Raw genomic sequence first — 64,482 nt, 5'->3', positions numbered from 1 at the left:
CCCCCCCCTTGATCACCAGATATCGCCTATTCTCCTCTATACTGCTTGCATTAGAGTAGTGTAGCATGTTACTGCTTTCCGTTAATCCTATTCTGATGCATAGCCTGTCATTGTTGCTACAGTCATTGATACCTTACCCGCAATCCTAGATGCTTAGTATAGTATGCTAGTTTATCATTATTGGCCCTACATTCTTGTTAGTCTGCCTTGCTATATTATTGGGCCGTGATCACTCGGGAGGTGATCACGGGTATATACTATACATACATACATACTATACAGATGGTGACTGAAGTCGGGTCAGCTCGATGAGTACCCGCAAGTGATTCTGATGAGGGGGCTGAAAGGACAGGTGGTTCCATCCCGGTAGAGGTGGGCCTGGGTTCCCGACGGCCCCCGACTGTTACTTTGTGGCGGAGCGACAGGGCAGGTTGAGACCACCTAGGAGAGAGGTGGGCCTGGCCCTGCTCGGCGTTTGGGATATTTAACACGCTTAACGAGATCTTGGTATTTGATCTGAGTTGGCTACGAGCCTATACGCACTAACCATCTACGCGGGAGTAGTTATGGGTATCCCGACGTCGTGGTATCAGCCGAAGCACTTCAGACGTCAGCGACGGAGCGGCGCGCGCCGGATTGGAACGTAAGCCTGCTCTTGTATTAAGGGGGCTAGTTCTGCTTCCGGCCGCCCTCGCAACATGCAGGTGTGCTATGGGCGATGGGCCCAGACCCGTGTGCGCTTAGGTTTAGACCGGCGTGCTGGCCTCTCTATTTTGCCTAGGTGGGGCTGCGACGTGTTTATCTTCCGAGGCCGGGCATGACCCAGGAAAGTGTGTCCGGCCAAATGGGATCAAGCGTGTTGGGTAAGTTGGTGCACCCCTGCAGGGAAGTTAATCTATTCGAATAGCCGTGATCTTCGGTAACAGGACGACTTGGAGTTGTACCTTGACCTTATGACAACTAGAACCGGATACTTAATAAAACACACCCTTCCAAGTTCCACAGACAACCCGGTGATCGCTTTTCCACAGGGCGACGAGGAGAGGATCGCCGGGTAGGATTATGCTATGCGATGCTGCTGGAGATACTACTTGGAGATGCTACTTGGAGGACTTCAATCTACTCTCTTCTACATGCTGCAAGACGGAGGCTGCCAGAAGCGTAGTCTTCGACAGGATTAGCTATCCCCCTCTTATTCTGGCATTCTGCAGTTCAGTCCACTGATATGGCCTCCTTACACATATACCCATGCATATGTAGTGTAGTTCCTTGCTTGCGAGTACTTTGGATGAGTACTCACGGTTGCTTTCTCCCCCCCTTTTTTTCCCTTTCCTTTCTTTCTGGTTGTCGCAACCAGATGCTAGAGTCCAGGAGCCAGACGCCACCGTCGACGATGACCCCTACTACACCGGAGGTGCCTACTGCTACGTGCAGCCCGCTGGCGACGACCAGGAGTAGTTAGGAGGATCCCAGCAGGAGGCCTGCGCCTCTTTCAATCTGTATCCCAGTTTGTGCTAGCCTTCTTAAGGCAAACTTGTTTAACTTATGTCTGTACTCAGATATTGTTGCTTCCGCTGACTCGTCTATGATCGAGCACTTGTATTCGAGCCCTCGAGGCCCCTGGCTGATATTATGATGCTTGTATGACTTATTTATGTTTTAGAGTTGTGTTGTGATATCTTCCCGTGAGTCCCTGATCTTGATCGTACACATTTGCGTGCATGATTAGTGTACGATTAAATCGGGGGCGTCACACGTCTACACATGTTCATGCCAAAAGATATAAGATAGTAATGATAGAACCACATACTTGTGGCACTGCAATTTAGTCATAATGGTATAAAACGCATGTAGAAGCTCCATGTTGATGGGTCTTAGGACTCACTTGATTTTGAATCACTTGAGACATGCGAACCATGCCTATTGGTATATATGCATGAAGAAACTCCATACAGATGGATAGTTTGGGCTCACTTGATTTTGAATCACTTGAGACATGCACATCATACCACATTGGCGAGATGACTGAATGGCCTCGTTTTCAGTAAGATGGAACAAGAAAGCAACTTGTTGGAAGTAATACATCTTGATGTGTGCAGTCCAATGAGTGCTGAGGCATGTAGTGGATATCGTTATATTCTTACTTCACAGATGATTTGAGTAGATGCTAAGTATATTTACTTGATGAATCACGAGTCTGAATTATTGAAAGGTTCAAGTAATTTCAGGGTGAAGTTGAAGATCTTCGTGACAAGAGGATAAAATATCTATGATATGATCATAGAGATGAATATCTGAATTACGAGTTTGGCACAGAATTAAGACATTGTGGAAATTGTTTCACAACTAATATAGCCTGGAACACCATAGTGTGATGGTGTGTCCGAACATCATAACTGCACCCTATTGGATATGATGCATACCATGATGTCTCTTATCGAATTACCACGATAGTTTATGGGTTAGGCATTAGAGACAACCACATTCACTTTAAATAGGGCACCACGTAATTCCGATGAGATGACACCGTATGAATTATGGTTTAGAGAAACCTAAGCTGTCATTTCTTAAAAGTTTGGGACTGCAACGCTTATGTGAAAAGTTTCAGGCTGATAAGCTCGAACCCAAAGCGGATAAATGCATCTTCATAGAGTACCCAAAACAGTTGGGTATACCGCCTGTTTCAGATCCGAAAGCAATAGGGATTGTTTCTAGAATCGGGTCCTTTCTCGAGGAAAAGTTTCTCTCGAAAGAATTGAGTGGGAGGATGGTGGAGACTTGATGAGGTTATTGAACGATCACTTCAACCAGTGTATAGCAGGGCACAGGGAGTTGTTCCTGTGGCACCTACACCAATTGAAGTGGAAGCTTATGATAGTGATCATGAAACTTCGGATCAAGTCACTACCAAACCTCGTAGGACGACAAGGATGCGTACTACTTCAGAGTGGTACGTAATACTGTCTTGGAAGTCATGTTGCTAGACAACAATGAACCTACAAGCTATGGAGAAGCGATGGTGGGCCCGGATTCCGAAAATTGGCTCAAGGCCATAAAATCCGAGAGAGGATTCATGTATGAAAACAAAGTGTAGACTTTGGAAGAACTGCTTGATGGTCATAAGGCTGTTGGGTACATATGGATTTTAAAAGAAAGACGGACAATGGTGGTAAGTATCACCATTAAGAAAGCTCGACTTGTCGTTAAGATGTTTTCCGACAAGTTCAAGGAGTTGACTACGATGAGACTTTCTCACTCGTAGCGATCCTAAGAGTCTGTTGAAATTATAGTAGCAGTTACTGCATTGTTTATGAAATCTTGCAGATAGGATGTCAAAAACATTGTTTCCTTTTCTTGAGGAAAGGTTGTATGTGATACAACCAGAAAGTTTTGTCAATCCTAAAAGATGCTAACAAGTATGCAAAGCTCAGCACTGGAGTATGCATCTCGGAGTTGGAATATACGCTTTGATGATGATCAAAGGTTTTAGGTTTATACAAAGTTTATGAGAAACTTGTATTTCCAAAGAAGTGAGTGGGAGCACTATAGAATTTCTGATGAGTATATGTTGTTGACATATTGTTGATCATAAATGATGTAGAATTTCTGGAAAGCATATAGATTTATTTGAAAAGTGTTTTTCAATGGAAAACCTGAATTAGGCTACTTGAGTATTGAGCATTAAGATCTATAAGGATAGATCAAAACGCTTAATAGTACTTTCAAAAGAATACATACCGTGACAAGATTTTGAAGGAGTTCAAAATGGATCAGCAAAGAAGGAGTTCTTGGCTGTGTTATAAGGTGTGAACATTGAGTAAGACTCGAAACTTGACTGCGGCAGAATAGAGAGAAAGGACGAAGGTCTTCCCCTATGCTTAAGACGTAGGCTCTACAGTATGCTATGCTGTGTACCGCACCTGAAGTGTGCCTTGCCACGAGTCAGTCAAGGGGTACAAGAGTGATCCATTCAGGACAGCGGTCAAAGTTATCCTTAGTAACTAGTGGACTAAGGAATTTTCTCGATTATGGAGGTGGTAAAAGAGTTCGTCGTAAAGGGTTACGCCGATGCAAACTTTGACACTAATCCAGATTATTCTGAGTAGTAAACTGGATCCGTATAGTAGAACAGTTATTTGGAATAGCTCCAAATAGAGCGTGGTAGCTGCATCTAGGAGATGACATAGAGATTTGTAAAGCACACACGGATCTGAAAAGGTTCGGACCCGTTGACTATAACATCTCTCACAATCATAACATGATCAAACCCAGAACTCATTGAGTGTTAATCACATGGTAATGTGAACTAGATTATTGACTCTAGTAAACTCTTTGGGTGTTAGTCACATGGGGATGTGACCTTGAGTGTTAATCACATAGCGATGTGAACTGGATTATTGACTCTAGTGCAAGTGGGAGACTGTTGGAAATATGCCCTAGAGGCAATAATAAATTAGTTATTATTATATCTCCTTGTTCATGATAATCGTTTATTATCCATGCTAGAATTGTATTGATAGGAAACTCAGATACATGTGTGGATACATAGACAACACCATGTCCCTAGTAAGCCTCTAGTTGACTAGCTCGTTGATCAATAGATGGTTACGGTTTTCTGACCATGGACATTGGATGTCGTTGATAACGGGATCACATCATTAGGAGAATGATGTGATGGACAAGACCCAATCCTAAGCATAGCACAAGATCGTGTAGTTCGTATGCTAAAGCTTTTCTAATGTCAAGTATCATTTCCTTAGACCATGAGTTGTGCAACTCCCGGATACCGTAGGAATGCTTTGGGTGTGCCAAACGTCACAACATAACTGGGTGGCTATAAAGGTGCACTACGGGTATCTCCAAAAGTGTCTGCTGGGTTGGCACGAATCGAGACTGGGATTTGTCACTCCGTGTGACGGAGAGGTATCTCTAGGCCCACTCGGTAGGACATCATCATAATGTGCACAATGTGATCAAGGAGTTGATCACGGGATGATGTGTTACGGAACGAGTAAAGAGACTTGCCAGTAACGAGATTGAACAAGGTATCGGGATACCGATGATCGAATCTCGGGCAAGTACAATACCGCTGGACAAAGGGAATTGAATACGGGATTGATCGAATCCTCGACATCGTGGTTCATCCGATGAGATCATCGTGGAACATGTGGGAACCAACATGGGTATCCAGATCTCGCTGTTGGTTATTGACCGGAGAACGTCTCGGTCATGTCTGCATGGTTCCCGAACCCGTAGGGTCTACACACTTAAGGTTCGATGACGCTAGGGTTATAAAGAAAGTTTGTATGTGGTTACCGAATGTTGTTCGGAGTCCCGGATGAGATCTCGGACGTCACGAGGAGTTCCGGAATGGTCCGGAGGTAAAGATTTATATATGGGAAGTCCTGTTTTGGTCAACGGAAAAGTTTCGGGTTTTATCGGTAATGTACCGGGACCACCGGGAGGGTCCCGGTGGTCCACCAAGTGGGGCCACCAGCCCCAGAGGGCTGCATGGGCCAAGTGTGGGAGGGGACCAGCCCCAGGTGGGCTGGTGCGCTCCCCGCCAAGGCCCAAGGCGCAAGGGAGAGTGGGAGGGGCAAACCCTAGGTCCAGATGGGCCTTAAGGCACACCCTAGGTGCGCCCCCCCTCTCCCCCCTTGGCCGCCTCCCAGATGGGATCTGGGGGCTGCCGCCGCCCCTAGGGAGGGAACCCTAGGTGGGGGCGCAGCCCTCCCTCTCCCCCTATATATAGTGGAGGCAAAGGGGTAGCCCAACACGCAAAGTTCTTCTCCTGCTGGCGCAGCCCTCCCTCCTCCTACCTTCTCCTCCTCCTCCATGGTGCTTGGCGAAGCCCTGCCGGAGAACCACGAAGCTCCACCACCACCACGTCGTCGTGCTGACGGAGCTCTCCCTCAACTTCTCCTCTCCCCTTGCTGGATCAAGGAGGAGACGTCCCCGGGCTGTACGTGTGTTGAACGCGGAGGTGTCGTCCGTTCAACACTAGGATCATCGATGATTTGGATCACGACGAGTACGACTCCATCAACCCGGTTCACTTGAACGCTTCCGCTTAGCGATCTACAAGGGTATGTAGATGCACTCTCCTTCCCTCGTTGCTAGATTACTCCATAGATTGATCTTGGTGTTGCGTAGAAAATTTTGAATTTCTGCTACGTTCCCCAACAGAACTCATGCTAGTATACAATGCTGATTATTTATGGTGCATGTTTATGACCATATTCGCTCTCTAGTTGGTCGCTTCCCAATCTAAAATTTGCTAGCCTTCACCTGTACTAAGCGGGAATATTGCTTGTACATCCGAAACCCTTAAACCAGTTATTCCAGATGAGTCCACTATATCTACCTATACACGGTATTACCCTTCCGTTCCAAGTAAATTTGCATGTGCCAACTATAAATTCAAGTGAACATCTATTTTGTGTGCCCGTACCGCTCATGGAGCAACAGGGGGTGGTCAATATCTTCCATGATAAGTGTGTTATTCTCACGATGAGTGTTTATTCACTTGTCATTGCACGAGAGAATGGTGGTAATAGGGATGCCCAGTCCCGAACTATTAAAATGCTAAAACATCAAAACTGCAGAAATGCAAGAATAATGAAAAAAGCAAATCTCTCACGGAAGGACAAAATCCTAATGAAGGGGACTACTTCAACGGAAAGAAGCACTATCTTAATGAAGGGGAGTATAATTTATTTTCTGTTTGGGAACCACCTATAATGTGTTTAGTATGAAAGGTATTGAATACTCTTGGTCGTGACATTGACAGGAAAAGCATGCCTCCCAAAATTAAATTTATCTTTGTTTTAAACTATGAGCTCTGGCACCTCTGCAAATCAATGCTCCCCTCTATGAATGGCCTATCTATTTATTTTTATGTTGAGTCATCACCTTCTCATATAAGCACCAGACCTGAGAGTACTGTTGTCATTCCCATGCATTGTAAATAGTTGATGTTGTGTGTTAGCATGACTGGATCTCTTCTACCATGAATTACAATGTTTAGTCGCTCCTTGAACCTTGAAGGTGCTATGCATTTATGTTTTGCGGTCTTAGAAAGGGCTAGCGAGATACCACTATTGTCATATTGTATCATGATTGTTTTGACAAATTGTTGGCATTGGTGATATCTTATTATTGCTCGCTAGTTGATTATGCCATTGATATGAGTGAATGGAGTTTCTAAGAGTTATCATGAGTGTGGTTAGTTATGATCATTGTTGAAAACATGGTTGCTATTTAAGCATACATATAGAACAAGAACAAAAGAATTTCCATATGGACCCCGCTACCACGGGAGGGTAGGACAAAAGATGTCATGCAAATTCTTATCGCAAGCACGTATGACTATACACAGAATACATGCCTATATTACATTGATGAATTGGAGATAGTTCTGTGTCGCCCTAGGTTATAACTATTACATGATAAATGTCATCCACCATATGTCACCGATCCAATGCCTACGAGTTTTTCCTATATTGATCTCTGCTAAGTTACTACTGTTGGTGTTGCCGTTACAATTGCTACAAAATCACTGCTGTCACTATTACTACTGCTATCAAACCATCATATTACTGTGCTACTGATCACTCTGCTGCAGATATTAAGTTTTCAGGTGTTGTTGAATTGACAACTCAACTGCTAATACTTGCAAATATTCTTTGGCTCCCCTTGTGTCGAATCAATAAATTTGGGCTAAATACTCTACACTCAAAAACTGTTGTGATCCCCTATACTTGTGGGTTATCAAGACATATCGACCCCTATGATTACACGAATGACATTCAAGTGATCCTTTGGTTATTATGTGATGTTCCCTTTGCTTCGCGATAGTTTACAAAACCCGGGGTGCATCGGTATCCTCCTGAGTCATCACCATGATCACTATACCATTGCCCTCGTTACCGGTTTTGTTCTTCTTTCTCGTTGAAGTGTTCTGGCATCCCCGTGATGTAGGCACCTATGTATGGCCACATGATGATGGATGTCGTCACGCTGAGAGGGCCCTAAGAATATCTTTTCATCGTCGGAGGAGCAAATCCCACTCGAGCTATCCAGTCCCTTGTCAGACTTTCCGATGGACCGGTAAGTTGTCGTTATGATCACTGTGTTACAGATGACATTTGAGCAACCCCAAAGTCCAACGTGTGGTAGGAAGTGATTGCGATACTCTCATGGTCTGAGAAACTAAAACGCATGCTAACACTTTGTGTTATAACAATTGATTTCAGACGATATTATCTCAAAATATAACAAACAAGTTTTGGATCGATTATATATGATCGTTCTTTTAACGTCATATTCTCAAGATTGTTTTACTATCGTTACACTTAACGATATCCTAAGATCCGGAAAACATGATCATCAACAATACTTGAGCTAGTCTTAGAGGCAAGACTTAGAACCTATTCTTTACCGTTTATCTCCACAAGTGCATATGAGTTTTCCACTGAATCGCATATTCCAGGATCATAGCAGTTATAGCATGAAGTATAAACTATTAATTATAAAAATGAAAATATAATAATACAATATTATTGCCTCTAGGGCATATTTTCAACACTAAAGCCGTGTCATATTGACACAACTCAATTGTCCTACTTGTCGTAACATACACGCAACAGCTAACGGAAGACATTAAGGTCACAAAGACCGAACCAAAGGCAATAACTTCAATGGATAACCGTTTACTGCTAGGTAAGAGATGTGCCCCTTAAGATCCAACACCTGTCACCTGGAGGTCTATCAGATCGCACAACTACCTATCAACTCCATGTGTGGACTGGGGAGTTAGATGTCTCTAAATACGCCAATAAATCAGACATCTCCAATCACTAAATTATCGTAAAGGTAAATAATAACACAAAGAGGACACACATAAATAGATGATGCATATCAAATAACCGGTTACTACGCGACAACACCCATAGCCAATAATTACTCAAGTAAAATCACATAAAAAGGAGGTTCAAGAGTTGTTACAGCCCATCACGGAGACCGTGACGGGGAAGGGAGAAGGGGCATTGGTGAATAGATGGAGATGGGGGCTTTTCACAACCCCCATGTGCCTCTTGATGTGGATGGCGGCTGGGCGTGGGAGAGATGGATAATTGATGATCTTTGCCGACCGCTAGGGTTGATGGTGATTATATAGCCGGCCTCCACGGTCTCCTCTGCGAATGTAAGTTCTCTCCTTTAATCCAAACACTCTAGATGAACCAGAACCTTTCCCAATACATCCCTTAATGGACAAGGAAGCAATCTGAGTGATTTCGGGATATTCTGGCTGTAGTACGACCACATGTATGACCCTGTGTGGTCGTACCATGCTCTGTCGTTTGCATTAGACCCTTTAGTACGCCATTTCTTCGTGCGAATTGGGCTTTTGACGTTCATGGACTCGTTGGAATCACGTGAATGATGTCGATGTATCAGTGGTATTAGATCTTAATTCAATCACTTTGGAAGATAATCATTTTTGACACTCCGAAATGCCTAAGTATGGTGTCTGAAAGTCCTTCGTTTTGATCCCTTTCATCGTGCTAAGTCCATGGGAGTTTCACATTACCTATAAAACACACAAAAACAAAGAAAACTAATAAAAATTAACAAAGACTAAAGGTTATGCATTGCTCACAGTGAAAAGAGTAATAACAACTGAAAATCATGCATAATAGACATGCTATATGAAGATAATATGCAACAACTGAGCTCTAAAAATATGTATAGAATAGAGCCACCAGCCACTTGCGTCCTTCTATGTATAAGCAGTGTTGCTGTGGCGTGCACCTCCATGATCCGTTCCGATGACGACACACATGTTGACCTAACTTGAGGGCTAGAGAAAATCCAGTGCAACCACTTTTTTTTCAGGACAGTGCAATAATACTTAGGATTATAGATTCCATACTTATGAGAGTTTGAGAGGTTTGGTGAAGGGGAAGGGATAACCAAATCTCCTCTGAATTCTAGACCCTTTGATGGTGGAAAAACAGTAGTGCCAAAACAAGGCCTCGGTGTGATTTATCTCTCTCGAAAACTAGATGCACCAAATCACGTTTTATAAATGTTGTGCAAATAAGAACACCAATGTCCCGATCACAAAAATCACCTTTGTTGGAAAAATGTCCCACTTTAATTATTTTTAAGGGAAACTCTTGCCTTCAGCCATGTGTCGTTCGCGTCTTTTTTTCTGCAACATCATGTGTGTTGCAAAATTGTCTTCCGCAACAATTGCAGCGCATGCCCCTGTCTTTGGGTCAAAACTAAATATTTCATGAAATTGCAGCGTGTTGGCGTGGGGGCGGAAAATCAAGTTTTTTTTCTTTTGGTGGGAGGTGAAAAATGATGTAAACGCAGTTTCTTTTACTGCTCACCCACCACCCACCACCCACTAAGGGCAAGGCCAACGGGTAGCCCCAGACCTGCTGCTCCACGGGCCAGCTAGGTTCGGACTCCAGCGTGGAGCAAAACCAGCAGCCTCGTAGGTGTCAGTGCTGCTTCTGCAGGAAGCGGGTGCCCAAGAGAGAAAGAGCATGGTCCTCCATGAAAAGGTGAGAAAAAGTAAAAAGCGGGACAGAGAAAATGCGTGGTGACATCTGTCATGGGAGAGAGAGGCCAGTGCGTCACGGAAAGAAAAGGACGAACCGAACGATAGCTTCAGATTTTAGCGGTGGACAATGAAAACTCCATACCATAGCCTCATTCTTTTTGGTCTAGCTACATGCTCTAAGAGGCCAGGCACGACTCGCAAATCACAACTGGCCTCCAGGCGCGCAGCAGAGCAGCCTTCCGCTTTCGCTGCAACTCCGAAATCAACGCCGGCGGGCATCGCCCCGTCGGCATGGCCGACGCCGCCGCCGCCGCCGCCCCTGACGAGCTCAACAAGTGGTGGGAGACCTTCAACAATGGCGGCGCCGTGGAGGATGAGCCGATGGTGGACTCCGACTCCGATTTCGAGCAAGGGGGGCAGGGCGCGGAGGAGGAAGGCAATGCGGGCGTGGTGGCGGGCGAGTGCCACCGGAAGGTGGAGCCGGACGCCCACGCGCCCGCCGGGAGGGAGGGCTGCAGCGGCGCCGCCCGCGATTGCGATGGTAATTAAGCGGGACACTCACTTGCTTAATTGATTTGGCGGCAGCATTAATTTATTTTCCATTTTAGATCGCCGCGAACGATCACCCCCTGCTTTCGATTCCTGCTTTCACCATCTCGTATGTCGAGTTGGAGGTACTGAAATCGCGAGCAGCTTCTAGAATGCTTCGCGGATAGATTGGGGAATTTGGGGGCTCCAGTAATTCAGTCCCTAATTTAGGGTTTGTCGAGAAAACCGTTGAAACCATCGATTCCACAGTTTGAATCCTAATCGACGATCTTCCAAATGTATTAAGAGAGATCACTTCCCCGGAGCAGAGCTTGTGGTGGCACTGCATCGGACATGCGAATCTTCCTGCAATTAGTGCACACCTTGTAGAATTTAAGAATTACACTACTATAATTAGCACTAGCTGCAGTGTAGAAAGACACTTTTCTTGACTTGCCATGCAATTGATGTTATATCTATGACTGTAGATTGATTGGATTTTGAGATCTGAGTGGTGTTGCAAATGAAATTTTCTGTTACAGAGAAGGAGATTTCTGAGGATGGCCATTTTCAGCTTGAAGGTGTGCTGCCGGGAATGAAGAGAGAAGCAGCCGCCGGACGAAACACACCGCGGGCTACTGCAGCTGAGATCCAGAGCGTAGAAGGTCAAGGTATAAATTTATCGCCCCTTGTTGCAATTGGTACCTATAGAACACAATATCCATGCTTGATTGATTGAATTTTCTGTGGTGCATAAGCGGAATGTTCAAATGCAGAGTACGTTTCTGAGGATAACTATGTTGGAGGTGAGTTCCAAGGAAAGAAGAGGAAAGCAACCGTGACAGCCGGCAAACTGGAGACTGTTGGATCTGCAATCCTGAACAAAAATGCTCATGGTATAAAAACATCATCACTAGCTCTTAGTACTCGCATGTTTCACAATACATCATCACTAGTTCTTATCACTATGACTATGGGATTGATTGGATTTTGACTCCTGAGTGGTGGTGCGAATGCAAATTTCAGTTGCGGAGGAGATTTCTGAGGATAGCCATTTTCAGCGTGAAGATGGGCTGCAGGGAAGGAACCAGCCACCAAACTAAATACACCACGGGCTTCTGGAGATGAGATCCAGAACGAAGAAGATCAAGGTATAAAGAAGTATTGATCACCCCGGCTTGCAATTGTTACTTATAATACACAACATCCATTTATGCAGTTCATGAGTAGAATGTGGGCTTCGTTATCTCTGAGATTGATTGCATTGAGTGTGTGTGAATGGAATGTTCAAAACTTCAAATGCAGAGGGGTATGTTTTTGAGGACAAGATTGGAGGTGGGCAGCAAGGAAGGAAGAGGAAAACAACAGTGGCACCCAGCAAAGAGCAAATGACTGGAATTAAGATCTGGAAGAAAAATGCTTATGGTATAAAAAGCATCATCACTAGCTCTTTGTACTTGCATATTTCAAAATACTCCATGCCATTTCTCGGTAATATTTTGTATCAGTGCAGGTGAGTGTCTGAGAGCTGAGAATCAGATGCTGAGGCTGCAGCTTGTTCGCAAGACGAAAGAGCTTGAGGCTGAACAGATTCGGAGACTCGAGCTAGAATTGCATTTTATGAGAAAGGAGAATGAGTTTCTGAAGAAGCAGCTTGAAGAGTTGAAAGCTGAGAATGAGTACTATACGAAGACCGTAAGCTCTACACAGAATGCTATACTCGTACCAGCATGCCTCTAGATTAATTTCTTCACAAGCAAATTTGCAAATATGTTTGAGTAACTAATGCCACTGTCCTAGTACTATTGAGCAGCCTGTAGATGTTCTGTGTATTACAAATTACTACTTTGAATTCTGCCTTAGGCCTTATATTCCTAGGGCCATCACATGTAGTTTCAGTAGGATGCTATAAAATGTATTCATCGAGCAAGTTCCATAGAGTAATATTTCTCATTGACATGTCCCAAAAAATTGATATAGGGGCTATCGCATCTTTACAATGGAATAATTTTTAGAAGCTGCACATGACTTGTCCTGGTGGTATTCTTTCTTGTATTGCCAGTAAATCATCCATTTAGCTGTCATATATGACCATGCCATGTCCTCTGTTTAAAACATTTTTTTTCCACTTACAAGCACTTGTATGTATTCACTGGCTAGATCCTTTGTGCGTACCAGGCAAAGCCACAAAAAACCCGAAGGCTGTGCAGGTTCTGTAAGGAATATGTCGACCACGACTTCCGCAACTGCCCCGAGAGACACGCTTCCGCTTGTTCTGAAGAAGACGACGGCTCCATCTAACATCCTGTGAAGTTATGCTGTATTACACTAGGATCTGTAGAATGTGCTCGTGCGGCAGTGCGCAAGCCTTTTGTTGATTTTAGTGATGCTTTTGCAATTATATTAGCTCTAGTGGCAGCTAGTTACCGCGTATCTTAGAAACAGGTTTGATGCAGAAACATGAAATGTCTGCTGCACTTGATCTGTTAAGCTCCTCTGATGTTTATGTGAACCTGAAGGCTAGTCTGATTAGTATTGAATCTTCTGTGAAACAACGTACTAGCAAAGCAAAAGTTATTGGTTGTTCATTACTCTGTTGCCGGTAAATCCTCCATTTGCCCGCCATATGAGTATGCACATTGTAGGACTATGATTTGACCAGATAGTCAGAAGTCTGCACAAGGAGTTGTTCCTTGGTCGTCCTTCCCACACACTCAGTCAACAGCTCTGAAAGAAGGTGCGATTTAATTTAGGCCTGAACTTAAGCGTTAATCGGGCTTATTCTGATTGACTTAACTATTCAGGTTGGAGTTTCTCTGGTGATAAAACTGACAACAGGAATATTGATGACTTGGAAATGACGACAACAACAAACAACAACAAAGTCTTTAGTCCTAAACTAGCTGGCTGCCCGTGCGTTGCCACGGAATAAAAATATGTTTTTAGAAGGAATAAATATGTTTTTTAAGAATAAAATATGTGTTGCTACTTTTGAAATGATGATGTTTGTAGGATAATTGCAACCAACAAAGATGTTCGATAGCAGTTTCTTCAATTCGTGAATGCAAGCGTCATACAAATGTCGTCTTTAGATTAAGACTCAATCAGAAACAGTAATTTCCTCATTTCATATTCTCACAACTCTTTTTATTTAAGTCATGCGTCTCCTCAGTCATTTATCTCCAGTACCGGATCTTCTTCAACTCATGTATTTTCATATACCCCATATTGAACACTCAACGTAAGCCCGGAATAACCACCTTCTCCATCTTCTCTTCTGCCTCCTACTCCACATGCGCCACCCCACATTGCTGCAGTTGAAATGGAAGATGGTCAAAAAGTTGTCTTGATTAGATCCAGCTGAGCAACTTGAAGTCTTGAACCACAATAGATCCACCCGAGCAACTTTGATATATTTGCTTTGCAGCTGTCATGTATCCTGATTTTAGACCTGATCTATACTGTAATTAGAAGCATGTACTCCCTCCGTTCGGAATTACTTGTCGCGAAAAGTGGATGTATCTAGATGTATTTTAGTTCTAGATACATCCATTTCCGAGACAAGTAATTCCGAACGGAGGGAGTATCATCTAACAAAATGCCAATAAATCACAAAGTAAAAACTAAACTCTAGAAGAAATATAACTGGGAAACTGATTAAAAGATAAAGACTACTATTCTAGTTACATTGCATTGTGTACGGAAAGCTTAAGCTATTTGATCTCCCACTGATTGATTGGAGCAAAGAGCCTCTGTCACATACTAATTACTAAGCCATCTGATCTATGACTGTGATTCAAAATTACAAATACTGGAAGCACTATTACCCCTGCAGCTTAGCAGGATGAACATCATGAAGTAATTTTGTACAAAAAAAGACACCAAATAGACAATGTCACTAAGGGGAAACATTAGTACTAAGAAGGCACTCGACACAAGACGGGGGAATGGATTTAGACCTCGTTGGAACAAAACAACCTGACGAGGCAACGTTGAAGGTCGATCCCTCTTTCGACTTAAATATGCAACCATGTTAGGCGTGTAGGAAACTGGGAACTCGCCAAAACATATATTTTTCCGTTGCTTAGAACTGATGTTTGCATCTGCATGAAATTTAATGTTTTGCTCATGCATGTTTGTTCAAATGTCTGCAAGACGTCTTTCTACCATCTCTATAAATATTGTTACTGTGTGAGAGGGAGAGATGTTTTCTGTTTTCATGTGTATTCTTCCTCCAAATATAAATATGTTCTCCGTCCAAATGGGATGCATCACGTAATTTACTCGTTTTAGTTGCTACATTAACAATATACAGTAAGAGTAATTTTGGCCTACATTTTCGAATTGATCCCAATCGCCAATCCAGATCAAGCGACAAAAAATAAAGAAAGGAGAGCGGGGTTTAGGATTGAGAAATACAGTGTCCTGCTGCTAGACAGCCCGGCCTCGTGCTTGCTTCTTCACATCCATGACATGCAGGCTGCACTGCTGCAGCACGCCAACGCTGCTGGCTTCTGCACCACCAAACCTAGGAGAGAACCTGCATCTGAACAAACAAAACTACGGACATGTCGGGAATCTGCATGAGTCGATAGGAAGGGATGGGAACACCAATGAGGAGAATAGAAAAAAAAACTATTTCTACACGCTTTCAACGGCGGCGGCGGTGGTGAACTGGTGATTCCTACTGAATCAGTGTCGAAGCAATGATGAGTCCCTTCACACGAACAGTTTAATGCTGCCACATAGGCCGGTGCTAAGGATTCTTCATCCATGGACTTGGTTCACTATTCTCCAATGGCATGCCACACGTCATGCACCGGTTCCGATCGATGGTCTCCTTGCCTGTATGATGAAAAGAGACCTGATCATCATAGAAGGAGGAGCGGCAGTGAGAAACGGGAGGAGGTCATGGGAGGAACGACAAGGGAAGGCGCAAACCGTCGGTCCGTCATCGTTAGCCATCCTCAGAGTCCTCACCGGCGGCGGGTGGAGAGGAGGCGTTGGCTGCGCTGCGCTCATACCACTCTGTGCAGGCGCTGTACTGATCCCGGCCCTGGCGCATCGCTGGCATGGCGAAAGGCCCATGGACTGGACGAGGCGAGAGACAATCGACGGCGACGGGAAGACCGCAGGGCGGAACCTAAAGCGGGGAGATTTCTCTCGGCCTCTCGGGGCGAGGGCGTCGGGGATTGGATCGTGGGGTCGTGGGGTTGTGTGCTCGTGGTTTCCTTTTCATTTTTCCTCCGTTTCTTTTTCTCTCTCGCCCTATTTCCTTACGTGGGGAGGGTCGTACGAAGGGAGGAGATGGTCGTACGAGGCGGGGGGATCGAACGAGGAGGTCGAATCATCACCACGACGACGGCAGATCCCCCTTTAATAGTAGAGATAAGTTGGGGTAGGCTAGAGGTGAAACCCATAAGATCTCGCGACCAACTCATGGTTCTGGCACATGGATAGCAAGCTTCCACGCATCCTGTCCATGACTAGTTCTTTGGTGATACTTCAATCCTTCAAATATCTTTTTACAGACTCCTCGCATGTCAAATTCGGTCTACCCCGACCTTTCTTGATCACGCTTTAACCGTTCGCTATGCACTGGAGTTTCTGGAGGCCTGCGCTGAATATGCCCGAACCATCTCAGACGATGTTGGTCAAGCTTCTCTTCAATTGGTAATACCCCAACTCTATCCCGTATGTCATCATTCCAGACTCGATCCTTCCTCGTGTGACCACACATCCATCTCAATGTGCGATCTCCTCCACACCTATCTATTGAACATGTCACCAACCAACACTCAGCGTCATACAACATTGTGGGTTGAACCGCCGTCCTATAGAACTTCCCTTTTGGATTTTATGACATTCACTGCACTCTCTTGTCACAGAGAATGCCAGAAGCTTGGCGCCACTTCATCCATCCGGCTTTTGATTCGATGGTCCACATCTTCATCAATACCCCCATCTTTCTGCAGCATTGACCCCAAATATCGAAAGGTGTCCTTCCGAGGCACCACCTGCCCACCAAGGCTAACCTCCTCCTCCTCGCGCCTAGTAGTACTAAAACCGCACCTCATGTACTCGATTTTAGTTTTACTAAACCTAAAACCTTTCGATTCCAAGGTTTGTCTCCATAACTCAAACTTCCTATTGACGCCCATCCGACTATCGTCAACTAGCACCACATCATTCGCAAAGAGCATACACCATGGGATATCTCCTTGTATATCCCTTGTGACCTTATTCATCACCAAAGCAAAAAAGATAAGGGCTCAAAGCTGCCCCCTGATGTAGTCATATCTTAATCGGGAAGTCATTAGTGTCGACATCACTTGTTCGAACACTTGTCACAATATTAGCATACATGTCCTTGATGAGGGTAATGTACTTTGCTAGGACTTTGTGTTTTTCCAAGGCCCACCACATGACATTGTGTGATATCTTATCATAGGCCTTCTCCAAGTCAATGAACACCATATGCATGTCCTTCTTTTGCTCCCTGTGTCTCTTCATAAGTTGTCATACCAAGAAAATGGCTTCCAGTGTCGACCTCCCAGGCATGAAACCAAAACAATTGTTGGTCACGCTTGTCATTCTTAAGCGGTGCTCAATGACTCTCTCCCATAGCCTCATTGTATGGATCATCAACTTAATTCCACAGTAATTAATACAACTCTGAACATCCTTCTTGTTCTTGAAGATTGGTACTAATATACTCCGTCTCCATTCTTCTGGCATCTTGTTTGCCCGAAAGTGAGGTTGAAATTCTTGGTTAGCCATACTATCACTATGTCCCCGAGGCCTTTCCACACCTCAATGGGGACACAGTCAGGGCCCATCGCCTTGCCTCTTTCCATCCTTTTTAAAGCCTTCTTGACCTCAGACTCCTGGATTCGCCGAACAAAACGCCTGCTGGCCTCATCAAAGGAGTCGTCCAGTTCAATGGTAGAAGTCTCATTCTCCCCATTGAACAACTTGTCAAAGTACTCCTGCCATCTATGCATAATCTCCTCGTCCTTCACCAGGAGCTGGTCTGCTCCGTCCTTGATGCATTTGACTTGGCCAACATCCCTTGTCTTCCTCTCTGGGATCTTGGCCATCTTATAGATGTCCCTTTCGCCTTCCTTCGTGCCTAATCGCTGGTAGAGGTCCTCATAAGCCCGACCCCTTGCTTCACTGATAGCTTGCTTTGCGACCTTCTTCGCCATCTTGTACTCCTCTATGTTGTCTGCACTCCTATCCAGGTATAGGCGTTTGAAATAATCTTTCTTCTCCTGAATCGCCTTCTGGACATCATCATTCCACCACCAGCTATCCTTAGCTTCACTTCTCCTTCCCCTGAACACTCCAAACTCCTAAGAGGCCACCTTAGGAATGCAAGTCGCCATCTTCATCCACATATTATCCACATCCCCTTCTTCCTCCCAATGGCCCTCCTTAATGACTCTCTCCTTGAACGCCTGAGCTACCTCCCCCTTGAGCTTCCACCACTTTGTTCTAGTGACTTTGATACGCTTATCCCGCTGGCCACGAATCCGAAAGCGAAGTCAGCAACCACCAGCTTATGTCGAGGGACAACACTCTCTCTAGGTATGACTTGGAAATGACATTCCAGGAAAAGGCTTTCTGGGTAGGGAGGCACGGGGACGGACGGGTCTGCGAGACCGGAAATAGGCTAATTACTGCTACTTTAAAAACCAAGCTAATTAACAAAATCATCAATTTTGCATGGTCGTGGGCCCTTGCGGACACATCCATCTGCATCCCTATATCTAGGCAATCTGGAATACATCGACTCTTTTCTTGGATGAGGATTGTCTACTTTTATGTAGCTTCCTTATATTGATAATTCACCGTGTCGTTTATATCATTTATTCTGTTTGAAAAGTATAAGAGCACCACTACACGGTTAGATGAACAATGTGCTAGCATAAACTTCATGACTGACCTCTTTATCTTGTGGTCGATTCCATGTCTTCCGACATACTCTCCTTATTCGGGTTTTGAAGGACTAATCTTGTGTCAAGTTAAATTTCTTTCAGTTTGACCTGAGAATGATAGATGTACTATAGAACTAAAAAAAGATGTACTCTAACAGATATTCTATAACATACTATAATCTTGATCACACTTAAAAATGTGACTTAGCACCGGAGAAGTGTACATTATACTAACTGAATGCCCGTGTGTTGCTATGGAATAATAAATTTAGACAAAGAGACAATGATCTTAACATCATTGTAACTCACAGTGTGTTCATCAGTTTGACCAAGTTCATAGAATGATAGATGTACTATACAACTAAAAAAAGATGTACTATAATCTTGATCATACTTAAAAATGTGACTTAGCACCAGAGAAATATACATTATATATCAGAATGGAGGGAGTGTCCAATAAAACCTTGAAAGTCGAATGGAGAGAGTGTTGCTCTTGATCACTAAAAAACAACAACATTAGGGATGTTGATTGTGCATCTCCACCAATGTGTAGGATCTATGCTTGTTCTCCTCGCCGGAAAAGAAACAAGAGTCGATTTAGTGTAGGTGACGGTGACATTGTATTACTTTATTTAAAAAAGTCAAATGCCATATATTAAGTAAAACATGTTGTTATAGAAACAACCTTATAGAATTGAAAAATACATCCAAATCTTTCGGGGTGCCGAAATCTTCTTCCTTCTACATCCATTGGCGTCACACCATGAGCAAATCCTGCCGCCTCCTCTGTATCTCTGTATTAGCAGAGGAAACTTGTTAAAACTGTCGGCGTCGCTGACGAAGGAGCCCCACCTGCAGGAGAGGTCCAGCCCAGGAGTGCGTGGCCCAGCCGCGGACACAAGCCCAATTCTCGCTACTACGGCCCAGAATGGGTAGCGACCAAGACCTCATCTACTTAAGCGCAACTCGCCCACGAGAAGGGGCATGCAGAGGATCAAGGCAGAACCCGGCGGCGGCTACCTAGATATCTTCCTGTAGTTTCCCTTTTTGCAAGAAACTGAACCCTGTATTCGATCGAAATTGCTACTACTTCGGAGAGCAGTAATAGATCGATTCCCCTCCATTATCCATCACCTTATAAAAACCCATGAACTTGTAGAAGCAGCGGCCGGCTCCTATGCTCTGTGTAGCAACACAAAGCATCGCATTAGAGAAAAACTTCGGAGGGGGAGTTTAGAATACAGATGCTTTAGCCGCAGGAATGAAATGAATACCGATGCTTCTTTGAGTAGCATTTTGATTTTTTTTCTTTAGGAAAATGGAATGGAATTGCAGCGCGTGGGTACAGTGGAAAGGTGAAAAGTTAAGTAAACTCGATAATTTCGTCGTCAGTCCGCACCCACCACTCGCAAATCACAACCGGACTCCTGAGAGAGAGAGGGGGAGAGTGAGAAGCACGAGAGTCTTCCGCTTTCGCTCCGGCCAACATCCGCATGGCCACCACCGCCGCCGACGTACCTGACGACTTCAAAAAGTGGTGGGAGACATTCAACAATGGCGTCGCCGTCGACCAAGGGCAAGACGACGATGAAGACGGGACGGACTCCGATTCCGGTTTCGAGCAGGGGCAGCAGCAGGAGGAGGAGAATGCGGGCGAGGAGACGGCGTCGGAGGCCCACGCGCCCGCCGGGAGGGAGGGCGCCGCCGGCGATTGCGACGGTAATTAAGCGGGAGTCTCACTCGCACGCACTTCCTTAATTACATTTTCATTTTCTATCGCCGTGGACGGTCACCCCTTGCTTCGATTTCTCGCCGCCTCCATCTCGCATGGCTCGCAGCTCCGGAAATCGCAAGCGGCTTCTAGGATGCTTCCCCGATAGATTGGGGGATTTTTCGGGGGTTCAGACCCTGATTTAGGGTTTTCTCGGGGAAATCGTTGAATCGATCGACTCCACAGTTTGAATCCTGGTCAACGATCAGCCAAATGCGTTTGGTTTCTATGCAGTCAACACAGTTTCCACGCCCTCTAGAAAAACCAGTTCCCAGGAGCAGAGCATTTGGTACCACTGGATCGTAAACTCAAATGTTCCTGCAATTAGTACTAGCTGTAGTGTAGATCGACGATGTTCTTGATTTTCCATGCAATTGGTGCTATATCTGTGAGATTGATTGGATTTTTGAAACCTGAGTGGTGTTGCAAATGGAAAATGTCTGTTGCAGAGGAGGGGGTTTCTGAGGATAGCCGTTTTCCGCGTGAAGGTGAGCTGCAGGGAAGGAACATAGAAGGAGACGCCAAACTAAATACACCACGGGCTTCTGAAGATGAAGGTATAAACAAGTATTGACCACCCCTTCTTGCAACTGTTACTTATAGAACATAATATCCATGTATGCAGTTCATCATGAGTAGAATTAGAATGTGTGCTTTGTTATCTCTGAGAATTACTACATTTTGAGTGGTGTGCGAATGGAATGTTTAAGTGCAGCCGAGCATGTTTCTGAGGACAGCTATGTTCAGATTGGAGGCGGGCTGCAGGGAATGAAGAGAACAGCAACCGCCGAACGATACGAACCGCAGGCTACCGGAAATGAGATCCAGAACGAAGAAGGTCAAGGTATAAAGAAGTGTTGATCACACCTTGTTGCAATCTGTACTTATAGAACACAGCAGTTTCATCATGAGTCGAATGCATGCTTCGTTATCTCGGAGATTGATCGCGCTTTGAATGGTGTGCAAATGAAATGTTTAAATGCAGACGAGCACGTTTCTGAGGACAACTACGTTAAGATTGGAGGCTGGGAGCAAGGAAGGAAGAGAGAAGTAACTGCTAAACGAAACGAACTGCAGGCTACTGGAATTGAGATCCAGAACGAAGAAGGTCAAGGTATAAAGAAGTATTCATCATACCTTGCAATTGGTACTTATTTTAGAACACAGTATCCATGTATGCAGTTTCACTTTCATCATGAGTAGAAAGCGTGCGTCGTTATCTGTCAGATTGATTACATTGTGAGTAATGTGCAAATAAAATGTTTAAATGCAGACAAGTATGTTTCTGTAGGCAACTACGTTCAGATTGGAGGCTGGGAGCAAGGAAGGAAGAGGAAAGCAACCGTGACACCCAACGGAGTGCAACCGATTGGAATCGAGATCCAGAACAAAACAAGTCAAGGTATACAAAAGATAATCACTAGCTCCTAGTGCTCGCATATTTCAAAATACACAATGCTTTTCTCGATAATATATTTTGTATCAATGCAGGTGAGTATCTGAGAGCTGAGAATCAGAGGCTGAGGCTGCAGCTTGTTCGCAAGACGAAAGAGCTCGAGGCTGAACAGATTCAGAGGCTCGAACTGGAGTTGCATTTCAAGACAGAGGAGAACAAGTCTTTGAAGAAGCAGAATGAAGAGTTGAGAGCTGAAAATGAGTACTACAGGAAGACGGTAAGCTCTACACGGAATTCTACTCGTACCCGTGTGCCTCTAGATTAATTGCTTCATAGGCAAATTTGTAAAATATGGTTGAATAACTAATCCCACTGTCTTGACTACTGAGCCAGCTGCAGATGTTCTGTGTATTACATATTACTTTTCATTCTGCCTTAGCCCTTGTATTCCTAGGGCCATCACATTTATTTTTATCCGGATGATATAATGTATGCGTTAAGCAAGCAACCTCCATATTGATATTTCTCATTGACATGTCCCAAAAATCGATATGACTAGCGTATCTTAATCTTTACAATGTAATAATTTTTAGAGCTGCACATGACTTGTCCTGATGGTATTCTTTCTTTTATTGCCAGTAAAATCATCCATTTAGCTATCATATGACCATGCCATGTCCTCCGTTGGAATCATTTTTTCCACTTACAAGCAGTTGTTATATTTATCACTGACTAGATCCTCCTGTGTACCAGGCAAAGCCACAGAAAAAACGAAGGCTGTAAGGAATATGTACTCAATCATGACTACCGCAACTGCCCTGAGAGGCACGCTTCGACTTATTCTGAGGAAAGATGAATGCGATGGCTCCAACTAACAGCCAGTGAAATTATGTTGTGTTAATACCTAGATAGTATGATTTAGTTAGGTAGATTCTGCTCACATGGCAATGCCTTTTGTTGCTTTAGTGATGCTTTTACAGTTATGCGAGCTGTAATGGCCGCTAGTTATTACTTATCTTAGAAATGGGCTTGCTGCAGAACATTAAGGTGTCTACACTTGTTGATCTGTTCAGTCTCCTCTGGTGTTTATCTGAACGTAGGTGTATTATTCGTACTGAATCTGTTCGGCAACGGCTGACTAGCAACGGAATGGTTTTATGGTTACATGTTGATCTGATTGGTCGTTAATCACACTGCTGCCAGCAAATCCTCCGTTATATATACATATGTCTGCGATATGAGTTTGGCCAGTTACAGCAGCATAATTATGTCATGGCGTCTAAGCGTCCCCGTAAGGCGACGCCTTAAAAACATGGCGACCATGACTACCTCAATTGCGCTGCGAGGCGGAAGTGAAGTGACGTGCTTCTGCTTCTTCTGAAGTGGCGGAAGTTTAAGGAATGATATGATCCCAACTTAACACTCGGCTGATTATGTAATGTTAATGCCCACTCACAAGGATTTGATTAGATAGAATCTGCTCCTGTCCTGAGCTGTAATGAAGATACATTTTGTTGCTTCTAGTGTCTTGTTGCAGCTATATGAGCTGTGGTTACTTAGAAATGGATTTGCTGCAGAACATGAAGATGTCTGCGCTGCACTTGATTTGTTTAGTCTCTGATATTCATGTGAACTTCAGGGTGCTGGGCAACGACTGACGACTGATTAGCAAAGGATGGTTACATGTTAGTCTGCTTGGTTGTTCATTACGCCGGTAAAATGTTGTTTTCGTGCTCTCTTTTCTTTTCTGTGAATAAATTATCATCTGGTCATGCCAATTTTGTCAGTTTTCTTGCTAGGAGTGTAATTTAGGGGTTACCTGGCCTAATGCCTTTTGTTGCTTCGAGTGATTTTGATTAGTGTCAAAAGCCTGCGAACGTATTGTAGCAATATATTTACCTTATGTTTCACCCACAGTACTTGTTCTACATGTATTCAGATTAATTACTTCCCTACTATAGTTTCCTCCACTCTCAACAGTTTCTGAAAGGGGATGCAATTTTGTTTTTGGCGTATACTTACGAAATAAAGATGGCATTAATCGTATTTGCTCTGATCAACTTTCTGGGTAATCTGGCATGAGATGTTCAACGAAACTATTCAGGTGTGAGTTCTTTTGGTGTAACAACAGATAAAGATCGTTACTGTAAAAGGACAGATAAAGATGGAGCAGAGGAATACGTATAACTTTTCTTGCGGGATGAATAATGATAACTTGGAAATGTCAAGATGGGACTGGATAATCCATAATGTGCTGATTCTTCTGTCTACTTTCATGTAACTGTCGAACCAGCACCTTAAGAAACTCTGATTTATTTTGATAATCCAGTTAAAGAAAGGTAAAGCACCCAACTTTTACATTGAACACTAAGATAAACATGTTGCTAAAAACAAAAACAATCAGATAACTAGCGTGCACCTAAGTCCATTAGATAATTAATGACTTATCTTGTTAGGAAAATATTGAGCACTAACTTTTACACTGAATACTGACATGTTACCATCAAGTACAGGAGTTCATGAAAAAAAAGTGGAAGTGGAGTTTTTGCACCTGAGTTCACACGCTCTCTCACGAACAGTAAAATAAAAAATAGTAAAAAAATCAAAAAATTCTGTGTCTTTTGTGATAAACATAGATGAATGTTTTCATTGCATGCAAAAATCTGTGATGAAATGACATTCGTGAAAATGTGGGCAAAAAACAAAATTGATGCTTCGAAAAGACTATTGTTGGAAGTATCGATTTCATTTTTTTTTCACATTTCCACGGATGTCATTTCATCACAAAATTTTGCACACAGTGAAAACATTCATCAATGTGGATCACAAAAATTTCATATTTTTTTTTTTGAATTTTTACTATTTTTTATTGTATTGTTCATGAGGGAGCATGTGAGCTCGAGATCAAAAAAGCACTTTCGAAAAAAAGTCACTTATGTCTACATTCATATTTTATGATATGATCATAATGATTACCAAAAGTCAAGAACACTATATTGGAAAAATCAAAGGACAACACTCACATACTTGCATGTCACCAACTTGTGCCTAAGCCGCTACTCCCTCCTCCCATAATATAAGACCCTACTACATCAAAAAAAAATTCACGAATACGCTAAGGATGCGTATCTTTCCATTGATAGAAGGAGAATGTTTACAGCATAGGATTAGGACGACACACTATGCCATGTACACAAGAGAAAGGCATGGAAGTGGGCGTCGAGCAAACAAACGGGGTTGCTCATCCCCAAGACTATCCTAACCTAGCGCTCCGGGATGATGTTGGTAATCGTGGTGGCGCCGGCCTAAGCCCAGAGGCGTGCTTCGTCCTTGATGGCTCAAATATACTCACATATTTGATATAATAAGGTCTTATATTACGGGAGGGAAGGAGGGAGCACTAAATACTTGTAATTATTTTACCTATTTGCACCAAGAACATGTGCTTGGTGTTAATTATTTTAAACCACTAAGGCCCTTCCCAGTGCTCCACCATGAACAGGTGCTAACATGCCACATAAGCAAAAAAATGACATGGCACAACAATTAAGAAGGAGAGAGAGCACTTTGGTGATCTCAGGAAGAACCAATGCCAAGCACGTGAACCTAGGCCAACCACTTAAATGGAACAACTTAACCAATGCATGAAAGACTTTAGGTGCTAACTCATTAAATAAAATGAGCTTAACAACAACAAGTAAGCTATTTAATGAACTTAGCACCTCATCTAAGCACCTTTGCATTGGAAGAGGCCTTAGCCTGGCCATAGGAAGTAACATAAGTAGTAACATAGATGCCACATAAGCAAAAATGGTGAGGTGGCATGTAGTTAATAAGGAGAGAGACAAATAGAGTAACATAAGAGCATGGTTAATAACAAAGCCTACCGCTGGGTATATGCCAATGCCACATTATATAAAGCCTGTATAAAAGCCTACTAACACAATAGTTTGGCTGTATGCTAGCTAGTACTATTTAATGTCTGCCTGTAAAGAGAGGCAGGTATACAATCTTGATTGGTGGAAGGGAAAGGAACGCCTGCTCACACCGCTGCATATTGTTGCTTTTCTTGTATCTCACGATGCAGCGGGCTGTAGCTGGAGCGCCCGCTCCCTTCTTTTTCTTTCACTGTCTCTCCTCCAGCAGTGATTTTTTGTGACGTGGTACTGCTTATAGCCGGCTGACTAGACCTATTGTACTTGCTCTAACATGTTACCATCACATAGCACTTCCCGATGCAAAATGAGTCTACAAAGTAATAAATGAACATATCTATGTTAACACACATATGACACTACCCACAATAAAGGTAGTAACATAGACTCAGAGATATGTGTGACATCGGTCTATGTGAAACATCTTTCATTCAATGCAAGGCCTACATACAAGATCAGACACCTTAAAAAACTATTGAGTTACACATACACAGTGACACTATGAATATAGTAAAATAATAGTCATGGGTTTCCGCGATGGGTTGGATCTAGTGGATTGTTTGCCTCGTTAAACAAAATCAAAGTTGATTTATCCACATCCGATTTTTCTATAAAGAGATTATGTTAAAAATTTGGATGTAAATTTCCAAAATGTACAACAAAATATTCTTTTTAAGATTTGAATAGTAATAAAGTCTTAGAAAAAATACCACAAGTGATTCTTGTTTAGAGAAAACACCCGAAGACATTTCTGTTGTTAAAAAAGAGAGAGAACATCAGAAGACACTTCTTGCTAGCATCAGAGGGCAATTCTTTTGGGCAACTTAATCCCCAGCTTAAGAAATAAGTCGCTCCCTAAATTTATTGAGACTTCTAAATTAGTTATCCCATAACTAGTTTAGAAGCTTCATTGAACGGCTTATGAAAAAAGCTAGGAAGGAGGCGGCTTATTTTCTTTAAGCCGTCAAAAGAATTGGCCCTAGATTTATTTTTCCTACCTTCACTCTCTGCCTCCTCCCGAAATTCCCCACACCTACGGCCTACCCATACACCGCCGCCGTGCCAGCTGCGGCTGCCGCAGTCGCCAAAATCTCTGGGAGACGGGATGGCAGAGGTGTCCAGGCGGGCGGCAAGCAGCCTCCCCGAAGAGCTCCTCGTGGAGATCCTGGCGCGGGTGCCCTACCGGTCCCTCTGCCGCTTCCGGTGCGTGTCGCCGTCGTGGCGCGCCCTCTGCTCCGACCCCGGCCTCCTCAGGCGGTCGCCGCAGACCCTCTCCGGCTTCTTCTGCCCTCGACGACCTCCGCGAGGACAGCTTATGCCACGCCCTCGACGACAATTTGAGAGAGAGATACGTTTCCTCAATTTTCCGGCCGCTGGTCGATCCGTCTCTCCCTTTCCTGCGGGTGCGGGGCGGCGGCTATACCCATGGCTTCATACTCGTGGATTGCTGTGGGGGACTCCTCCTCTGCGCGTGCTTCACTTCGCCCACCCAGTCCCGCCGACAAGTGGATTATCTGGTCTGCAATCCGGCCACCGAGAAGTGGAGCGTCTTGCCTCGCACCGAGGGGCTGCACTCGGGGAACTTGCTCCGTCTGGGCCATGACCCAGCTGATCCCTCCCGCTTCACCGTCTTTGTGTTACTGCGGCATCACGGCAATGACGACCAACTAACTGGAGTTGAGATCTACTCGTCCCAGACCAGAAGATGGACTTCAAAGCAGAGTGGGTGGCCTCAAGAAACTAGTGTTGGTTTCTATGAGGCAGCTGATTCTGTCTTCCTGGATGGCACTCTGCATCTGCCCACCGACGGGTTTTCTTCTCTTCCGGCTCCTAAGGTTGTCACCGTGGACATGGACGGCAAGACTTCGTGGTATCCATCCGGACTGTGATTTGATTTTCTTCATAGATGAGATGGAAGGAAGATTCATGTCGTACGCTATGGATAGCCGGAAGGTACATGTTGTCTACAACCAAGAAGAATACTACCGTGAAGCGAATCATCCTTACACTCCCTGTTTTGCTGAATGCTCAACTACCAGATAGTCACTGAAAGACATGTGACCAGCGCCCTCACAATAAATAAATAAAGATTTTGAATATGGGCCAGATCTGTAGTTATGGGGTAAGTTGCTTGGAAATGTTTTGCCCCTACTTCGATTTGATATTCCTGTTTCATGGTCTTCTGGTGCATGCCCTGTTTGATATGATGAACAATGTATGGAGAATTCGAAGACTTTTATTCTACTGTTAGTTATGTGAACGTAGCTAGCCACTTGATGAGTTAACGTATTTGCTTTCATGTGCTTGGCTGATGGCCACTTGATGAGTTAACGTTTGTTAACGTATTTGCTTTGTACGCGGAAAAATGGTGGCGACAACACTTAAAGTGACTTCGATGGTGCTACTCGAGCAGCCGATCGTGAGCTCCGTGCTGAAAGGCTAGGTCTCACCCGAGCTGGTTATACCGGAATGACGATGTTTTAATGTCGTTACCTTGTTGGAGTCATTTCTCGGATATGCTCGGATTGATTCTTCAGGGTGAAAAGCCTAGATTCCGGCCACGGTACTTGGATCCGGCGACTTCTGCATTTGAATGTTGTTTCCTTCTTGAAAGCGTTACTATTAAAGAGCCTCGTTGTCTGCATGGTGTAAAGATGGTTGGTGTAAATATGGTCATTGTTGTAGTTTGCCGATGAGTCAATTACACTGTTGGTGTCACAACTTGTCCTGAATGTTCATTTTGGTGCTACAAGTTGTGAGATACGTCAAAGTGGTGAAAAAACTTGGCTCAATCGTTTGCATACGGTGCTTTTCTCAGTTTCGTACTAATCAAGCGCTGACTAAGCAAGACAGCGTGGCGCGGGTCCCATTGGCAGTGACCAGAGGCTGTGGGCTGATGCGTTTAGCATGGGTTATCTCAGAAACCCCCTCAGGTTTCACGTTTTTGACAAATAAGCCCCCGGGTTGGCTGTACACAGGTGGCCTTTCCTTATAACCGTCAGACAAACAACAAAATATGTTGTTTTAACAGAAGAGAGCTTTCAAAGTTGAACAGAACTTGCATAGTAGCCCATTGGCTATAGACAAAACAGTACCACCTATAGATCCTTGGTTCGAGTCCCAAAACCACCATTTTTTTAATTTTATTTCTCATACTGTTAAAATTGTTCTAAATAGAATTTTCATAGCAAGGTTTCTGCATAACAGTTTCACGGAAATCATAAAGCAGAATATAGCATCATATTAAAAACTCCACATTTTTATTTCTCATACTGTTAAAATTGTTCTAAATAGAATTTGCACAACAGTTTTATAGAAATCATAGAGCAGAATATAGCATCATATCAAAAACTCCACAGGAAGCATTTCTATATGAAATGAAGTAAAATTTCAGAAAAGAAAACAGTTTCACAGAAATCATAGAGCACAGGATAACATCATATCATCTTCACAATAATCATAGTGCAAAGGATAGCATCATATCATCTTCAGAGAAGTCATACATGAACTAATTTAGAGATGATAGCATCATATTCATTTGAGCATCCTACCAAAAGATATGTTCAGCTCCTGACATGTTTCAACTTAAGCAGAGGGCTAATTTAGTTCTAACAATCCAAAGAACAAAAGTTCATACATGAACTTGATTGCATTTTTTTCCAGTTCATTCATGAACTAATTTGATATGCAGCTTGCTCTATAAGGTCTGGAAATCATCAAGCCACTCCTCTTGTGGTGCATTTTGTGTCACTGGGACCTCCTCGGCTCGCACATATGATCTAGGTTCATCTGGTGGAAACATGATGTTCCACAGCCCAGCTCCTGGTCCTGTCCTACCTCCTGTGTGACCTCTCCCAGTCCCGCTGGCACGACCTCTCCAAGTCCCTCTCCCACTAGCTGTCCCAATCCCTCTCCCATTTCCTCTCACAGGTGCTCTGCCTACTCTTGTGACATTTCCCCTGCCTCTTCCAATTGCTCTCCTCTTTCTCCCTCTTGCATTTCCAGCTGCCTGGTAGCTTGCTTCAGGGACATCTTCAGGAATGTCTTCTGTCACCCCTCTTCTTCTAACCCTGCCTGTTGCCATTGCTGTGGTAACCCTGGGAGGGGGTATGCTATCTCTAGCATTTGCAACAAAAGCTGATTCTGGAAGAGGTCCATGATCCATTACGGGCACATATGCTCTCCTCTCCTAAGTATGAAACAATGCAGCAATTTTCAGATAGAGTTTTGCATGGTGAAATCAGAATATAATGTTTGGTAGAAAAAAAATCCTTACCATTTGTGGTCCTCAACTCCTCTCCATAATCCCACAAGTGCTTGAACTGGTCATCATCTTCACCACTAATCTGCTTCACTGGATCTCTTCTAGCTCTTCCTAATTTGGTCCTACTTGGTATGAGATTGTACTCTTGTTGAACCTTCTCCTCAAATTTCTTCAAAGGCATCTTCTCATTGTCCCTGAACTCATCTCTAAATTTTTTGGTTAAAAATGGATCAGTTAGACCTTTAAGGTTCCATGACTTAGGGAAAGTGTGCTCATCACAATACTTCTTTATAATGAAGCAGTTTTTCCTGCTGTCCTTCACTGCTTTCATGTACCATGGGCAAGCATTACTGCATATTGCTTCAACTGTAGTGCTTGTGTTTCTTGTCTTTTTTATTGCAACTCTGTTTCTTATGCTATAAGAAGTTATAGCATGTCTGAGCTCCTACACACTACCAAACACCATTCCTAACTTAAATACAGGAGCATTCGGATCTGTCTCTGGATTGAAATCTTTGAAATGGTACTTCAACTTGTCCCTCTCTTCTTTGGATAACAAGATGTGAGGGTCATCTAGAGCATCCTCTGCTAGCTCTGTTTCATAGTCACATGTTGTAACTCTTTCTCTGTGATCATCCACTTCTTTGTCTACATGATCTTCAAATAAATCATCATCCCCATCCTCTACATCATAGTCACTGTCAAAAAATTCCTCATCGGTCTCAGAATCTACTGCAGGTTCTACGTCTTCTTCGTCAACATCATCATCAGCACATCCCGAAGATGATCCTTCAAAAAACAATCCCCTTGCCCTCCTCTTACTTCTCACAGTTGCAACTTTAGGTGAGGTGGCTTGTTCTTTTCCCTTGTCTTTCCTTGGAGTTATGACCTTTGGAAATTCAGGAACCCCTTGAACTACAACATCATCTCGTACCAAATTGTTTAGTGTATCTCCATGGTCTATGATCAGCAATAAGTTCTTGTGTTGTGTACTAGCTGCTATCATTGCAAGGCTGTCAGCATCACATTTCATTTCTTTCATTCCTTCACTAAGTGTCCTTCCAGGCTGACACCAAAACACTTCATGTTGTCCACTATCTCTGTCATACCCCAGCTGCTTAAGAAAATCTTCAATCCACAATATAGACCATGTGTCACTATCACAACTATCAAACCAATCAACTTGATAGTCCATGTATGTCCTGTTGCTGCCGGCTCCACAGAAAAATCCCTTGTGATGAATCTCAACAGTGAACAATCCATCAAAATCACCTACAATGCATAAACATATTCAGATGACAAAGAACAGTCCATTACAATTATAATTCTGTTCAACAAGGCAATGCAAATATCTAGTTTTCAATTAACAGAGCAGACAACAAGCCCTGTCAAGTATTCAATTAAAGATGCACATGTTATTTACAGTTAACCTGCTCAAATATTCAGTTAAAACAGTGTCGAAAAATTCAGTTATAGCAGTGTCGAAAAATTCAGTTAAAGCAGTGTCGAAAAATTCAGTTAACATGTGTCGACAGATTCAATTAACAAGCGTCGACAAATTCAGTTAAGTACAGATTGGCAAATACAATATAGGGTTGTGCGCACATACACTGACTTGACTGAAGCACTCAGATTTTAACTAATATCCGATTTGTTCATGCAAAAGACAAGGGGCCTTCTAAACCCATGCTAAACCATAGAGACAAACGACGGATGAATGCGAGGGGGGATTTTAACGTCACGCCATCTAAAAAGCATCCGCGGACGAAATCAACACAAAACTCAACATTCGTCGCCGGCGAACCAACCGATGGAAACCCTACAAAAAAACAGGGGCTAAAGAGGGGGAAAGTTGGGGCTATGCTCACTGTATACAGGGGCTGCCTGGCCGGGAGCTCGCCGGCGGGGTTCCATCTTCGTCGACGCCGCCGATCAACATGTCCTACAGATCGCCGCCGCCGCCGCCTTCAAACGATCGACAGGAGGAAAGCTCGAGGCGAGGGAGTCGAACAGGCAAGTCAATAACGCAGACAGGAAAGGCCACCTGTGTACAGCCAACCCGGGGGCTTATTTGTCAAAAACGTGAAATCTGAAGGGGTTTTTGAGATAACCCATGCCAAACGCATCAGCCCACATCATCTGGTCACTGCCAATGGGACCCCGCCACGCTGTCTTGCTTAGTCAGCGCTTGATTCGTACGAAACTGAGAAAAGCACCATATGTGAACGATTGAGCCAAGTTTTTTCACCACTTTGACGTATCTCACAACTTGTAGCACCAAAGTGAACATTCAGGACAAGTTGTGATACCAACGGTGTAATTGACTCTTTGCCGATCATGTTCCTGACCACTTTATTTTTTCTTTGTTACTCGCCTACACATAGCTTTGGTCTTATATGACTTTGCTATTTGTTGATGTATTTTTATATGTGTGCATTAGTGTTGGCTATGTGCATCATAACTATACAGAGGCTGGTTGTGTGCTCTTTAAAAGAGAATATACCACATCCGAATCATAACAAGGACGAGGGCCGACGGGGACGGATATCAAAATCATGGCACTATGTATAACAAACAACATACGGGTATGACAAACAACATACGGGTATTTAATTTAAGAAGAAGAAAAATACTCGCATCCATCAGGAACATCACGAAGGTTAGATCTGGAGCGTACCGAGGGTATGGAACGAAAGACCTGACAGCGTGCACCGAAGTCACCCCTCCTCCTCCAAGAAAGAAAGTTAGAGTTCCTGCCTCTCGCCGGCGCCGCCGCAGGTCCGCCTCGTCTCCGGTGGCCCTAGGGCCATGGAGGCGCGGTGGATCCTGCCAAGGGCCGGCGGGAGGGCTCCGCTTTTAGTCGTTTTTTTTCTTATTTTGTTAGGGTTTGTGTCCTGTTCAGGAAGACGAGACGGCGGCGGCTCCCTGAAGATGGAATAAAGGTTTCCCCGCCTAGCCCCCGTTCCGGCGGTGCGTCTAGCATCGTTGGTGGGCGTGCGGAGGTGTGTCTCCGACGGATCTATCTTTGATGGATTTGCTCGGATCTCGTCGTTGTTCGTCTACGTTCGTGTGTCTTCGGGTTGAATCCTTCCAACCTACGTTATTCTTCGTCTGCGGTGGTTGCTGTTCTGGTGGGCTGGTCCTATAGGGCCTTAGCACGAGAACTTCCCGACTGTCTACTACAATAAGTTGTGCCCGACTCCGATGATGGAGGGGTGATGACGGCGGCGCACCTTCGGCTCGCTTCAGTGCTTGTAGTCGTCGCTAGGTGGTCTACGGATCTGAATGTAATTTTTATTTCTGGTGTCCGTTGTACAGCCATGATTGAAGATGAATAAATTGGAAGTTTTTCGCAAAAAAAGGTTAGTTGAGCGGCGGCAACAATCATGGATGATTAGGGCTTCGATGGCTATGAGCTCGATCACTTGGATGATGGAAAACACTACGGTGGATTAGAGGATGCCATGAAGCACAAGAAGAGGGAGTTTGTTCGCACCACTGGCCCATGCATCCGTCAATGTCAAAGCCCTCAAGTCAACCTCGTCTCCCCACGGACTGTGCCTTACGGGAACAATCTACGGACAGACGTGTCCTCCGACTCTCCGAGGCTCCGACTAATCGCTTCCCTCCACTGTGATTTCAGCTGTGGGTTACTTTATTCCAATCTGAGCTTGCCACATCAGACTGTAGGATTTATTCCGTGAGATTTGTCCACAAGGAATGTTTTTTACAACATACCTACGGGGTATTTCTACAACTCCAACAACATTCAGCTCGAAATTCGATCTATAGCAAGATAGTTCCCCCAAAAAATAGATTTGTAGCTAGAATGCTAGATAAACAAACAAAAAAGACAACATGATTCTTGAGATTTGTGCATGTGACATGGATGTGCATTGCCACTTGTTTTGAGAAATTTTAAACTAAAACCGATCTCACGGATCTCACCTGACAACGGATCCTACTATTATAGTCTCCAACGTTCCCGGGGAGTGCGCCTTCAAAACTAGCGCTGCCATTCTTATCTTATATAAAGAAGCAGGTGGAGCTTACAAAGGATGAAGCACTGAAGCTGGCATAACAACAAAACATGGCTCCTCTGACTCCCAGGCTTGTGGTGCCCGTCGATGTGAAGAAGACGCCATGGGAGCAGGAGGTTCAACTCCACAACCGCTGGCATCCGGACATCCCTCCCGTCGCCGATGTGACCGAGGGGGAGTTGTTCCGTGTTGAGATGGTCGATTGGACCGGAGGACAGGTCAGAGACGATGACTCCGCAGATGACATCAAATCTCTGGATCTCACCACTGTAAGTATATATGCATTTTATTTGTGAGCTTTTTCTATGGAAGAAATGTCGTTTGATAATAGCATATCACCGGATTCGTTAGACAAGGCGCCGAAGATCGTTCGATCTAGATCATGGGGTTCAAAGTTGATCCTGTTGTTTGACTATGGTTTGATGCTCTGTTTATTTCAGTAGAAAGAGTGGTATTTCTCTCTCATATGCATTAGACAAAAGCAAGTCTTCTGTGCCACCAAACTGAATGTGTGTGGGTCTTCTACAGCCTCACTATCTCAGTGGCCCACTTAGGGTAGTTGATGCTGAGGGGGTTCCAGCTTCACCCGGCGATCTTCTCGCGGTGGAGATCTGCAACCTCGGCCCGCTTCCCGGCGATGAGTGGGGTTATACCGGCATATTCGAAAGGGAGAATGGGGGCGGGTTCTTGACCGACCACTTCCCAAGTGCAAGAAAGAAAAGCCATTTGGTATTTCGAAGGGATTTACGCACACTCCCCTCAGATACCAGGTAAGAAATTGCTGCTATTTATTGTTGTGAATTTTTTATAGAAAATGAGGACTACCCCCGATATTTATTGTTGTGAATGAAGAGTTTCAGCTTCAGATCATTCAATAGTTTCATTTTTGTGCATACCAGGTGTTCGGTTTCCGGGGTTAACTCATCCTGGTATAGTGGGAACTGCACCGTCGGCCGAGCTTCTCAATATATGGAACCAAAGGGAAAGGGAATTGGTCGATACGGGCCACGAGTCTCTGAAACTGTGTGAAGTTCTACACCAGAGACCCCTTGCTAACTTACCAACCTCCCACAGCTGCTTACTTGGGAAGGTACGACGTGTCCATCGATACTTTGTTTATATATGGTTATTAAAGAGCTATGCTAACAATATATGCAATGCTCTGCAGATCCAAGAAGGGACTCCTGAGTGGCAAAGGATTGCAAATGAAGCAGCAAGGACCATTCCTGGAAGAGAGAATGGGGGAAACTGTGACATAAAGAATCTAAGCAGAGGCTCCAAAGTTTATCTGCCAGTATTTGTTGAAGGAGCAAATTTGAGTACCGGTGATATGCACTTCTCCCAAGGTGATGGTGAAGTCTCATTTTGCGGAGCGATAGAAATGAGTGGATTCCTTGAGCTAAAGTAATTGCCTTAATTCTCAGCTGAACTGTACATGACTTGCCTGTCTTGATGACAGAAAACTGTCATGTGAAATTCTGCTGATTCATTTTTTGTGTAGGTGTGAGATCATAAGAGGTGGCATGAAGGAGTACTTGACTCCTGTTGGTCCAACAGCACTTCATGTGAACCCTATCTTCGAGATAGGCCCGGTGGAGCCGCGCTTCTCGGAATGGTTAGTCTTCGAGGGCATCAGCGTCGATGAGTCGGGGAAGCAGCATTTCCTTGACGCATCAGTTGCCTACAAGCGTGCAGTTCTCAATGCCATTGAATATCTTTCCAAGTTTGGGTACTCCAAGGAGCAGGTAGGCACTAACCAGGGTTAATTTTATATTGTCACCTCGTAATTAAGTACTCTACCATCCCCGCAAAAAATGGATGTACTCTACTATGTACTAAATAAGAGAGGGACATTATCCTTAGTTCTGAACTTTGGGTTATGTATGCAGGCCTATCTTTTGTTGTCATGTTGTCCATGTGAGGGTAGGATATCTGGAATAGTAGATGCCCCTAACGCAGTGGCGACACTTGCCATCCCGACAGCGATATTCGACCAGGTATACTGCAATAGCCCCAACACAATATCTTCTGCACCCTTTTTGTTTCATCTTCTTAATAAGGACAGAACGACAAAGGTTGCGGTTGATGCCTTTGGTCTGATCTTGGATCTGGCTGAAGCTTCCTGTGCTACATTTGTTTGACGATACCAAAAAATTGGTGTCCACAGATAGCTAGTAGAGAAATGTATGTAGGTTTATGTATCACAGACAGCAGATCAATGCTGATATTGCTAGGTTATATTACCCAAAAGCATTGTGTGTGCCCAGTTACTCCATGAGGATGTGAGTCTAGTCAGTAATGTGCAAATCATGGCTCCTGATAGTATCTCCTTCATTCGTAAGCGTTTTCAATGTTACGAGTACTTTTATTTAGAACTCCAGGTGCATGACATTTCAATTGTTAACATGTGTAGGATATAAGGCCAAAACGCCTGGGGCATGGACCAAAACTGAGGAGACTTCCGGATGTTCTGAGATGAACATACAGTGGACCATATATGCAGTGGAGCACAAGACCAAAGCGGTACAAGGACACCATGGCATCAATCAAACGTCTAAAAATAATGCGCGATCATGTTTACACAATCTCTTATAATAAATCTGAGTAACCATCTTTATTATTTCAACCATCATTTATGTATGTGTGACCCTGAATGTGGACCAGTAGTTGTAATGCCGTATTGTCTATTGAGTTCTCTCTTGTCTATATTGCTGCAAAGTTTTGTGATGTAGGTGATGCAAGCATTTTGCTTGTTATTACTATTGAAATTATGCAACTCTCCAAAGAAATTAGAGGTCCTCTAACCCTCTAGGAAATGGGTTCCGAACCCCTTTTTAGGTAATATAGTGGGAGTTGTGCTGCCGATCCGCACCTTTGATATGTTTCAACAGAGCTTTCAGATTGAAAGTTCTTTGTACTCGTTCCAACAATGTAGTTCATCTTTCAATGGTTGGTGATACATGATCGGATCGGTCTCACAGATTGCTCTGGCTCTTGAATGAGAACAGAGAGTTCTATATACTTCCTCTTCATGCACAAGATGGAGTGAGGTTTTCTGTTAAATTTTCTTCGCCAAACTTTCCTCCTCTCGGCACAACAGTTTAATTAAGCTCAACATCCATAACACAAGATATATAAGAATGCAAGCACTCACATGAGATTTCAGGAACTACTGCCTCACTCAAGCATCCATCTTTCATTACTGCCAATCAACATTTGCAATATAGAACATACAAAACAAGAGAACTATAGAAGCCCAAAAGCATAACACAGGCCACACCCATTGTGAACAAAGGCTTCTACTTTCCCTTCCAAAGATTTGCAGACATTGGTTTCTCGCCACGAAAAGCGCATACATTCGCAATCCATCAGCTGCAAAGGCCGAGACAAAGGTGCTTAACCGCCTCCGGGTTGCTTGGGCTGCTGATAACGTACGTTTCTGTCTTCCCGGTGCTTTGACATGTCAGGTTTAGTTGGTCTCCAAGCTGTGAAGACTGCAGGAGAAGCTTGGTGTCAGTAAAACTTCAGGCGAGTACGTAAAACTAAAATGAAAGCTCTAGTTATGCTTACAGACTGAAATAAGGTTCCAAAATGTAGCAACAAAAACAATGGCAGGCATTTGTTTCACGTAAATGAAACAGACGAGGCCACTCTATGGTAAGATAATGTCAACACATGGTCCTATGTAGAAAGGAGAAGCGATGACATATAGTTGAAAACCAGCGGGAGGGAACATTTTGACTGTTTTAACATGTGATCAGCTCATAGCAGGATGCACTGGTTGACGCTCTTAACGGTTTTCATCTAAGAGAATTTTTATGAAGAGAAAACTGCTCAGGTATGAGAATCAAGCACATCTCTTAGAATATACTCATTTCATTTGCTGTTAGGAACATCTGTCCAGAATGCCACAAAGAAGCTATATACGCAACTAGCAACATCCGATATTTCAGGGGACGACGACATTTCTTGGAACTATATATGTGTAAAAGAACTTACGAGGCAATAGTTGCTCGGTGCTTTATTACAGTCCCACTGTGAAGTAGGAACACAGCTCAGATAATGGCACCAAGAACATTGCTGGCTAGCATCGAACCCGTGCATTAGCAATACAAAGCCAGTGATGAACCTGCCAATGATAAAGTTTAGCAAAGGCAGTTAGTTGAAACCTAGAGGCTGAACTGAACAGATCATTATTTCTTCTGCTGAAAGGGAAGATATTTACCCACAAATTAATATCACCAAAGCAATCACCAAGAGTACAATTTGATATATCTTGTACTTGGATTTAGGCGTGGCCGAGTGAACTCCAAGACGAGAGTTCTTCTGGTTGATGTATCCGAACTGTGGGCGCATTAGGAGCACAAAACCAAGAAAAAAACCCGATACAAATCCACCAATATGAGCAAAGTTGTCAACATGTGGAAGGATCCCAACAGCCAAGTTGATAACAATGATCATAACAAGAGTCAATAAAGCCGCACACTGTATTTTCAAAACAAGAATGAAATTAGGCACAGTAAATATAATACAGTACAAGTTTGGAAAATTAATCCTTAGATTTAAGAACCGGCCTTATTCTCGTATATTGTCCAGTTTGTTATCAGCTCTGACAGCATGGAGCCCAGTAATCCAAACAGTGCACCTGAAGCTCCAACAGAGATATTTGACACCATAAACAGAGCAGACAGCAAGCTACCGCCGACCCCCGAGATCACATATAGTGTGCCGATCCTCACTGCGATAAACAAACATTTACACATGGTCAAGTTATATAGCTATTAGCTCTTGAAGGAACTGTCTAGGCAGAGAACTGAAGATGCAAAATCGCCTCGGCACTTACGGAAACCAAATTCCTTCTCAAGCCTGATTCCAATCATCAGGAGACTCAACATATTGGCAAGTATGTGGATAACACCAGCATGCAACCAAATGCAAGTGATGAGGCGCCACCATTCGTGGTCTCTGGCAACTTTACCAGTTTCTAGTGCCCCCATTTCCAACAGCCTGGAGAATTGGCACACATGTCAGTTGCCACTTATCAGATACAATACTAGCAAGGGTGAAAAAAACACATCACGGATATTTTTTAAAAATATTATCAAATATAGGAAGGTAGTACAATGTAGGAAAAGCATCTGAATTATACATAACTTAGTCATATATATAAATCTTTTATAAACAGTAAAGTAAGAAAGGCCAGTGGATGTCATATCAAATCAAGAAGTTCCTACAAAATCACGAAATTATAAACCGATAACAGCCGAATTACTTGAAGTTGATGCCTAAAACTATCATAGTTTAGGCCGAAAGCAAAGTGCATTAGCTCAAATCTGAACCAATTTCACAAAATGCAGGCATCGGTGACAACAGAAGGAGCCAAAGAACCAAGCTTTGGGCCGGCGTCTTACGTCGCGGATGTGGGCCCGACGAGGGGGTTCTCCTTGTACGGCTGGAACGCGTACCTGCCGAGGTCCGGCTCGAGCATGCAACCGTGCGCGGCGGCAGCCCTGGCGGCCCCGCCGACGGAGTCGCCGATCGCGGCGGCGGCAGCCGCGGCGTGGGCGGGGCAGTCGTTGACGTACATGGTGCGGACGAAGAGGGCGATGTTGGCGGCGACGAAGAGCGGCACGAGGAACGGGAACCAGCGCCGGAAGGGCCGGAACTCCTGCGTCTCGCCCCGCCGCGGCATGGCGCCGCCGCCGGCGAGGGGCGCGGGCGCGGGCGCGAGGCCGGTCGGTCCTCTCCTGGGACCTCGGGCTTGCGCGCGCGTGCGTGCGGGGCGCGGGCGGGCGACGCGGGGTTCTGCGGGAGGTGGCGGGTTGGTTGGTGCGCCTCGCGCGCTTTTGTGTCGTGGAAAATGAGACGGTTTTGGGAGGAGGAGAGGCAGGCGACGGAGGACGGAGGTGGAAGAAACGGGGGAGACCCTCTATTCTTGGTCATTTTTCCCCAAAGGGAAAATTGACAGATGGATTTGAAATGTGCATTTGGATTTCTTTTACACTGCTGCAGAAATTGACAAGAATCCCTTCTTATTCTTTGCGAGAGGAATTTGTAAGTTAGACTTAAGAAGGATTAATGATCTGCTCGGCTAGTTAAGGCGGACGCAAATGTCCAGTGATACGTGACGAGTGTGATTGTGAATTTTATGGACGAAGGTGACCATGAAAGGAAGTGTGCTAATTGATACTCCCTCCGTTCCTAAAAGTAGTGCGCATAAAAATTTCGTAAAAATTCCGACATGTAGTGCGTATCTCGTCCCGCGAGCGATTTTGGACGAAATTGCCCTTCCACCGAACAGCCAGCGCCCTACCCCACCGCATAGCCCCATCGCCTCCCTCCCCCCCCTTATCTCTTTCTCGTCGCCGCTTTTCCCCACCTCCTGCTCGCCTCGATCCCCAGCGGCCTCCCACCACCTGACCTCCTCACCGATCCCCACACTCCTAGTTCATCCCCACCTCCCGCAACACTTCCTCCCCCTCTCCCATCGATCTCCGCCTCACGACAGGAGCTGTCCAATAGATCGCGGGCGAGAGGTGTGGTGGAGCCGGCGGTCTGAATGGCCGGAGGAGTTGAGGGAGAGGTGAGGAGGAAGGTTTTGGCTCTGTTGAAGGAGGCAAAGGCGACAATACAGCAAATCGAGCTGTTGCTAGGCCAAATGCCCAAGGTGGACGGTCCAGATGCTCAACGATTCGGCAAGCGGCAGCTGGAATTCGAACAAACAGAGGAGGAAGAAGAGGAGGAGATCTCTGGCGAGGACTGCGCTGGAGACTGGCTGGATGCCCTCAGTAAGGAGGACCTGCTCGAGTACGTCAACAGATTTGATGGCGGCGACGCTAACCAAGGTTCGCTCGTGACCCAGGATGTCGATGTCGGCGTCCGTGTAGAAGATGCCTCACCCATGCCCCTTAGTTTTGTTCATCACGGCGTCCATGTGGGCTGAGGTGACGCGCACATGAGGGCTGGACAGAGTTAGTGAAGGGGTATATTAGTCCCAAGTACATGTGCGAGCACAAATATTGGTATTGAAGCTGAATCTAAGACGCACTATATTTAGGAATGAAGGGAGTACCTCCGATAGATGGGTTGGTTGATTAAATGAATATAATTGGATCGATGTGTCATGAAATGATGTCATTTAAGGTAAGAATTCTTGTTATTTTGTATTAGTAAGCAACTCATGAAACTTGTTAGCTCATTAAGTCAATGATCTGAAACCAGTGATTGACTGAGTTCCATAAGAAGTGAGCTACGAATTGGGCTACCAAAAGCTTATTAAGCTCACGACTACGAGCTTTTGATCTATCCCAACCTAAACTCCAAAGTTACTCGTGTGGCCATTGAAATTTTCTTGAAAGTTCCATAACAAGCAGAGACTGCATACATTCATCTACCATATGAATTTCAATCTCAATTACTCAGTGATGGCAGTTCAAGAAGATCACCCAAGTGAACATCATGATCTGGGAGTGTTCCTTTAGAAAACTACTCCCAACAAACGCTTGAGAATCGCCATGCTAAAATAGATGTAATTGGCATGTTGTGAAGAAAAATTGACATGCTAGTAGAAAAATTGCCAGGAATTTTTTGTGTTGCAGCGGGGTAATTGCCTTGCGTTTTCGAGGATTTGCCATGATGCAAAATGTAGAATCGCCAGCCTAAAAAGGAAAATCCAACCTGTTTAGATTTGCCATTCTCGCAGAAGAAAATTGCCATTCTACATCTCAGGGAATTGGTGAAAATTTTCATGCTTTAAAAACCAAATTTGTCATCCGGATGTGTTCGCTCACATTGTCATCCTGAGCGAATTCGTCCACACATTTTGGGGGTCATTTTTATTTTTTGTATCAGTGGCTGGTATCTTGTGTTCTGCTAATGGATGTTTTTTGTTCAACACTGAGATTCTTTTTTCTTGTTTCAACACTGTAGTTTCAAACTTTTAATCATTGTCTATGTAGTAAATCTTCACAAATTTGTACTCCTCTGAGTAATAACTTTATGTAGTTGCATTAAAAGACTTTACAGTAACCGCAACCCATGAAAGTGTCATTCTAATCCCGAGCTCAAATGCTCCTCCTATGAACAGTAAAAATTTTAAAAAAGAAATTCTTCACAACAAATATTGCTTAGTTTTCTGGCTGCGGGCAAATTTTCATGATGAAATCACATTCGTGAAGGTCCAGAAAAATTAACAAAAAACAGCTCTTTATAAAGTGTTTAAAAAAATATTCTTTTAGAACATCCAACAGTGTTTGTTACAAAAAAAATAATCTTTTTTACTATTTTCAAATTTTACTGTTCACACAAGGATGCATTTCATCTCAGGAGCAAAAACTCCATGTCCAGCCACAACCGTCAATTTTTAAAATCTCATCTACTTTCGGTCTCTGAATGGTGATCTACCCTCGCTTAGCTGTTCACTTCATGCATGTTCAGTCATTTTTAGTAACAAACTTTATACTCCCTCCGTCCGGAAATACTTGTCATCAAGATGGATAAAAAAGGGTGTATCTAGAACTAAAATACATCTAGATACATCCCCTTTTATTCATCTTCATGACAAGTATTTCCGGACGAAGGGAGTATTAATTTTCCTTGTGTACATTGCTTGCTAATATCTATAGTTATAATCTTCATTCAAGTACAGTTTGTACAGCACAACATTTTCTAGTTGCATGAAAATCCTAGCCAAGCTTCACTATCTATGACCATAGTCATTCAAGCACAGTTAATCTGTTTATTGCGCCATGTTTCGATTATAATGCATCAGGCCCTTCCAGTACAAGTAGAGATGTATGAAAAGCCAGTCAAAAGGTTCCAAGTTAAACTTACAGCCCAGTCAGGTGCCCTTCTCAAACATGACAAACATTTGTACAGTAAAGGCACCATGCTGTAATCGTCCACAATAACGGTATTATATATGAGCATCTGATAAATAACCCAAATCACCTAGTTTTCGGAAGCTCGCCCAATGTACCCTGCCAGGCTTTTGGAACAAGAAAGTACTATATCAGCCAAGCAATTCCATTTCCACCGATCTTGCTGCCCTCCGATGGCAATGGTGGAAGAGTGCTTGATACTGCTTCAGCAGCCCACTGCTGAGCGCACACCATCATCTGCATCGCAAGGCTGTCGGGGGTGTCTAGCTTACAAGTACTTGACCATCCCACGGCCTTCAACACTAAGCTTTGAAGCCTGGAGGTTTTTCTTCTTTGGCGCTTTCAGCTGCTGCAGTTTCTTGTTCATCTGCATGCATAACATGAAGGATTAGTGATCTAACTTCCACAACATGACATACCACATGCCAGCTACAAAATATGCTAGAAAAAAATCAGTCTAGAGGTGGGGGCAGAACCTTCAGCCGGCGCTGGTCTTGAACTTGTTGCTTAGCACGAGCCCGTATCTGTTCGGGGTCAATTTTGGACTGTGGACGAATGACAAAGTCCAAAGGTGATGCTTCTGGCCTAGAAGCATGCTGCCTAGAACCACTTTGCCCGGACTTGCGCCTGCACTCAGAGCACAGAAAAAATTAATTGAGGAAAGGGGAATAGTATGCGGACCTGCACCAGATGTCAAATGTAACTCAAATACGATGTGTGAGTAGACTTACTGAGAGAAGTCAGCATCAAGATCATCGTCTCTGGATTCCATTCCAGAACTACTTGATGAAGGCCTAAATCGAGAGAAAACATAACAAATAAGAATACAGAATAAGGACAGCTAACTCAAATTAGAATGTTGCCATTTGGATGATATGCCATCTAATAGATCATCAGTCATTCAGTCAATGAAAAGTGCAGTACTAACTTCTTCATCTGAGGCCTCCTGTAAGGAGCTCTTTCACCATCATATGCCCTCATATCCTCAAATCTTGTGCTCTTTTGGAATATTGGTCGACTCTGTATTTGTTCATTCACAGTTAGTCATACATAAGACTATGAACCTTCAGCACCAAATAGAAATGATTAGGAAGAACAAGAAATTACCCATTTATCAACCAGTTCCTTGGCTAATTTTCTGTTGGAAGTAGTCTCCTCGTCAGATTTTGACAAAAACATAATAACCTAGACATCGATAATGGGATATAGTCAGCAGTTAAGCACACCCCCAATAATCTGAACAAAACTTTCCAGAATGCAATCCTTAAGAAGACATACCTTTCCCAAGCCACTTTTCTTGAGCTGCTCTCTTCTGTCGAATTGCTCAAGATCAATTGGGAACTGTGTAAACAGAAACAAATCTTAAATGAGAAAGTAGGTCCCGAAGTATAACAGTGCTCTTATGCTGTAACTAATGTGGTTCCATGTCTCAGAAGGGAAAAAAAGTTTTTGCCTACATCTGATAGTAACTTCAGTACAGCAGATCGAATATTCATATTGGGCATGCTCCCATCAGGTAGAGGCTCAAGCCAGTTCTTCAGAAGAGTGAGTATTCCATGATCAAGGAATTCCTGCTGGAGATTCTTCCTGTGAATAGTCATATACAAATGATAAGAATTAGAACTAGTTACAATAGATAGCAACCAGATTAGCACCAGAGAGAAAGTTCTGATGCTACGAATGGCTACATCTGAATATCTTACTTTGAGAGAACTTCTATGAGGAGCGGAAGCTTCATGAGTTTGTTAATGGCTGGTTTATGTTGCCTATTTAGGTTGGCATCTTCTTCAGAGGCTACTTCAAACTCAGCAATGAACTGTTCAACTATAAGACCAATATCTGCACGTGGTCGGTCATTCTTCTTCTTCTTCTTACCACCCTTAAAGAGCCGCTCAATTTCGTCGTCCTCTTCAGCTTCCTCTGCCTGTAATGAAAAGAACAAATTCACATCGTGCTTACGCAAACAAGAAACAAACAGGATCAACAAAATGTTCTGTAATAAATCCCAAGAAATGTAAAAGCATGTAATTTTAATTGGAAACTGCTAAAATACGACAGGGTGTCAAAGCTCAGTCAAAAAGGCCCCTTTACCCCGTAAAACTACCATCTATTCCCCAGGGTTATCTGATTACATGACAGGTATATACTAGCATCATTCTTCTAGTTGAATACCAGCACCCATTAAGACAATCATAGCACATGACATATGTGTATTTCGTTATTCACCCAGGAAGTCCATAACCTGGCCGGCTTTGAAGTCACCATGATAACCATTGATATGAAATAAAACACCCTAGCCAAAGCCCATGTAAACCATTGATCTGATGTAGGGGCAAAATACACAATGAACACCTTAATTGGTTACCTTGCGTGAATCATAGGGAATGACATATTTATATGTAGTTATTCACTGAGAGAGTCCATAACCTTGCCGGCTTGGAAATCATCTTACTAAACCATTGATATATATGAAATAAAAAGTTTAGCCAAAGCCCATATAAACCATTGGACTGATGTAGGGTCAAAATACAATGATCACCTCAATCAGTTACCTTCAGCTAAAGAAACCTTTGATTTGACCATTACGATAGTTTGTCTAAACACTGAAACTAAAAGCATTACCAATGGCATATGAGCAGTTAAGTATGAACACCTGTGCAAAACGTCGAGGAGAGTGGCCATCATTATCATTGTCATAACGGTCAGCTGGGTCAACCCCAGTATCATCGATGAAATTATCATCATCTAAGGTTCTAACACCTTCTTCGTCATCCTGTTCCATGAGAAAAAAATGTTAGCACAGCCAGTTAATTTGTCCAAGGCTATGATGCTATCGTGGAGCAGAAACAAACTCAATTATCGTAAGACCTTAGGAAACAAAACAAAATTTAAAAATATGGTATTATGCACATGGAATTCAGTTGAACAGTGGTTCCAATTAGTATCATCAGAACAAGAGGCTGGCGACTGCTTATCATCAGAACAACGGATCAAGGAGAACAGTTCAATATCCTGAGCAGAAACCAAAGGCTATCCCAGTTATCGCTAACAGAGCTTTGCTTGCAAAATTATGACAGCAGAATCTTGATGGACCCGGAACAAATGCATTGCCTAAGCACAACTGGTTCAATAATAAGCACACACATTTAATAAACATACAAATAACATCAACTTAACCACAGTTTAACCAATAGAATCGCCGCTTCAATCTGGACTATCCAAGAACCCTTTGTAACCAAGCTCAGGAGCTGCTAAAACCGGTATAAGGCGCAAGTCTTTACTACTACAACATACAAGCACCTACAACTGATTAAGAGTGATGAACAACAGACTGAAAGAAGATTGGAAGCAATGGTCCTCACCTCTGAGCCGTCCCCGGCGATGGTATTCCAGAGCTCCTGGATCTCCTTCTCCCCCTCTTCATCCTGATCCTCACCCCTATCCCCACCCCCGCGTCCACCGCCGGAGCCCTTGCCGCCGGAGGACGAGCCCCTCTTCTCCCTCACCATGCCCACGTCCTCCTTCCTCCTCTTCTTCTCATGCTTGTCCTTGCCCCCGCCCCTAGCGAGGTCCCTGAGGCTCGAGGACCCCTTCCTCTTCCTGTCGGCGTCCGGGTCCCCGCCCACGTCGTCGTCCGCCAGCCCCGCCGCCGCGTCCTCGCCCCAGTCCTCCAGGTCGTCGGCGGGCATGCCGCCGCCGCCGTCGCCCTTCCCGCCCCCGCCCTTCTTGAGGAGGCGCTTCCGGGGCCTGGAGGAGGACCCGTCGTCGCCGCCGCCGCCGCCGTGCACGGGGGTCGGGGAGCGGTCGCGGTTCCAGTCGGCGCCGTCGTCGTCGAGGTCGTCCTCGAGGCCGTCGTAGGGCTGCGCCCCGCGCTCGGGCGAGGGGGAGCGGGCGTCGGGGTCCATGAGCTGCTCGCCGTCCTCGTCGAAGAAGCTGCGGCGAGGGATCGGGGGGTCAGCGCCGGGGGAGGGGATGGGGGAGGGGGAGGGGGGGGAGGGAACTTACTCGTCCATGGCGTCGGCGGCGAGATGCGGATCGGAACCCTAGCCTCGGTGTGAGTGCGTGACAGAGATGGATTAGAGAGGAGGAGCTGGAGACGAAGAAGGATCGGGGGAAGGTGGAAGACAATACTGGGCCGGCCTCTCGGCTTCGGCTTAGCCTTTTTTTTTCTTTGAGTGTCGGGCTTTGGGTGTTTGGTAGGTGGCATTAGACCCAACAAAGGACCGCGCAGGAAGCATACACTGTTTGGCCCATATCGCACGAACATTAAAGCACCTTCTAGCCAGGCCCGCTAGGGACGGCCAAATTGGCAGTTTCTAGCGAGCCAGGCTCGGCAGAAGCAGGGGAGGGGAACACGGCACTGAGCTCGTGCGACCATGAAGATGGCGCGAGCTCGCGGGCGTCTTCGAAAATTTGATGGGAGGATTGCGGCTCACTTCCCACCGATTCAGGCGCCCACTTTGCCTCGCCGCCGAGACTCACGTGCATCGGCACCAACGAGCAGGTAAGCGGCGCTCCTTCTCCGGCCGGCAGTCCACGGCGGCGGCGACTCGTGTCCTCATCTTCTCCGACCGTTCCTGCGTCTCCTTCGAGCTGCAGCCATGGTCTCTCTGAGTTCAATCACCCCCTTCTCTATGTCCTTTGTAGTTAGATCTGAGAGCGTGTGATAGGGTTTGATGTTCAAGCGTGTGGTAGGGTTTGATTTGTATGCATCTTGTAGCATGGTAGGGTTGATTCGTGTGCCGATCTGTGAGATTGTGTTGTTGTGGTAGCTATCGGTGATGGATTTGTAGCAATGCTACGGTGGTAATAGTGATGAACACAACGGATTTTGTAGCTAGTTGTGATATATGTTGCTTATATCGTAGATGCAAGATGGTAGTTGTTGGAAATATGCCCTAGAGGCAATAATAAAATGATTATTATTATATTTCCTTGTTCATGATAATTGTCTATTGTTCATCCAGAAATCGTAATATATGTGTGAATACATAGACCACAACATGTCCCTAGTGAGCCTCTAGTTGACTAGCTCGTTGATCAACAGATAGTCATGTTTCCTGACTATGGACATTAGATGCCATTGATAACGGGATCACATCATTAGGAGAATGATGTGATGGACAAGACCCAATCCTAAGCCTAGCACAAGATCATGTAGTTCGTTTGCTAAAACTTTTCCAATGTTAAGTATCATTTCCTTAGACCATGAGATCGTGTAACTCCCGGATGCCGTAGGAATGCTTTGGGTGTGCCAAACGTCACAACGTAACTGGGTGACTATAAAGGTATACTACAGGTATCCTCGAAAGTATCTGTTGGGTTGACACGGATCGAGACTGGGATTTGTCACTTCGTATGATGGAGAGGTATCTCTGGGCCCACTCGGTAATGCATCATCATAATGAGCTCAGTGTGACCAAGTGTTTGGTCATGGGATCATGCATTACGGTACGAGTAAAGTGACTTGCCGGTAACGAGATTAAACGAGGTATTGGGATACCGACGATCGAATCTCGGGCAAGTAACGTACCGATTGACAAAGGGAATTGTATACATGATTACTTGAATCCTCGACATCGTGGTTCATCCGATGAGATCATCGAGGAGTATGTGGGAGCCAACATGGGTATCCAGATTCCGCTGTTGGTTATTGACCGGAGAGTCGTCTCGGTCATGTCTGCATGTCTCCCGAACCCGTAGGGTCTACACACTTAAGGTTCGGTGACGCTAGGGTTGTGGAGATATTAGTATGCAGTAACCCGAAAGTTGTTCGGAGTCCCGGATGAGATCCCGGACGTCACGAGGAGTTCCGGATTGGTCCGGAGGTAACGATTTATATATAGGAAGTCGAGTTTCGGCCATCGGGAAAGTTGTGGGGTTAATCGTAATGTACCAGGACCACCGTAAGGGTCCCGGGGGTCCACCGGGTGGGGCCACCTATCCCGGAGGGCCCCATGGGCTGAAGTGGAAGGGGAACCAGCCCCTGATGGGCTAGTGCGCCGCCCCTTGGGCCTCCCCTGCGCCTAGGGTTGGGAAACCCTAGGGGTGGGGGCGCCCCACTTGGCTTAGGGGGCAAGCCACCCCTCTTGGCCGCCCCCCCTTGGAGATGCATATCCTAGGGCCGGCGCCCCCTAGGGGCCTATATAAAGAGGGGGGAGGGAGGGCAGCCGCACCCTATCCCCTGGCGCCTCCCTCTCCCTCCCGTAACACCTCTCTCTCTCGCTGAGCTTGGCGAAGCCCTGCCGAGATCCTCGCTGCATCCACCACCACGCTGTCGTGCTGCTGGATCTCCATCAACCTCTCCTTCCCTCTTGCTGGATCAAGAAGGAGGAGACGTCTTCCCCAACCATACGTGTGTTGAATGCGGAGGTGCCGTCCGTTCGGCACTTGGTCATCGGTGATTTGGATCACGGCGAGTACGACTCCATCATCCCCGTTCTCTTGAACGCTTCTGCTCATGATCTACAAGGGTGTAGATGCGCTCCTCTCTCTCGTTGCTAGATGACTCCATAGATTGATCTTGGTGAAGCGTAGAAAATTTTTATTTTCTGCAACGTTCTCCAACAGTGGTATCAGAGCTAGGTTTATGCGTAGTTTCTATGCACGAGTAGAACACAAAGCAGTTGTGGGTGTCGATAGTGTCAATTTACTTGCCATTACTAGTCTTATCTTGATTCGACGGCATTGTGGGATGAAGCGGCCCGGACCGACCTTACACGTACGCTTATGTGAGACAGGTTCCACGGACTGACATGCACTAGTTGCATAAGGTGGCTAGCGGGTGTCTACCTCTCCCACTTTAGTCGGATCGGATTTGATTGAAAGGGTCCTTATGAGGGGTAAATAAAAATTGGCATATCACGTTGTGGTTTTGACGTAGGTAAGAAACGTTCTTGCTAGAACCCTATTGCAGCCACGTAAAACATGCAACAACAATTAAAGGACGTCTAATTTGTTTTTGCAGCATATGCCTTTGATGTGATATGGCCAAAAGAAGATTGTGATGAATGATATATGTGATGTATGAGATTGATCATGTTCTTGTAATAGGAATCACGACTTGCATGTCGATGAGTATGACAACTGGCAGGAGCCATAGGAGTTGTCTTACTTTATTGCTAAACCGTTAGCCATAGTAGTAGAAGTAATAGTTGACGTGACAACTTCATGAAGACACGATGATGGAGATCACACTACTAGGAAAAAGCCTACTAGTGGCGCACTGGTTTTGCCTACTAATGGCACATTACCAGTGCGCCATTAGTAGCATGCCACTAGTATATCTTACTAATGGCGCACCAGAGGTGCGCCATTAGTATCTGGTATACTAATGGCGCACCAACTAGTGCGCCATTAGTATGTAATAGCATGCGCCATTAGTGTGCCTCCCGGGGGGCATACGTAAGCATGGCTTTGTCATACTAATGGCGCATTCTCTGTTGATGCGCCATTAGTATCCTTTGGCATACTAATGGCGCACCTGGTGGTGATGCGCCATTAGTATGAATATTTGTTGTTTTTTGTTTTTTCCTTTTCTGATTTTTGCGCAGGTTACAAAATATATTATTAGACAGAATATAAAATATATTATTAGACAGAATATAGACAGCAGCACACAGCAACATCAGATTCATCGAATACAATACAAGATTAGTCTCCGAATACAATTTATCATATTAGTCTCCGAATACAATTCATCATATTAGTCTCCGAATTCAAAAGACCGAACAAAGATAAAACATTACAAGTCTCAAGACCGCGAGTATCGAGTTTGTCTTCACATTACAAGTTGACATCGATCATCTAAACTACCATCACATAGAAGAGAGCTGTGGTCATCACGATGAGCATCATTGCGATCAAACTGGTCTTCATCCGGTTCCTCCAACGCTCCCTCCTCTCTCCCGCTAGATAGCGGGCGTATCTAGATTCGGCCTCCGCCCTAGTGGTGTACCCTTTGTAACTATTACCGCTGAAACGGTGAACCTATCTCCGACACTCCTCCCAGTCGTCGTAGACTCCGGAAACCTTACCCTTGTACACGACATACGACGACATCTCTATGCACAAGCCAAACAACAGACAATACATAAGCAATATGTAAGTATGCAACAAAAGGATCGGAAGAGAAAAGCAAGACATTAATAGCACGATTCATGGTCCTACTAATAAATAGCATCGATTACATCTAAGTTGAACGACTGTCCAAACCAAAGAGACATATGAATTCATTAAAGTATAATTACAACATGAGCCAATCAATGTTTCAAAACTACACATCACTACTTTCGACTCGACTCATCAGACACGAACGTGGATGAAGCCGCCGTCTGTCGTGATGGTCATGAAATCACGGTCGTTGTCACCCTGCATTTGTAGCATTTCATCTATCTCACTGTTGGACGGTTGATATCTGAGGAAGAACTGCCCCGAGGTATGAAGGACATCTTGATGGATGATGTCCGCAAACTCCGACTGGATGCGAAAGAATTCTTGTCTGAGGTCCGCGTCCTGGACTGCCGACAAGCTCGCGGCCCAATCTTTGAGATTATCTGGTAGCAGAAGTTGATAATGGTCCCTTACGATCGCCCGCATGTGATGGAGGGCGTAGTAGGCATCCTTCTGACCGCCAGGCGGCTGCTTGACGCAGCAGAACTTCGTATTGTGTGAGAACATGTGCTTGCCGTACTTACGAACTGCCCTGGTGAAGGTGCCTCCAGATTTGGCGTAGGCGGGGAGAACATCATCAAGAACTTTCTTGACATTTGTGTAGTCTATCTTGGAGTTACGGTTCGGGTCTAAATACGTGGCCATGGAATATTTCGGGCTTAAGAGGATGAGTGTGCAATGTGTGTCACTGCACAGAACACGGAATGTTAGAAAAAAAAAAGAACGATCAAAATCTAAGAAATCATATGTTACAGGGCGGTTAAGGGATGACTTACTCGGGAAAGTAAGCCACAAGGAAGTTATCCTTATCTGGGTTTGCCAGAATGACGCCTTCGAGGTGTGAACTCGCAACTTGGCGGTCCCCAGCGCTGCTCAAGTGCTTGGCACGCATGTAGAAGGGGTCAACTATCACGATGTCTGGGGTCTTGTCTCTAATGATCCGCATCTCCATACTCAGCGAAAATAGCTGAACGAAGGTGTAGTGCAGCGGATGAAGGTTAAACATAGCAAAGATGTCATCAAACCGCAGGACGATCGTACCCCCGATGTCTCCATTCACAAAGCCCTTGCCCTCTGGCACCTTGGCCACGAAAACCAGGTATGCCACATCCTTCTCTCTGAGACGCCGCTTCTCCAAAGAAAGAACACTGTCGTGCAGACTCCGCATAGCACCGGTTGCAGCATTCAGCATATTTGGCGGTAGCATCGCCCTACCCGCCACATGCACCCTCCTCGAGATATCCTTAGGTGAAGGTGGCCCGTCCTGAGCACGGATCGAACTCGGTGCCGGCTGGCTCGCACCGGCGCCCTTGTTAGTCTTTTGTTTCCGTCCCTTCTTCTTGATCTCCTGTAATGGGACCGAGTTCTGCTCACAGACCACCTTCTTGAGCGTGTTGGGGCTGATAATATTTCGCACCTCAGATATCTGAGGCTCGGTGAAGGCAGGAGCTGGAGGCGTGTCCTGAGAACTGAACGCCAGACGACGCCTGTTGCAATTGGATTTATCCGCCGTACCAGCTAGATCGCGGTCGTCTTGGTTGGGTTCTTGAGAAAGAGGCCCGCAGAACTCGTCAGCGTACCCATGTTCGGCAAAGTACTTATCAACTTTGGTAAATGTACCGTCGTCGTTGTCGTCGCCGTCCGGATCCTGTGCCATAGGGCTGTCCGGATCCTGTGCCATAGGGATGTCCAGCAGGTCCGGTAGCGTTGCGGCGTTCTTGCCATGGCTTGGCATCGGCACGACTGGCGGTCTTGTCTGTGGGGTGGTGTCCCCCGCCCCCAAACGAATCTGGCTCTTCGGCCAAAGCAGGGGCCAGTTTACGCAGGTGTTGAGGGTCATCGCATCTTCTTCGTCGGCCCTAGCAGGTCGAATCGGAGGTAACAGCTCGTCGCAGCCTGGCAGCACCCGAACCACTTCAACCCTATACATTGTGGGTGACATCGGATTACCATGCAACATGGGGTTGCCCGGTTGAACGATTCTGCCCTTGGCGACATCGACCAACTCGGCGCCCACGAAATGCAGAAGAGTGCAAGGAACGTCGGTGGTGCCCTGCGAAAACACGTACAGGGCGTCAGGGATGCCCAGTCAAAGGCAAGGAGATGAAGTCATCGGCCGAGAGGCTTGGTTACCGTGATGCCGTCGAGCTCGGCTAATGTCGAGGCACCGCCAACGGCGGGCGTGCAACTGACGGAGCGGGCGCTTGCTGGCGAGGTGCCGGCCGGCATACACCCGGGTGCATTAAGCTCCAATGCCCGTGCCGGCGCCGGAGACACGAATACCGCCTCCGCCGGAGACATCAATGGCGCCGCTGCCGGAGACACCAATGGCGCCGCCTGCGCGCTGTGCGAGTTGCTGGCCGTGAAGCTGGGAATCGGGGGAGGCCCCTGTTGGCCGCCCGCAATCCACGTCGTCAGCCCATGAATCAACGTAGGCACCATGGCATTGAGCGTCGTTCCAAGTTGTTGTTGCACTTGCTCTTGGACAAGCTCCGGAATCCGTGCCACTTGTGCCTTGAGTTCTTCAACTTCGCGCGTCTGGCTTTCCGAGCTGGTCTTTTTCTCCTTCCGCACACCAGCGGTATAGTATGACCCCCATTTTGTGGACAAGCCTTTGCCGGCCACACGACCAGCTGATGTCGGCTTAGTGAGCTTATCCTTGTTTTTCATTATGTTTAACGCCCTATTTAAAGGGGTGTCGAAAAGGGAGCTCTTAGACGACCCCGCGCTACTGCTTTCAGTTTCCTGCGAAAGGAACGTGAACCATTTAGAAATATTGGGGATTAATTAGAGTGCAACCATATGGAGCTAATTACGTGGGGGTGTATTCCTTACCAGAAGAAGCTCAAGCGCCTTGGTCTTTGGATCCGTGGTAAGCTCCTTTGTTATCGGGTCCTCCTTGTACCGGGCCCTGACATAGTTCCTGGTCTGCTTGTCACCGCTGTATTTCTCGAAGCGGGGCGGTAGGCCTTGCTCAGCACGCTCCGCGTCCTCCTTGTCCCATATAGGCTCCGCCACTCTGTAACCGCCGGGACCAAGTTTGTGTTCCCGTAAGTTCAACTCCCGCATTTCTTTCCCCCACTGACTTGATTCGGAGGTTGCACTCCTCTCGCACTTGATCTTGAACTCCTTGTACTCATCTTCGCTCATCAAAGGATATTTCGCCTTGATCTTCTCATAACTATCACCTTTATCAATCATTCTCTTCACCGCGCTTTTCCAAGTAGACAGGGCCGTGCTCATCTTCGTGAGGGCGGCACTGTTCACTTTATTCCCTGAGAGGCGTGTGTTTTCAAATTCGGCGGGGAACTTGTATCGTTCGTGCAGCTTCGTGAAGAGGAGGTTGCACAAATTCCCTCGGTCCTTATGCCTAAGGTTCTCGGTGTTGATCAAGACGGTGCTCCGGAGAATGCACCCGAGCTGAAGCGAGTACCCCTTGACTATATGTTTGGGCTCCGTTGGATTCCTGTCGGAGTCCACTTGAGTGAATTCCTCCTTGAGGGTGCGGAGCGCATTCGGGCGCCGGTCCTTCCTTTGCTTCTTCGGTTGGCTGCCATCTGTGTGTGCGCCGCCATCATCAGTGGTGGCATCCTCGGCGGCACCATCAGTGGTTTCATCCCCGACGCCACTAGGGGTTGTGTAATCAGGATCGGTGTCTTCCGCGGCGTCCTCATAGCGGTGAGGTTGTTCCTCCATCTCCTGGGACAGCTCCCAGAATTTCTTGCCGCCCGAACCACAGGCCTCATCATTGTGGGCCATGTTTCGCTCTAAATAGGAAAAAAGTTTGGTCAAAAAGTTGGTTATTGTCAAGGAACAAGATCATGGTCTCATCATTTAGGGTTTGTCGACACCGAGGCACCCTAAAAGCCTAAGCTTTCATCATTTAGGGTTTGTCGACGCTGAGGCACCCTAAAAGCCTAAGCGTACATCATTTAGGTTCTCATCGACACCGAGGCATCCGGGGCAGCCAAGTTAAGTTTTCATCATTTAGGGTTTATCGATGCCGAGACACCCTAGGTTGGGCCTAATCACTTGGCACTAATCACTTGGCTCTATTGCCACCTATGGTTTAATGCAGCAAGAATAAAGGGGCAGTTGATCCTACTTAACTAAGTACTAAGATACCCCGGCCCATGCATTAGTAGCAAGTACCTCATATGTCCGTTTTTTAGCAAAGTCATGCTAAAATTCACGGAAAATTTCAGCATGACCTTTGCTGAAAATAAGACATATGGAGTACCCGAATTTGCCGAAACGGAAGTTAATCGACATTCCGGCAAACTCAAGGGCCTCTCAGGGTACCTGTAAAATCATCATGACATAATGGTCGGAGACAAAACCCAGCCACAGACCATATGGTCCTCTGCTTTCATATGGACAAAAATCAGAGGGTGCAGATAACTCTAAATGGATCAGAAGGTGCAGATGCACTTGTAAAAAAAGTATGCATTTGCAGCAGCTTTGTTCTGATTATGACACCATTCTGTTAAGAAGGAAAAATAACATTATCATCCCAATTCATGGTTGACCAGTTCAGAACTAATGCACATTGACCACATAATATTATTTTGCAACCACTCAGTTTGTCCTTGACTGGGACACTTGAAGCACAAAACAACTAATGCAGAGCTAGGTCTACTTTGGTTCTGATGCATAGGTCTACTCTGGTGCATATGTGGGGTTTTTTTACTTAGAAAATACAAAACTTCTATTATTGTTTTTATTTTTAACCAGAGCCTAACCACCTCTACAGTTTACAAACTAATTCAGATAATCACTAATCAAGAAGATTGGTGATACATATGATGGAATTGTCAGTTTAGTGTTCCACTATGATGCATTGGTTCACCTGTGATTTCCTGATGGCACTGGCCATACCTTTGGTCATTTTCGTTGTAAATATTCCAGAGTTTGACTGCAACGATGCTTAAACAGCAAGCTATTATCTTACTGATCTTGTACATATCTCCAAGTCTCTTGGGATCTTGTCCAATATTTTCTAAATGAGGCGATAGCTAAGGAAAACTAGTTCAGGCTTCTTGCTCCAGCTGGCAGACAAGTTAATGTAGAACTCTATTTTTTCTTAGCTGGCACAAGTTTGTCTAGCGTGAACCTCAACTAATTAAATTGTTGTGTGTTAGGACCATACACTAGAAAGCCTCGCTGTCTGGCTTTCAAACTGTTAACCTGTTGTACTGTAAGTATAAAAGATAACAAACTAACATATGGAGATTGTGAGAGAACCTAGAAAAATGCACTCCTCTTATAGTGATGCACAAACTAGAAACTATATACCAAACACACAAATAGAAACCCAGCTCCGGGAACTAGAGTAGCATATTCAGTAAATCAACTTGTAGTGGGAAGTACAACAAGTTAAATCAAGTAGTCAAAGACAATAGGATTAGTGTACTGAACCACGGAGCAGAGGTGGAGCGGAGACCGGAGTTGAGGTGGCCGGAGTTGAGGAAGACGACGGCGACCCGAGGAAGAGGAGAAGGTGGATCCGGTGCTGTGCGGCTCCTCGGCGATGGCGGATCCGGTGCAGTCCCCCTCCTGGATCGGCTGCGATACGAACAAGGACATTGTTACTGCTCTACTCTGCTCTATGTACCAAATCGACAGTAGCCAAGAACAGACCTTCCCAGCGGCGAGGTCCCGATGCGCAGCGCCGACGAGATGGCGGACCCGGCCTTGCTCCGCAGCCACGGCAGGAAAGCACCGTCCTCCTTCACCTGCGGGGCAGCAAATTTGATTCCATCGACATTCAGCAAAGGGGCAGGGGGGATGGGGGGATTTCTTCCTCTCTTTCTTTGCTTGCGGTGAACCCTAGCTAGCCCAGATAGCTCACCTTGGGGATGGCTGCGAGGGGAGCCGGAGCGGGTGTGGAGCGGGCGCGGGGGTCGTTGGAGCGGGCCGGGGCCAGTAGCGGTGGCGGCGGCTAGGAACCCTAGCTGTCGCGCTCGGGAGGGAGGTTGACGCAGGCGGGGCCGCGGGGGAAGGGGGACGGCGAGGGCACGGGCGCGAGCGAAGGGGGGACGGTGAGGGAGGTGGTCGGGTGCGGCGGGGGAAGCGAGCACGGCCGGGGACGGCGAGCACGGGGGAAGTGGTGGGCGGTGGTGGTCAGGCGCGGGTGAGACGAGGCAGGGGAGGGATTAGAGAGAAATGGAGATTGGGGATTTTAGTGCGGGGGGAGGCTTAGCAATGGCGCACCACCCAGGGGTGCGCCATAAGTACATCCATAGCAATGGCGCACCACCGAGGGGTGCGCCATAAGTAATTTAATCTAGCCCGACTTGTCAGGTTATATACAACCTAACCCTATCTACAACAGACCCAGCCCACTAGCCCGACTGGTCAATACGCAGCACACACACCAGGAGGTCCTGGGTTCAATTCCCAGGCTCCCCAATATTTTTTTATGCATTTTAAATCTTGTTTGATATTTATTTGTGTTTAAATATGTTCAAACTTGTTTAAATCATAACAGTAATATTTTTTTATAAAAACAGTAATAACCCCCCTAGGGGTGCGGGGGGGCGGGTGCTCGTCGGCGGCGGTGGAGCGGGGGAGGGTTGCGGTGGGTCGTCGGCGGCGGTGGAGCTAGCTAGCGGGGGAGGGTGCGGGTGGGATCGAGATCGAGATGGAGGGGGAATCGAGATCGAGATGGAGGGGAATCGAGATCGAGATGGAGGGGGATCGAGATCGAGTGTCCTCATGAATTCAAAAAGTGCCCATGAAATTTAAAAATATTCATGATATCAAAAAGTGCCCATGAAATACAATCGAGAAATGAAGGCTACAATTTAAATACAATCGATCTTAGCTAGCTATCTGTTCACAATCTTCTTGCCCTTCTTTTTCGCAAATGGAGTTCTTCTGTGGAACGGACGTCCTTTAGGTAGGGTGGTACTGCTTCTTCTTGTGGTGTATGCTGCTACTTCATCGTCGTCGTCATGTTCGATCTTTGGGTCGCCGTACTTGTCGAAGTCTTGCTCATTGGCTACTCCATCCATTCCGATGATCTTCCTTTTGCCTCTCCTCACGACAACACGACCGGGCTTTGACGGATCGGTAATGAAGAAGCATTGGTCCACTTGTGAAGCCAGTACCTATGGCTCATTTTTCGCGGTGACGTTTGCGCCCGCGGTCTTGGATTTGGCTTCGGGTATAACCATGGTGGTGAAATACCGGTCTTCTTTTAGGACGCTCTTGGCCCATCTGACACGGAACATCGGGACCTTCTCTCCAGCGTAGCTCAGCTCCCAGATCTCCTCGATCCTTCCGTAGTATCTGTCCTTGTCGTTATCGGTGTAGGATTCCATCGTTACCCCGGAGTTCTGATAACCATCGCTCTTCATGTCCTTGTCCTCGGTGTAGAATGTGTAGCCGTTGATATCGTACGCCTCATAGGTCATTAGGTTGTGCTCGGCGCCCTATGACAAGGCGAATATGAGTTGTTCTTCCGCGGAAGAATCCTCATGTAAAGGGTACGACAGAAGCTTCTGCTTGAACCAACGCGTGAAACATGAGTTGTGCTCTTTGAGTATATCTCCGTCCGTCCTCTGTTGGCCTCGGTCATTGTACGTCTTCTCAATAAAGGTTTTGTGCTCTACCACCCAAGGACCGACCACGTCTATGTGTTGTAGCGCGACTAGGTTTGCTCTTTCAAAGTCGGCGAGTCGACCCTCGAAGTCGACATGCATTTCGCGGCGACCCTCACGGTGACCCCATCCAGTGAGCCTGCCGAGGTGCCTGTTGACGGGCAGACCAACGAGGTTCTCGATGCCTAGATAATTCGTGCAGTAGGAGATGCACTCTTCGGTCAGAAAGCCCCTGGCTATACTTCCCTCTGGACGTGACATGTTGCGAACGTATCCTTTGATGACACCATTCATCCTTTCGAACGGCATCATGTTGTGCAGGAACGTCGGCCCGAGTTGGATGATATCCTCCACGATATGGACCAACACATGCACCATAACGTCGAAGAATGCGGGCGGGAAGTACATCTCAAGCTCGCATAGTATCACCACGATCTCTTCCTGTAGCCTTCTGAGTTGCCTCACGCCAATCGACTTCCGAGAGATGACGTCGAAAAAGTTGCATAGGCCAAATAGCGTTTCACGGACGTGTGCGTCCATGATCCCATGGATTGCAACTGGAAGTATCTGCGTCATCAGCACGTGACAGTCGTGAGACTTCATCCCGTTGAACTTCTGCTTCGCTGGGTCTAGGTATCTGCTTATCTTCCCCGCGTAACCGTAAGGAAGTTTTACTCCTAGGAGGCAGGTGAAAAACTGCTCGATCTCCTCCTGACTTAGAGTGAAGCACGCGGGAGGGTAGTCATTTCCGGTCTTCTTAGCCTTTTTGCCTTTGCGACGACTTTCTGTGTCCTGCTTCGCCTTATCATCATCATCATCATCATCATCATCATCATCATCATCATCATTAGCGTGAAGCTCCTGCCTGATGCCCATTGATTTCAAGTCTGCCCTTGCTTTCGGCCCATCTTTGGTCCTCTCTGGCATGTTGAGTAGGGTACCAAGCAGACTCTCGCACACGTTCTTCGTGATATGCATGACATCAAGGCTGTGAGGCACACAGTGGATCTTCCAGTACGGCAAGTCCCAGAAAATAGACCTCGTTTTCCATACCTTCAGCAGCGGCTCTGGCACCTTTCGCTTCTTTCCCGGCTCTGGCGCCTTTTGCTTCTTTCCCGGCAGTGGGCAGTCTTTCCAATTTTTCAACAGCTCGTCTATTTCCTCGCCGCTCCTCGTACACGGGCGTTTTCGGGGTTCGGTTTCACCATCGAACAGATCCTTGCGTTTCCTCCACGGGTCATCGTCGCGAAGCCACCTTCGATGTCCCATGAACACGGTTTTCGAAGACCTGGGATCTCTATCTAGCTGGCGATACGTTGTGTCATCCATGCACCTTACGCATCCAGAAAATCCGTGGACTACCTGCCCCGCGAGATATCCGTAACCGAGATAGTCGTGCACCGTCGTGAGCAGTGCGGCTCTTATAGGGAAATATTCTTTCTCTGCAGCGTCCCACGTATTGGCTGGCGTTTTCCACAGCGTGTCTAGCTCCTCCTTCAGCAGCCCCAGATACAGATTGATGTCGTTCCCTGGTTGTTTCGGCCCTTCAATTAGCATACTCATGTGAATGTACTTCCTCTTCATGCACAACCAGGGGCGAAGGTTGTACATCCACACAAACACAGGCCAGGTGCTATGTGTGCTTCTCTGGCTGCCAAACAGATTGACTCCATCGGTGCTCGCGCCCAGCACCATGTTCCTTGGATCCTTCCCAAATTCTGGGTATTCATAGTTCAACGCTTGCCACTGGCTCGCATCCTTAGGGTGACTCAGCATCTTGTCTTTTTTATTTATCTCCGGATCATTTCCGTCATCTTCCCGCTTCTTCTCCTCCCTATCCGCGTGCCAACGCAGGAGCTTTGCTACCTTAGGGTCCGCGAAATACCGCTGCAGACGAGGAGTGATCGGAAAGTACCACACCGATTTTCGAGGAGCTTTCTTCCTCTTCTTGTATCGAGTGACGCCGCACACCGGACATATGGTAGACTCCGCGTGCTCGTCTCGATAAATGATACAATTGTTCATGCACACATGGTATTTCACGTGCGGTAAATCCAGAGGACACACGATTTTCTTCGCCTCCTCGAAACTGGTCGGGCACTTGTTCCCCTTGGGAAGACGTTCGTGCCAGAATGACATGTTCTCGTCGAAGCATGCGTCGGTCATTTTGTGTTTTACCTTCATCTCCAGAGCCATGAGTGTTACTTTCAGGCAGTATCCTCGGGCCTGCATCCTTCATACAATGGAGTAACCGCGTCTATCTCCAGTTGATCCAGCTTGGCTTTCTCTCGGGCGGCAGCTCTTGTGTTATCCGTCTGCTTGAGAAGCAGCTCTTGAATATGAGGGTCCTGCACCCAGCCTCCATCGTCGTCTGCTCCGGCATCTTCATCTTCATGATCATGCCCTTCGTCTTGATCTTCCTCATCATCATGTACGACATCTTCTACATGATGACTGTGTACAGCATCACCGTCGTGATCATGTCCTGGAGATTCTTCGTCTTCTCGCCCGCCCTCGCCGCGGTGGTACTTGTCTTGTTGCCCTTCCTCATTTCTTGCCCGGCCCCGGCCATGGACGACTTCATAGTCATCTTCATCACCTTGCCACTGATAGCCATCCATGAAACCACGCAAGAGCAGGTGGTCCCGCACCTGCCCGGAATCCGGGTCCGCAATAAGGCTCTTCAGCTTGCATCTTTGACACGGACATCTTATCTCCATCTCGTTCTTTTGAAGCATCTCGGCCTTCGCGGAGCTCAAAAACCTATTCACGATGCCTTTAGTCATCGTGCGGACCATGGTCGCCTGCGGGGTAGAGCAAACCAATATTTTAGAACCAAGAAAAAATTTGGCATGACCTTCCCTAAAAATAGGACCAAAAAGAATGCATAGTGCCAAAATTCTCGCTGAAACGGAAATGAATCAAAACATTCCGGCAAAATATTGGCAACTATCGTATTTCTAATACCGGTACCTTCAAACACAAACATATATGCAACACCACAAACACATGCAACACCACAAACATACATAGATCTAGCTAGGCCACAAAAAGTGCATGTGCACGTTGTTGGAGCGAGCTAGGGAGAAAAAAAGTAGATCTACATCATGAAGATAGCTTTCCCCTTACTTACCTATCAAAAAAAGGTAATTTCACCACTTAATTTTGATGAATCTATGGTGGAAATGATGTGAGGAGGAGGAGGCAGCCGAAAGCTTGGAGAAGGAGGTGGAGGGAATGAAGTGGGGAAAGTGAGTGGGTAGGTGTGGAGCTGTCCAAAATATCTTGTTGGGGTCCCAGGTTACTAATGGCGCACCACAAGGAAATGCGCCATTAGTAACCCTGGTTACTAATGGCGCACCCGCAGGTGGTGCGCCATTAGAAGTTTTGCAAAAAAGTAAAAAATATAAATATATATACTAATGGCGCACCGTGTAACAGTGCGCCATTACTAGTTTAAACTAGTAATGGCGCACTGTGAAACGGTGCGCCATTAGTAGTTTTGCAAAAAAAAGAATAAGAAAATTTTTACAGTAATGGCGCACTCTCTGCCTGGTGCGCCATTACTAGTTAGAACTAATAATGACGCATTGTCGACATGATGCGCCATTAATATGTATGGAAAAATGAAAAAATAATAATACTAGTGGCGCACCCTGTTTCTGGTGCGCCATTAGTGTCTTCCACACTAATGACGCATCACCAACAGGTGCACCATTAGTATATAGTAGTGGCGCACTACTTCCCTGGTGCGCCATTAGTATCAATCCTATCTATAGCCCTTTTCCTAGTAGTGTCATGGTGTCATGCCGGTGACGAAGATGATCATGGCGCCCCGAGGATGGAGATCAAAGGAGCAATATGATATTGGCCTTATCATGTCACTATTTGATTGCATGTGATGTTTATCATGTTTTTGCATCTTATTTGCTTAGAACGACGGTAGTAAATAAGATGATCCCTCATAACAATTTCAAGAAAGTGTTCCCTCTAACTATGCACCGTTGCGAAGGTTCATTGTTCCGAAGCACCACGTGATGATCAGGTGTGATAGGTTCTAACGTTCGCATATAACGGGTGTAAGCCAGATTTACACACGCAATACACTTAGGTTGACTTGACGAGCCTAGCATGTACAGACATGGCCTTGGAACACAAGAGACCGAAAGGTCGAACATGAGTCGTATGGAAGATACGATCAACATGGAGATGTTCACCGATGATGACTAGCCCGTCTCACGTGATGATCGGACACGGCCTAGTTGACTCGGATCATGTATCACTTAGATGACTAGAGGGATGTCTAATCTGAGTGGGAGTTCATTAAATAATTTGATTAGATGAACTTAATTATCATGAACATAGTCTAAAACTTTGCAATATGTCTTGTAGATCAAATGGCCCACGCTATGTCAACCTCAACTTCAACGCGTTCCTAGAGAAAACCAAGCTGAAAGATGATGGCAGCAACTATATGGACTGGGTCCGGAACCTGAGGATCATCCTCATAGCTGCCAGGAAACAATATGTCCTAGAAGCACCGCTAGGTGAAGCACCCATCCCAGAAAACCAAGACGTTATGAATGCTTGGCAGCAGCGTGCTGATGATTACTCCCTCGTTCAGTGCGGCATGCTTTACAGCTTGGAACCGGGGCTCCAAAAGCGTTTTGAGAAACACGGAGCATATGAGATGTTCGAAGAGCTGAAAATGGTTTTCCAAGCTCATGCCCGGGTTGAGAGATATGAAGTCTCCGACAAGTTCTACAGTTGTAAGATGGAGGAAAATAGTTCTGTGAGTGAGCACATACTCAAAATGTCTGGGTTGCACAACCGCTTGTCCCAGCTGGACATTAACCTTCCGGACGAGTGTGACGCCCGGATATTTAAGCTACAGTAAAACTCCCCTAATGATGCCATGTCATCTTTGATTACTATTGCTAAACTTTCGTTAGTTCAAACCGATTCAAAATCAATTCCAAAACAATGGCAAACAATAAAAGTTTTCAAAAATTATATAAAAAATGTTCGGGTAGTGCCATAAATTGCCTATTTAATTATGGTGTAATAACCACATTTTTATAAAGTGCCTAAGAATTTTAAAATGGATTAAAACAGGAAAGAAAAATAAAATAAAAGGAAAAGACAAATCTAACTAGAAATAAAAAAAGAGGCAGACCCCCCCACTGGGCCATATGTGGCCCAGCTGGCCAGCCCAACTGGGCAAAGGCCCAGCCGACTGGCCCAACCGGCCACTCCCCCACTACCCCTTATCCTCTCCTCCCCCGTAACCTAATCCAACCACTCCACCACTCCCCCCCACGTTTCGCCCCTCCTCCTCGATCCAGATCGGATCAAGGGAACGCACCTCACGCGCCCG

The 64,482-nt window shown here is 45.5% G+C and overlaps 4 protein-coding genes and 1 pseudogene across 4 annotated transcripts; 3 read left to right on the top strand and 2 right to left on the bottom strand.

Annotated features, from left to right (window-relative positions):
- The first annotated feature begins 10,756 nt into the window (after positions 1 to 10,756).
- Positions 10,757 to 13,695, top strand: LOC119266946. Its single transcript, XM_037548232.1, has 5 exons — positions 10,757 to 11,117; positions 11,647 to 11,775; positions 11,863 to 12,000; positions 12,618 to 12,799; positions 13,283 to 13,695. Exons 1-5 carry the CDS (start codon positions 10,868 to 10,870, stop codon positions 13,403 to 13,405), a joined length of 822 nt encoding a protein of 273 aa, XP_037404129.1. The 5' UTR covers positions 10,757 to 10,867; the 3' UTR covers positions 13,406 to 13,695.
- Positions 13,696 to 20,436: 6,741 nt separating this feature from the next.
- LOC119271147 (sodium/potassium/calcium exchanger 1-like) lies at positions 20,437 to 23,356 on the top strand. Its single transcript, XM_037553078.1, has 7 exons — positions 20,437 to 20,763; positions 21,265 to 21,372; positions 21,531 to 21,659; positions 21,801 to 21,929; positions 22,089 to 22,217; positions 22,307 to 22,488; positions 22,965 to 23,356. Exons 1-7 carry the CDS (start codon positions 20,538 to 20,540, stop codon positions 22,992 to 22,994), a joined length of 933 nt encoding a protein of 310 aa, XP_037408975.1. The 5' UTR covers positions 20,437 to 20,537; the 3' UTR covers positions 22,995 to 23,356.
- Positions 23,357 to 34,494: 11,138 nt separating this feature from the next.
- On the top strand, positions 34,495 to 37,273 carry LOC119271146 (annotated as a pseudogene).
- Positions 37,274 to 37,591: 318 nt separating this feature from the next.
- Positions 37,592 to 40,167, bottom strand: LOC119271145 (RHOMBOID-like protein 1). The gene is made up of 6 exons (XM_037553077.1): positions 39,862 to 40,167; positions 39,294 to 39,457; positions 39,025 to 39,188; positions 38,676 to 38,935; positions 38,450 to 38,579; positions 37,592 to 37,944 (listed from the first exon to the last, which is right to left on the bottom strand). Exons 1-6 carry the CDS (start codon positions 40,140 to 40,142, stop codon positions 37,819 to 37,821), a joined length of 1,125 nt encoding a protein of 374 aa, XP_037408974.1. The 5' UTR covers positions 40,143 to 40,167; the 3' UTR covers positions 37,592 to 37,818.
- Positions 40,168 to 43,167: 3,000 nt separating this feature from the next.
- On the bottom strand, positions 43,168 to 47,480 carry LOC119266945 (protein IWS1 homolog 1-like). Its single transcript, XM_037548231.1, has 11 exons — positions 47,335 to 47,480; positions 46,692 to 47,262; positions 45,983 to 46,102; positions 45,033 to 45,253; positions 44,787 to 44,916; positions 44,608 to 44,670; positions 44,437 to 44,514; positions 44,258 to 44,349; positions 44,061 to 44,123; positions 43,806 to 43,956; positions 43,168 to 43,696 (listed from the first exon to the last, which is right to left on the bottom strand). Exons 1-11 carry the CDS (start codon positions 47,340 to 47,342, stop codon positions 43,598 to 43,600), a joined length of 1,596 nt encoding a protein of 531 aa, XP_037404128.1. The 5' UTR covers positions 47,343 to 47,480; the 3' UTR covers positions 43,168 to 43,597.
- Between the last annotated feature and the right edge of the window lie 17,002 nt (positions 47,481 to 64,482).

The sequence above is a fragment of the Triticum dicoccoides genome, chromosome 3A (assembly GCF_002162155.2).
Source record: "Triticum dicoccoides isolate Atlit2015 ecotype Zavitan chromosome 3A, WEW_v2.0, whole genome shotgun sequence".
NCBI lineage: Eukaryota > Viridiplantae > Streptophyta > Magnoliopsida > Poales > Poaceae > Triticum > Triticum dicoccoides.
This window is presented reverse-complemented; position numbering and strand designations above follow the sequence as displayed.

What these genes read in the sequence shown, in the direction of transcription:
- LOC119266946 (XM_037548232.1), top strand. Translation starts at nt 10,868, where the DNA reads ATGGCCGACGCCGCCGCCGCCGCCGCCCCTGACGAGCTCAACAAGTGG. An exon ending in CGCCGCCCGCGATTGCGATG is followed by an intron (nt 11,118 to 11,646) that starts GTAATTAAGCGG and finishes TTTCTGTTACAG; the next exon opens with AGAAGGAGATTTCTGAGGAT. An exon ending in CCAGAGCGTAGAAGGTCAAG is followed by an intron (nt 11,776 to 11,862) that starts GTATAAATTTAT and finishes GTGGTGCATAAG; the next exon opens with CGGAATGTTCAAATGCAGAG.
- LOC119271147 (XM_037553078.1), top strand. Translation starts at nt 20,538, where the DNA reads ATGGCCACCACCGCCGCCGACGTACCTGACGACTTCAAAAAGTGGTGG. An exon ending in CGCCGCCGGCGATTGCGACG is followed by an intron (nt 20,764 to 21,264) that starts GTAATTAAGCGG and finishes TGTCTGTTGCAG; the next exon opens with AGGAGGGGGTTTCTGAGGAT. An exon ending in CCAGAACGAAGAAGGTCAAG is followed by an intron (nt 21,660 to 21,800) that starts GTATAAAGAAGT and finishes GTTTAAATGCAG; the next exon opens with ACGAGCACGTTTCTGAGGAC.
- LOC119271145 (XM_037553077.1), bottom strand. Translation starts at nt 40,142, where the DNA reads ATGCCGCGGCGGGGCGAGACGCAGGAGTTCCGGCCCTTCCGGCGCTGG. An exon ending in GTCGGGCCCACATCCGCGAC is followed by an intron (nt 39,458 to 39,861) that starts GTAAGACGCCGG and finishes CCAATTCTCCAG; the next exon opens with GCTGTTGGAAATGGGGGCAC. An exon ending in TTGGTGATATTAATTTGTGG is followed by an intron (nt 38,580 to 38,675) that starts GTAAATATCTTC and finishes TATCATTGGCAG; the next exon opens with GTTCATCACTGGCTTTGTAT.
- LOC119266945 (XM_037548231.1), bottom strand. An exon ending in CTCCTCGACGTTTTGCACAG is followed by an intron (nt 45,254 to 45,982) that starts GTGTTCATACTT and finishes TTTTCATTACAG; the next exon opens with GCAGAGGAAGCTGAAGAGGA. An exon ending in AAGACCAGCGCCGGCTGAAG is followed by an intron (nt 43,697 to 43,805) that starts GTTCTGCCCCCA and finishes TTATGCATGCAG; the next exon opens with ATGAACAAGAAACTGCAGCA.